Source organism: Hordeum vulgare, chromosome 3H (genome assembly GCF_904849725.1).
Source record: "Hordeum vulgare subsp. vulgare chromosome 3H, MorexV3_pseudomolecules_assembly, whole genome shotgun sequence".
NCBI lineage: Eukaryota > Viridiplantae > Streptophyta > Magnoliopsida > Poales > Poaceae > Hordeum > Hordeum vulgare.
In genome coordinates this window covers 611,978,949-612,051,037 of record NC_058520.1, presented here as the reverse complement: position 1 = coordinate 612,051,037, position 72,089 = coordinate 611,978,949, and the positions used below count along the sequence as shown (strand labels likewise).

Genomic DNA, 72,089 nt, shown 5'->3' with positions numbered 1-72,089 from the left:
TCGCCGCCGCCACACTCTCCACGTACAAACCCATCCGACCTAGGGTTAGCGCGGTGCTCACGGGAAGCTTCACCGACACCACACCATTTCCCGTTACCACCGTCGTCACCACCTCGTGATGGACGCCGGTGCGAGCTCATCAAGCTCGGCACAAGGTAAAACACCACCACTACCGGTAAACCCTAACCTCATGGGATCACTCGATCCTAACGATGGTATCAGACCCAGAAAGAGGGTTTGGGTTTTCGTTAGTAAAATAAAATAACAGAGAAAGTTCCCCTCCCCAAAAGCACCCTAGATGGGCAAAGAAACCGAAGATGGCCTCGGGCCTCGTCGGCAAAGAAACCGAAGACGGCCTCGGGTCTGAATATTTGTCCGATCCTTAGATTTTATACCTACGGGAAGTTTTGTTTGTGAATATATAGGAGAGTTGTTGGATAACGAAGATGCTCATAAGAGGGATAGTGACGAGTACTTGTTCCTTGTTGGAAACAAGTATTACGATGTGTCCCGCTGGGACAATTTACAACAAACAATCCCCTTGCTTAGGAATGGTCCCAGGGAAGAGGAAGATAATCTCTTTTCGGTGGATGCACTAAAATGCGGCAACATTGCAAGGTTCATCAACCATAGCTGCACCCCTAACCTTTTCACACAAAATATCCTTTATGACCATGAAAATAAGAGTATGCCTCACATCATGCTCTTTGCTTGTGAGGATATTAAGCCCCTTGAACCACTATCATATGACTATAATTATACCATAGACGGGGTCCATGACTCTGAAGGTAACATCAAGAAGAAACAATGCTTATGTGGCTCGACTGAATGCACTGGATGGTTGTACTAGATTTTCTTCTGTATGATATATTATGCCATGATAGAACTTTATTGGTTTAGGTGACTCTATTTTCTATTATGATTTATACCCTGGCTTGATTTATTAGATCCGAGATGCCAATTCTTGTACTTTAAATATGAGGAGTGAGGAGTACCTTAATTTTTTAATGCAGTTATTGTTTCTTAATGTGTGGATCAAAATCAGATTTGAATTTCCGTGACATACATGGTGGCTTTTTCAAGATTTGTGACATTTCTAGTTTTGTTACGTCCCTTGTTGACCATCTATCATCTTTCTGTGCATTGTGTATAATCTCAGATTTTTTGTTAATTATTCCGGTGGAACAACCGAAAATGTTTTACTGAAGACTTGAACAGGCCTGCCTTTGGGAGTACAATGATTCTCGAGATTCCTTTAAACTAGTACAAACCGTATAATATCTGGGGACATGTACAAAATCAGGAATGGTCTGTCCACTTACAAAGTATTACATCCAGTGTTAGTAAATTGTGACCCAGATATTACTTTTGGCTCCCAATGCAGAAATTCCATGGACAAGAAACATATTTTTTTATGACCTACAAAAGCCAGAACTGAACAAACTATGAATTCTGAACACAGTGGATGCTACTGAAGAATACCCCTAGAGGCAGTGCCAACTTTTAAAATCCTTTCCAATGTAGACATACTCTTATTGGATTGAATTGAAGAACACCACAGAATCAGCCTAATCAAAAAGGGAATTAACCTATAATGACTCTAAATGAGTGACTTGAGTGAGCACTATTAAGTCTGAATATTTGTCAGATCCTTGAGTACCGAACATGCTACTGAACCATGCAAACATAACAGGACCACTATCCATCACCACATACTTCTGGCAGAAATGTAACGCGAAAAACAAATAAATAGCATTCCACCACACAATGCCAACAACTAATGGGAGGTGGGAAATGAATCAGAGCAATCCAGTGAATACAAGATCAAGACGCTTCCTTGCGGTTAGAGAGGGGCGTCCCCTCCTGTATGGCTTGTTCGTTTAATCCCCACCACAAAAGGATTGAAGAGGATTGGAGAAGATTGAAGTGGAATTTGACTTACACGGGATTTAATCCTCCCCAATCCACTCCAATCCCCTTCAAAACTGTTGCAACCGAACATGGCCGTAGTAAGATGAACAACTCCTTCCCTCGTGGACCAATAATCCTTGACGTACGGGCGAGCTACACTCATTTTACAGAAACTTCCAAATTATTCCTTTTTACAGTAATTTGATTGAGCGCCATTTTCAAATCTGTTACAGAAAAATAAGAAAAAGTGTTATGCTATAGTTTCATCAATATCTTTTGTGCATACTCAACCGATAAAGTATAGTACAGAAAATTGCAAATGACACTCATAATTAAGATAAGTCTGTAGAAAGATAAGCCTATACATCATCCATGATAAAAGAGATTCTCCTGTGCACAGGAGGTCCCGTGCATGCCTTAGCCATCCATTTGGTTGAAGATTTGCATGCTTGCAGACTTATCTCCTTTGTCAGAATGAGTTAGAGGGTCCCATCCTGCATGTTTTTGTCGGATACTCGCTCCGTTCCTAAATAAGTCTTTTTAAAGATTCTACTAAATGAATACATACGAAACAAAATGAGTGAATCTATATTTTAATGTATGTCTATATACATCTGTATGTAGTTTTTTAGTTAAAACTCTATAAAGACTAATATTTAGGAACGGAGGTGTTAGACGATATATCCTTTGTATTATACGTGACTTGTATAACACGTATAGGTGTGCATGTAGGTTAGGATCTCTCTCTATCCCATTGTGTTTAAACTGTAGATAAGAGTAGATTGATCTTAAACCACCCTTTGATGTATATCTCTTCGGCTTATGCCGCCTATATAAACATGCGCGCGTCCCTGCTAAGAGCATACGCTTCCAGCCTTTTCCACATGGTATAAGAGCCTACCTCTTCCCATCGACATGTCTTCTTCCTCCTCGAGCTCCACCGTGGATGCTTCCCTTGCTGCGCTAGGCTACACCATAACCGAAAAGTTAGCTAGGGATAATTTTTTGGTGTGGAAGGCACAAGTTCTTCCACATGTGCGCGTTGCTGGTCTCATGGGCTACCTTGATGGCACCATGGCCGAGCCGCCCGTCGTTTTAACCACCGAGACTGATGTTGCAGGGAAGAAGGAGATCTCTTCGACTCCAAACCCTGCCCATGTCCTCTGGTACACGCAGGATCAGCGGGTCCTCACTTTTCTCCTTGCCTCCCTGTCCCGTGATGTTCTCCTTCAGGTGCACTCCCTCGTCTCTGCAACCGGCGTCTGGACGGCGATCCAGCAGCTGTTCGTGTCCCACTCCAGGGCGCGCCACATCCAGCTCCGGGGGCAACTCGGCAACACCAAGAAGGGGGACTCTCCCGTCGCCCTCTACTTCACCAAGATGAAGGGGTTTGCGGATGAGATGGCGGCGGCAGGGAAACCCATCGACGACGACGAGTTGGTCTCCTATATCCTGCAAGGACTGGACTCCGACTACAACCCGTACGTTGTCGTCCTCTCTTCTCGTCCTGAGGCTGATCAGAAGATCGGCCTTACAGAACTATTTTCTCTGCTCAACACGGCGGAGGCGCGCATCGAAGCGCAGAACGGCAACAACACCAACTCCTTCTTCATCAACCTCGCCTCCAAGGGGGGCTCCCGCAACAACACCGATGCCCGCTCCTCTGGCCACGGGGGTGGAAACAACCCTGGTGCCGCCTACCGTGGTGGCGGCGGTGGCTTCTTCCCCAACGCTGGTGCTCCTCCTCCTTCTGGAGGAAGGGGTGAGACGTGCCAGATCTGCAAGCGTCAGGGGCATACTGCCTGGCGCTGTTTCAAGCGCTATGACAAGAACTTCAACCCTCCTCCCAAGCGTCAAGGTGGTGGTGGAAACAACGGCGGTGGTGGAAACAACGGCGGCGGTGGCACCAAGTCCGCCAATACCGTCTCTGCTGCCTACGGTGTCGATACCAACTGGTATCTCGACACCGGAGATACAGATCATGTAACCGGCGAGTTGGAGAAGCTTGCTGTTAATGATCGCTACACTGGACCGGAGCAAATCCACACCGCAAGTGGTCAAGGTATGGAGATTAAACATGTTGGTCATTCGCTGCTTCCTACTCCACATAAACCTTTACACTTAAACAACATCCTTCATGTTCCCAAGTCCAAGAATCTTCTCTCTGATTTTCAACTCACAAAAGATAATGATGCCTATCTTGTTGTTTACCCGGAATTCTTTTCTATTCACGATCAGGAAACGGGGGGCACAATTCTTCACGGGTCGAGTAAGGATGGGTTGTACCCTGTTGCTGCTGGCCAACCGGTTTCTCATGGACGTCATATCCTTGGAGCAATCAAGCCATCCACGTCTAGGTGGCATAGACGCCTAGGTCATCCCTCCTTTCCTGTGGTGCAGCAGATTCTTCGCAATAATAGTCTTCCAGTGTCAAATAAAGTACATCATCACCTTGTGTGTGATGCTTGTCAAATGGCTAAAAGCCATCAATTACCTTACTCTCGTTCAACTAGTGTTTCTCAAGCTCCTTTAGAGCTCATTTATTCTGATGTTTGGGGCCCTGGGCCTCTTTCAGTTGGTAGACAAAAATATTATGTTAGTTTCATCGATGATTTCAGCAAATAATATGTCCACTTTCAAAGTATTACATCCAGATATTACTTTTGGCTCCCAATGCAGAAATTCCATGGACAAGAAACATATTTTTTTATGACCTACAAAAGCCAGAACTGAACAAACTATGAATTCTGAACACAGTGGATGCTACTGAAGAATACCCCTAGAGGCAGTGCCAACTTTTAAAATCCTTTCCAATGTAGACATACTCTTATTGGATTGAATTGAAGAACACCACAGAATCAGCCTAATCAAAAAGGGAATTAACCTACAATGATTTCAAAATAAGAGTGAACACTATTAAGCCTGAATATTTGTCAGATCCTTGAGTACCGAACAGTAATTTGATCGAGCGCCATTTTGAAATCTGTTACAGAAAAATAAGAAAAGTGTTATACTATAGTTCCATCAATACCTTTTATGCATACTCAACCGATAAAGTATAGTACAGAAAATTGCAGATGACACTCATAATTAATATAAGTCTGTAAAAAGATTAGCCTATAAATCATCCATGATAAAAGAGATTCTCCTATGCGCAGGAGGTCCCATGCATGCCTTAGCCGTCCATTTGGTTGAAGATTTATCTCCTTTGCCAGAATGAGTTAGAGGGCCCCATTCTGCATGTTTTGTCAGGTAGTTACGTGCAGTGGCGGAGCTAGGCAAATCATGAAAGTTTGAGGGCACCAATAACTGTTTTTCTCTAAATCTATGCCTCCTTGGAATAATATTCTTCACAATTTCAAAGTTAGGAGGGGTCACCATAGCTTCGCCATTAATTGCGTGTGTCATCCATCCCACTTCTCGTGCCTTTTTATTTCGTCTTTTAATTTCAACTAGCAAAACGGACTGTGCATTGCAATGGAGAAAAAAAATCATAATCTTCATTGACCATGACCATATTTTGCTGCATCACAAACATACACTATCACTCTCATTTTTGTGAAATCGTGAACAATTTTTAAAATCATGAAAAAAATCTCATGAACGTATTTGAAATTGTGTTTTTTTAATATGCAAAATTTTTACAGATTTCCGAAAAATTTCTGAAATGATTACCATTTTATACTATTTGCAATAATATTTTTAAAACTGCGAACATTTCTTAAACCATTTTTCTTGAATCGTCCAACATTTCTAGCATAGGTGAACACTTTTTGAAATTCATGAACTATTTTGGAATGCATGATCATTTTTTAAATCAGTGAAGATTTTATGAATTAATAAAGTATTTTGTAAGTCACGAACAGTTTTTGAATTTTTAGGATTTGTTTTAATTGATGAACATTTTTTGAATTGGCAAATATTTGTTCCATTTCATTAACATGTTTTAATACCCGAACTTCTTCAAAACTCATGAACGTCTTCTGACTTCTTGAATACTCATTTTCAAAATTGTGAACATTTTTTGAATATGCAAACATTTTTTTTAAAATAACGAACATTTTCTGAACCCACAAACATTTATGAGTTGTTGAATCTTTATTTCAAAATTCCCAATAGTTTATTTATTTTTCCAGAACTTTTTTATTCTCAAAATATATAAAGTAGAAAAAAAGAAGATTAAAAAGAAAAACGAGAAATAGAGGCCGCCAGTACATGGGCCGGCCCGAACAGGAGCGTTGTATCTTCTCTCAGCATGCAGTGCGCAGTATAGAGTATTTACTACATGGGCCGGCCCAGGTACGGATTCACGGGTGTGAACTGTTTTTTTTTCACTTAGCAGTGGGTAATTAGCCACAACTTTAGGGGTAATTTGAAATTTTGAATGAACGACGACGAGAAGTAGTCCGTGTTTTATTATTTGGTAGGGATTTGCTATATCTTTTGAAGCAAAAATCCAAATTAATTTAGTTTGTATATTTGTGTCCGTTGTGACAAAAAAATCAAACAAGACCAATCTGGAATACATTTTGAGAACTTTCAAACAACTATAAGTTTCAAATATTAAAACCTAATAATTGTAACATAAATTTTTACCAAGGTTCATCATGTTTTACAAAATCTCATATGATTTTAGCATTTTAGGGTTCTAGGATTAGGGATTCAGGTGCTTCATGTGAGTTGCTCCACTGGCGGTGGATGTTGTGTCCAGATCAACCTCTTGCTTAGGCTGGAACGTGTCCCATGACGACATGCTTTCCTCGGTGGCAAGATATCGCCTAATGCGGCGAGTGGCTACCATGGGGACTCCAGTTGGTTTGGTTGGGGGGCCATCAGCCTTACTGGGTGACTCAGCGGCCTTCCCTATGCATGTCGGTCTTCCCCGATTCCAAATTTCCGATGATGTGACGTGGAGCAAGTAGACAACGGCGGATCCGTTGCTGCAGAAAATTACAAGGGGCTTATTTGCTTTTCTTTATTGCTAGAATGTTTTGTGTAAGGTCCAGTTGTGCCATGTCTGGTCTTTCGAATGTAATCCGGTGTTTTGGCCAATTATTTTGGGTGGCTTAAAAATAAGTTGCTTCTGCCCATCTTAAAAAATAAGACGCTCCCTAAATTTTTTGAGGCTTCTAAACTAGTTATCCCATAAGATAACTAGTTCATAAGCCCAGTGAATGAGAGATGTGGACTATGGAAAAAGCTAGGAAGGAGGTGGCTTATTTTCTTAAGCCACTAAAAGAACTGGCCATTTTCCTTATTAATATAATCCAAACTAGCAAAAGAGACCATGCATTGCCACGGAAAAAAAATCACATGTTCCTAACACACTAATCATGACTGAAGACCTGGATGAATCTACGTGCATTCCATCTATGTTGTCGCTCATCCTCCTTCTCACTCTTCTCGATGGTACCCTCAGTGCACACACAATCACAACATGTTTGAATATGGTCTTCTAGGGTGTCTCTCTTTTTCTCCACATAAAATGTGAAATCTACTTTTTTTCACCTGGAAGTTTTGTCGGGGCGTGCATGTGAGGTTGTAGATGTTTTCTTTCTTTTATAAACTAATTTTGCTAAGGTGTTGATTTCCAGATCTACGTACACATATAAGAGAGAAAGACGGATTATGCGCTATTGATTAAGGTTCTCCCATAAATAGCACTTAAAAACATTTAATAGGTAAAACTATATCATGTTCACATTCCACACATTTTTCTAACCAATTTCCATGTATAACGTATCAAAATTAAAGTTAGAGTTTAAAAGATATGAATATTTAAAAAAAACTTTTGAATCACATTTTTAGAATGTTTAATGGGTAAGGCAACATCATATTAAGATTCTACATATTTTTCTATTCAATTTTCATATATAACATACTCCCTCCATCCCAAATTCTTGTCTTACATTTGTCTAGATATGAATGTATCTACTCATATTTTAATACTTAGATACATTCATTTCTAGACAAACTTAAGACAAGAATTTTGAAACGGAGGGAATATCAAATAAGAGTTAGAGTTTAAAAGATATGGGTATTTTCAAAAAAAATATTTGAATCTACAAAAAAATAATAGATGAACGACGGGTTGATTAACCAAAAGATCAGGGATTCTCCGAAAAAAGTGAATCGTTTACTTTTTTCCCCTTAAAATAGGATGGTGGGTTCATTAACTAAAAGCCCGGGGGTCTAAAAAGGAAAGTTAACCATTTTGCTCAGTTAACATAGCAGCACGGGTTAATTTCAAAGAAGAGCAGGGGTTTTTTGAAAAATGAGAACGTATGGGCAAAAGCATTTTTTCTTTATTAGTAGGTAAAGATATATGGTTATAGCTTGGTGCGACGAACTACACAGGGGGAACAATCGTGTAGTTGGGAGAGGATCTATCTGTTTTCTCACGTGTTGAGGCAATACCAACATATCAAACTAATGTTCTTAAAAAGTATATAAGTTATCCATGTTTCTAAAAACAAACAAAAAATGCACATGTCTGATATACGCACATGAGTTTTTTTTTTAAAATACAAATTGCACGAATAAAAGGCTCGAAGTACTTGCGACTTCCTCCGGTTTTCCCTCCCTAACCTAGACTCCTAGGACAAACTCCTTCCTTCAGATTTTAGCGGCGAACCCGTGAATTCGCCTGCCCTCAGTCTTCGCTCTGGCAGCCGCTGGCCTTAAGGAGAATTCATGTACTTCCGCTTTGGTTAGTAGTTTAGGTTAGGGTTATTTAATCCTCACATTTGTGGCGCTACTTCTTCCACTTTGTATTTTGGGATCTGATCCTCCTCGGGTTCGTCTGTCTGGACGTAATCGATGGAGCTTCGATACTAATTCCTGATGTATCCTGGGGGCGATGGGATTAGGATTTCTCGTCATGTGACGTGATTTTGTGCCGGGTGCGTCAGATCTATGGAAGGGTACGACAACAACAACAACTGTGGCTCTAGGGTTGTTCCTTAGGGACACATGCAGAAAGACTTTTCGGATGTCATCGACAAGGTCAAGTCGGCTACGGCTGGGGAGCGACAACAATGGCTCGTCGGCGGCCCGTTTTGACAACAATAGTACTCGTTCGGTGGTCTCCGTATCCCGTGCAATTTTTATTATGTTCGATCTGGAATACTTCTAGTGAACTTTTTGTAACCGATTGATACTTTTTGAAAAGAAAAGGTAGGCTGGGAGACAAGTCCATACACGCATGTGACCTGAGTAAGTTTGCATTATAGCTCAAGTTACAATGGGTTCTCTTGCCATTTTGTTTTTTGTTCAGGGTCCTAATATTGCTGACACGTATGGGCGTTAAGGAAGTCTTGCCACATGTTCCGTATGGTGTGTAAGATAAAACATCACGCCTACATGTGGGTAAAACAGTTAGCGCCCACACGTCCGACCTCCTGCATCGCAACCCGCACATCCGGCTTGCCACCTCGCGGTCCCGCGTGCCCCTGAGGGACAGTTGTCATGGTTGATAAACCGTGGTAACTGTTTGTTTAGCTGCAGTTGTCATGTCTAGAGAATTACAATTGTCATGGTTGCTCAACTGCAGTCGTCATGTCTCAACAACTGCATAGTCATGTAACACTAAAAAGGCATGAACTAACAGGCGCGCGGGCGTGTGGGCACGCGACCACAGTTCCACCCAGTTGGCATGTAACACTGAAAAATACATGGCAACTGGCAGGCGTGTGGACACGCGACGGCAGTTCCACTCAGTTACCATGTAACACTGGAAAGACATGACAACTAACAGGCATGTGGGCATGTGGGCGCGATGTCAGTTCCATCACACCTCGGGTTGGCAGTCGCGAGCTCTGCGTGCGTGAAACAGGCATGTGGACGAACTGATAAACGCCCATACACCAACCCTTTCCTACGTGGCATAAAAAAATATCAAGAGTTGTCAAGATTCATGCAAACACGAGTGGACGGCGATTCATGCGTGTGGACGAGTTGAAATACGTCCACACTTAGAGCAAGTACAATAGTGTAGCCAGCTGCTGCTGGCTATAAGCCATTAACATGTCATCTATAGCTCGTCTTATAGCCAACATGTACAATAGTTCATTGCAAAAATGTGCTAGTTCTTTATTATATGGTCCACATTTCATACTCACAAAATGCCTAGGAGCACGTGCTAGAGCTGGCTCTTATCTAAGAGCCCGCTTACCTTCTCTCTCCTCTTCTCTTTCCTCTAACTAAACAAAAATATATTAGTTTATTCCTTATAGCCAGCTTACTCAACTCTATTGTACTTGCTCTGACATTATCTTTTTCCTTTGTTTAAGAGCAAATACAATAAGGTACAGTCAGTAGGCTGTAAGGATTAAAATACTATATTTTTGCTGAATTGGATGAGAGAGAAGAGGAGAGAGAAGGGAAACGGACTCTTCGTGAAGAGCCAGCTCTATCACGTGCTACTAGGGCGTGTTTGGTTGGGTGGGTTGCACCTGCATGGCATCCCGGATGCAACTTTCAGCTTGTCTGGTAAACTGTGTGGCTATCTCGGCCTGGCCCAGCTGATGCAGAAAGTAGCCTCTCAGCCAGGCTGAGAGATACGCACGTTTCGAGCGTAGCTCGCGTGCAGGCTCGCTCGTTCCCACGCGCCTTCCTCTCCCACGCGCCGCCGCCCTCTCCCACGCGTCGCCGCTGCCCTCCACTCCCAGGCGCCGCCGCTGCCGTCCTCTCCCACGCGCCGCCGCCGCTGCCCTCCGTTCCCACGCGCCGCCGCCCTCTCCCACGCGTCGCCGCTGCCCTCCACTCCCAGGCGCCGCCGCTGCCGTCCTCTCCCACGCGCCGCCGCCGCTGCCCTCCGTTCCCACGCGCCGCCGCCCTCTCCCACGCGTCGCCGCTGCCCTCCACTCCCAGGCGCCGCCGCCGCCATCCTCTCCCAGGCGCCGCCGCCGCCCTCTCCCACGCGCCGCCGCCGCTGCCCTCCGTTCCCACGCGCTGCCGCTGCCCTCCACTCCCAGGCGTCGCCGCTGCCCTCCACTCCCAGGCGCCGCCGCCGCCGCCCTCTCCCACGCGCCGCTGCCCTCCTCTCCCAGGCGCCGCCGTCGCCCTTCTCTCCCAGGCGCCGCCGCCCTCTCCCACGTGTCGCCGCTGCCCTCCTCTCCCAGGCTCCGCCGCCACCATCCTCTCCCAGGCGCCGCCGCCGTCCCCTCCCAAGTGCCGATGCCGTCCTACTGTGGTCAAGTCGATGCGCGCCGGATCCTACCGCCCCGCCCTGCCACTTGATCTCCATTCCCCATCTCGTGCAGCCATCTCATGCATGTTCACCAAACACTCATCTCTTCTCATCTTTGCATCAAGTCAACCTGGTCATGCTCATCCTGGATCCTTCATGCGATGCAGCGAGAAGCTACCCAGGGAACCAAACACGACCCTAGGTGCTCTGTGAGAATGAAAGGTGGGCCATATATGATAAAAGCAGTACTCTTTTATAACTAACTATTATACAAGCTAGTTATAAGATGGTCTATAAAAATGCTTTATAGTCAGCAGTTGGCTATACTATGCTCTAAGTGATGATTCCGATCGAGGAGCATGGCTAGTTAGACGATATGCTGGCTGGATGGGACGAGCTTGACCACCGCGCACGCTTCGCGAAGGATTCGCTTTTGTTTCCAAGCTACAGTACAATATTTCTCTGTCCTTCCAACGTCAATTAAAGAAGAAAAATGATCCAGTAAACTCGCACTCCAATGGACGGTTGTTTGTTGTGTGCCAACTACGCATGGCATTCATGCACACGGGACAAAATTTCATATTTTTGAGTTGATGGACACAAGGAAAGACAATGAAAAACTAAATTAATCCCCACAAGGAAAGAATCCAAGACTGGCTGCTTTATTCGAGGAACGGTCCGGGGTGCACAGGCGACTTTAGCATGCCGTTGCGTAGCCGTTACTGTAGCACACGTTGCCCTTTCTTGTTTCTGTTTCATGAGTTATCGGGATGGGTGAGGAGTTCGGCCGGATACTACCATCAAAGCCGGACGATTGACCCGGGATTTAGATCGACGTGCCACAAAAAAACTATGGCTGGGAAGACCTCGGTCATGTTAAACATTGTCATATAAAATGTGTTCCGATACGGTTTATCTAGTAACTTCCTGATTTCTGTGTTTGGCATTTGCGATTATTCCGCGTCTCCAATATATGTCTATGTTAAATTGGTGTGTCAGTTTAATTTCAAGGACTAATTCTTATTGTATTTGCATCAAGTCGGTGTGTTGGTCGTATTGTATATTTGTTAATACTGGACGGCCCTTAGCATTGCAATTTTATTACCTTACATGTAGGCAACGAAAAAATTCTATGATGTTTATGTACAAATGTGATTTTTATCAACATTTTCGAAAGTAGTTCGAGCGCTCATCGGTCTGCCTCATGCTTTCGAATGGGCGGCAAAAGTATGGAGTATTGCCAGAGGCTTTGGTGGGTATAAGTTCGCGTTACTGTTCTCATGACCATCCTTCAAACAGTTTGATTCATTTCCAATAGGGCGCAACGAGCCATCTATTTGTGGGGAACTTATCTCTGGATCCCTTTATTCACGCGTTCCACATTTCAACTATACATGCCTCTTCAAAGAATTAGATAAATTTTCTGAACAATTAATTTTTCAATGCTATTGGAAAACGGATTCCTTGGGGAAGTTCGGTTAAGTGAAAGCGTCTACAGCCGGACATAGCAAATAAGATATCTTACCCGGTCAGTGTCTTCTATTTGTCGCCCGTGCAACCATATTTTTTATTTTATTTTTCTTGATCATATGTTCGATCATTTGCACGTGATTGATGAAGAGGAAGGAAAAAAATAAAGAAAAATAAAGAAAAGAAAAGGATGGTCTAGGGTGGGGCCGCGTCCTACGTGACGAACTGACGGAGCGTGCTCGGGCGCGTCCACGAGCCCTCATGTTCTCCATATATTTGAAATGGATATAAAGATTTCCGGACAGTCCAAATGTATAGGGATGATATGAGGGGTCCGGTCAGATCACTTTTTCTCTTCTCTTTTCTATCTGGTCACTGACCGGACGCGTCCGTGGACATATGAGGGATCATTTAAGGTGTTCGGCTGTAGATGATCTAAGTTTATTAATGGACAAGGCAATAATATTTAGTAGGATCTTATTTTTTAAAAGATATTTTGCTACCCTCGCATCAGTATACAAATAATAAACGACCAATATACCGTCCGTAAATTCGTATTTCTTCCTCAAATTAAAGCGTCCCTTTGTAGTTAGTACTTCAAATGGACGATGGCTGGTGTGTGCCGACAATGCATGCATGATATTCATGGACACGAGGCAATCAAAACTAAATTAATCCCCACAAGGAAAGAATCCGAGAGTGGCTCCTTTAGTTGAGGAGCTGGTCTAGGGTGCACGCGACGGGTGCGTGGCGCGAGGCGTTGATCATCATTTGAATCACTTACATTAGAATACTGACGAAGGTACTACAATCATCGGTAAATTATATAAGATCTTATTTTATTTAGTAGGTAGGATCTTGTTTCGTGATTATTGTGCCTCAGACATCTGATTAGATTCTTTGTGATGGAAGGAGCCCATCTGGTTCAAGTTCTAAACTTGATACTGGTGTTTGCTTTTCCTTTTTTGAATTTATTACAGGATTTTCGTTGATGCTTGTTCAGTAGGAGCAGATGTTTTTATTTAGTACGAGACGTCTATAATATTTTGTCTTCAAAATGTTTTGCCAGCTTAGTATCGTGTTTGGGTGTTCAAGAATTATTGTATGTGAGCATCTATGATTGTACTCATGTGTTAAAGAAAAAATAAAATCTTTCTTCGAAGCTCCTCGATATGTGATCTAATGTTTCCAACTTCCCAATGGATGGTTGGTGTGCCGACCATGCAACTAAAACAACCCGATCCGCTGAATGCTGCGTTAGCATTTAGCAGGGAACTACTCGAGGAGCTGGGTTGATGGGCTGCACATCCACACGTGACTTTAAAGTAGCATTTAGTAGCATGCATGTTGTTGCCGCTAGCACAAGTTGCGTTAGATTGTCTTGTTTCTTGTTCATCTTGTCTGGACGGGTGAGGATCCCTTTATTCTGGCTGGATGGCTGCTCGAATTATAATCCCCGGTCCAGCCAAATCAAATCAAATCAAAGGAGGACCAACAGGCTTCTTCTCCATGGCTCCATCGGAGGAACGAGGAGTGTCTTACCTCTACGGTGAGTGGCGTCCGGAATTCACGGGCGGTGAGGTGATGAACAAGTAATGTCACGTCTAGTGAAATCAGTGGTAGAGTTAGGATTTTAAAACAGGGTGGCCAATGACGATGAGAAAGTAATGTCATGTCGAATGAAATAAGTGGCGGGGCTAGGATTTGAAAACAAGGTGGTCAGTTGATGATGAACAAGAAATGCCACGTCGAGTAAGTCGAGTGAGAGAGAGAGATGGAGACTGATTGAAGTAACTAGCGCCCAAGTAGCGCGACGCACGCCGCGTCCATGATCTGAGTCCGTCTGTATTATATGGAAATAAGCAAGAAAACAACATGTATTACATTAAAAAAAATAGAGGAGAACACGAATTCTATCTTTATCATGTGATCTGTGTGAGCACGACACAAACATTAAATAATTTAATGGATTAAGTAAACTATCTGGCCTATTTTTTTCGTAAGCACATATTTCCCCCTTTTGAAAGTAAAAAAATGTAATGTGCACGGTAATAATATGTATTTAGATTCATACTCATATGACCTGTTTGATCAACAGTGAGAACGAATGAGAGTGTTGCCAATGTGTAGATCCTATAGTAGGGAAATATTTCTTGTCCAGTTTATATATATTTTTCACCTACATTTTATATCTAGTTCCTAGTCGGCATTCTTTCACTTTCTCCCAAACGTGGTTTTATCCAATAAAATTCAAATTTAAAGTTTTGTAAGTAATTTGAATATAAAATTTGACGTGGTGTAAAAATGGATAGTAATCGACGAAGAGCGTATTTTAACGCATTTTATGTGTATGGCTAATCTGCTAATTAACAGGACGTTTGATTGTGTGTTGTTTAAGTAATCGACGAAGAGCGTTTTTTAACGCACTTTATAATTAAGTAGTAGATTGATTTATTCGATTGTGTGTTGTTTAATCGGCCATCACCACCAACATATATCTGAGGCGGCTGGACTTTCCGTATAATAAAAGGACTAAAAATTTCGTCCAAAACGTTAAAAACCCACATAACTCGGACGGGAAACTATGACAATTTGTTGGATCAACTCGGAGCCTCCAAGTGGTTTCGCTCAATCTCACCAAGTGGGTGTGGCCAACTTTCTGGATCTCACTCAGGATTTCCGAGTGGTTGCACTCGGAGCACTCGAAATTACCGAGTCAACTCGGTCTCACCGAGTCAAATCAACTCGATTGGTCCGAAATGACTACGTTGTTTCTGTTTCTGACCTTATTTTGGCTCCATAGATTGCGTACAAGCTCGGATTAAGATGAACTTATATCAAGATTGACCATTTCGACCACACGCACTTCTTTTATGTTGAAACTATTTATATCTGTGGTCATCTTTATTGAGTCACATGTCATTTTATAATCAATGCCAACACGCGCACCTCCTTATTATCATAACTTTTGCATCCAAGCTCCGTTTTGGACCATCTTCCTATCTTCCCATTAAGAGACATCCAAAGGTGACTACCAATCACAAGTTTGAATTAATCATATAGCTTAAGCTACTTTTATGAGTGTGCCACTTTTCAACGACAACACATGCCCCCTGTTTTTCGGCAAAGCTTTTGTCCCGAAAAACAACTTGTGTATCATCTGTTCCAAGGACGATGTCAACACTTCGTCTTCCATTTTATACTCTTATGGCAATAATTACATATCGGACATCTCATCCTCACACTAGTGGAAAACGAGCCATTAGTCCCGGTTTTAGAGGGTCTTTAGTCCCGGTTCTCCAACCGGGAGTAAACAATCGGGACAAAAGGTCGAAAGTTTTAGTCCCGATTGTGTTACGAACCGGCCTAACGGTGCTCCACATTGCCGTTGTAGGCGCGAGGGAAGAACGACCTTTCATCCCGTTTGGTAATACCAATCGGGACTAAAAGACGGCCACGCTTCAGCGGTTGCCAGATGCTGGTTTTTTTTGAAAGGAGGGTTTTAGGGGTTTCATATTGTGTTTCACCCTTTTCTTTTTGTGTTTACCCTTCAATTATTTTACATTTAGGGTTTCTTTTTTATTTTAGGTTGTTCATTCAAATCAACAATAAGCCCTAGCATTACACATATTGACACTACTAGGGGAAGCCCTAGCAGTAGCGCTGGTTTTTGGACTATCAGTACGCAGCTGCCTGCGCTACTGCTAAGGCATTGCAACTTTAATCAAATATTATGTCATATAACTCATCATCATCGTCCTCATCTAACAACTCATCATCATCATAATCATACCAAGTTAAAATCTCATAAAGCAGAAAAACATCATAATAATTATCATCCTAATCGATCATGCCAATTGTTAATATAAACAAAAAAAACTTCTCTCTCATAGGAAATAGTCCTCTCTCCTAGTTAAATGTCATAAAATGGAATAACACCTATGTCTCCGTGTTGAAGCAGAGAGATCCAACGGTCTCCAACTTGTACCTTGCGATCGATTTTTATTTCTCTATGTGCTTCAATTTGGAGCCGTCTTTGTAGTTTGTGCTTAGTCGAGTATGGAAAAGATAACTAGGGCCTCATAGGGCTTTTAATATTCATATAACCATCACCATGCATCAACGGAGGCACAACATTGATAACCCTCAAGTATAGGGGATCGCAACAGTTTTCGAAGGTAGAGTATTCAACCCAAATTTATTGATTCGACACAAGGGGAGCCAAAGAATACTTGGAAGTATTAACAGTTGAGTTGTCGATTCAACCACATCCGGAGGCTAAATATCTGTAGCAAGTGATTAGTAGCAAGATAATATGATAGTTTGATAGCAAGTAACCAAAGCAGCAGTAACGACAGTAGCGTTAATAGTAGCAGATTGGTAGCAAGTGTAATAGTAGCAGCAGTAATAATAGTAACTTAGCAAGTATCAATATGTGGAAACTCGTAGGCACCCGATCGGTGATGTTGGGTATGTGTTGGATGATATCGATCATGTATTAGTTATAACCTAGGGCAACACATAACTAGCTCCAGTTCATCAATACAATGCTTATGGAAAAGAACTTGCATGACAATATTTGTTCTACCCTCCCGTGGCAGCGTGGTCCATAAGGAAACTAAGGGATATTAAGGCCTCCTTTTAATAGAGAACCGGAACAAAGCATTAGCACATAGTGAATACATTGTCGGAATTATGCTCTAGAGGCAATGATAAATAAGTTATTATTATAATTTATGTATCAAGATAATCGTTTATTATCCATGCTATAATTGTATTGAATGAAGACTTAGATACATGTGTGGATACATAGACATAACACTGTCCCTAGCAAGCCTCTAGTTGGCTAGCCAGTTGATCAAGGATAGTCAAGGTCTTCTGACTATGTACAAGGTGTTATTGCTTGATAACTGGATCACATCATTGAGTGAATCATGTGATGGACTAGACCCAAACTCATGAACGTAGCATGTTGATCGTGTCATTTTGTTGCTACTGTTTTCTGCGTGTCAAGTATTTATTCCTATGACCATGAGATCATATAACTCACTCGCATCGGACGAATGCCTTGTGTGTATCAAACGTCACAACGTAACTGGGTGACTATACAGATGCTCTATAGGTATCTCCGAAGGTGTTAGCGTAAGTAAGATGCGATCTACTAGATACCCATGGTCACCACGTAAAACATGCAACAACGATTAGAGGACGTCTAACTTGTTTTTGCAGGGTATGTTTGTGATGTGATATGACCGACGATGTGATGTGATATATTGGATGTATGAGATGATCATGTTGTAATAGTTAATATCGACTTGCACGTCAATGCTACGGCAACCGGCACGTCAATGACGATGGAGATCATTATGATGGGGATCATGGTGTGACGCTGGTGACAAGAAGATCATACCGGTGCTTTGGTGATGAAGATCAAGGAGCACTTGATGATGGCCATATCATGTCACTTATGAATTGCATGTGATGTTAATCCTTTATGCACCTTGTTATGCTTAGAACGACGGTAGCATTATAAGGTGATCTCTCACTAAAATTCCAAGCTCAAATTGTGTTCTCTCAGACTGTGCATCGTTGCTACAGTTCGTCGTTTCGAGACACCACGTGATGATCGGGTGTGATAGACTCAACGTTCACATACAACGGGTGCAAAACAGTTGCACACGCGGAACACTCGGGTTAAGCTTGACGAGCCTAGCATGTGCAGACATGGCCTCGGAACACATGAGACCGAAAGGTCGATCATGAATCATATAGTTGATATGATTAGCATAGGGATGCTTACCACTGAAACTATCCTCAATTCACGTGATGATCGGACTTGAGCTAGTGGAATTGGATCATGAACCACTCAAATGACTAGAGAGATGTACTTTTTGAGTGGGAGTTTAGCAAGTAATTTGATTAGTTAAACTGTAATTATCTTGAACATAGTCTAAGTCCACTTTGAATATATTTGTGTTGTAGATCAATGGCTCACGCGACAGTCACCCTGAATTTTAATACGTTCCTAGAGAAAGCTAAGTTGAAAGATGATGGAAGCAACTTTGTTGACTGGGCTTGTAATCTTAAGTTGCTCCTACAAGCTGGGAAGAATGATTATGTTCTTAATGCTACGCTAGGAGATGAACCACCCGCCACGGCTGACCAAGATGTTAAGAACGCTTGGTTAACACGCAAGGAGGACTACTCAGTAGTTCAATGTGCAGTCTTGTATGGCTTAGAACCGGGACTTCAACGTCGCTTTGAGCGTCATGGATCATATGAGATGTCCCAGTAGTTGAAGTTTATCTTTCAGAAGAACGCCCGGATCGAGAGGTATGATACCTCCGATAAATTCTATGCTTGCAAGATGGAGGAGAATTCGTCTGTCAGTGAACATGTGCTCAAAATGTCTGGGTACTCAAACCGTCTAACTGAGCTGGGGATTGAACTCCCGCAAGAGGCTATCACTGACAGAATTCTTCAATCACTGCCACCAAGCTATAAGGTCTTTGTGTTGAACTATAACATGCAAGGGATGAACAAGTCACCCGACGAGTTATTCGCGATGCTGAAAGTCGTAGAGTCAGAACTCCGTAAAGAGCTGTTGGAAATATGCCCTAGAGGCAATAATACATTAGTTATTATTATATTTATTTGTTCATGATAATCGTTTATTATCCATGCTATAATTGTATTGATTGGAAACACAATACTTGTGTGGATACATAGACAAAACACTGTCCCTAGTAAGCCTCTAGTTGACTAGCTCGTTGATCAAAGATGGTCAAGGTTTCCTGGCCATAGGCAAGTGTTGTTACTTGATAACGGGATCACATCATTAGGAGAATCATGTGACGGACTAGACCCAAACTAATAGACGTAGCATGTTGATCGTGTCATTTTGTTGCTACTGTTTTCTGCGTGTCAAGTATTTGTTCCTATGACCATGAGATCATATAACTCACTAACACCGGAAGAATACTTTGTGTGTATCAAACGTCGCAACGTAACTGGGTGACTATAAAGATGCTCTACAGGTATCTCCGAAGGTGTTAGTTGAGTTAGTATGGATCGAGACTGGGATTTGTCACTCCGTATGACGGAGAGGTATCTCGGGGCCCACTCGGTAATACAACATCACACACAAGCCTTGCAAGCAATGTGACTTAGTGTAAGTTGCGGGATCTTGTATTACAGAACGAGTAAAGAGACTTGCCGGTAAACGAGATTGAAATAGGTATGCGGATACTGACGATCGAATCTCGGGCAAGTAACATACCGAAGGACAAAGGGAATGACATACAGGATTATATGAATCCTTGGCACTGAGGTTCAAACGATAAGATCTTCGTAGAATATGTAGGATCCAATATGGGCATCCAGGTCCCGCTATTGGATATTGACCGAGGAGTCTCTCGGGTTATGTCTACATAGTTCTCGAACCCGCAGGGTCTGCACACTTAAGGTTCGACGTTGTTTTATGCGTATTTGAGTTATATGGTTGGTTACCGAATGTTGTTCGGAGTCACGGATGAGATCACGGACGTCACGAGGGTTTTCGGAATGGTCCAGAAACGAAGATTGATATATAGTATGACCTCATTTGATTACCGGAAGGTTTTCGGAGTTACCGGGAATGTACCGGGAATGACGAATGGGTTCCGGGAGTTCACCGGGGGGGGCAACCCACCCCGGGGAAGCCCATAGGCCTTGAGGGTGGCGCACCAGCCCTTAGTGGGCTGGTGGGACAACCCAAAAGGGCCCTATGCGCATTGGAAGAAAAATCAAAGAGAACAGAAAAAAAAGGGGAGGTGGGAAAGGAAAGAAGGACTCCACCCACCAAACCAAGTAGGACTCGGTTTGGGGGGGAGTCCTTCCCCCCTTTGGCTCGGCCGACCCCCTTGGGGCTCCTTGAGCCCCAAGGCAAGGTCCCCTCTCTCCCACCTATATATACGGAGGTTTTAAGGCTGATTTGAGATGACTTTTCCACGGCAGCCCGACCACATACCTCCACGGTTTTTCCTCTAGATCGCGTTTCTGCGGAGCTTGGGCGGAGCCCTGCTGAGATAAGATCACCACCAACCTCCGGAGTGCCGTCACGCTGCCGGAGAACTCTTCTACCTCTCCGTCTCTCTTGCTGGATCAAGAAGGCCAAGATCATCGTCGAGCTGTACGTGTGCTGAACGCGGAGGTGCCGTCCGTTCGGCACTAGATCGTGGGATGGATCGCGGGACGGTTCGTGGGACGGTTCGCGGGGCGGATCGAGGGACGTGAGGACGTTCCACTACATCAACCACGTTCACTAACGCTTCTGCTGTACGGTCTACAAGGGTACGTAGATCAGTCATCCCCTCTCGTAGATGGACATCACCATGGTAGGTCTTCGTGCGCGTAGGAAAATTTTTGTTTCCCATGCGACGTTCCCCAACAAGAGCATCAAGTGTTGATGGTGAATAAGACCACTAGTTTCAAGAGAAATGACAAAGGAAAGAAGGGTAATTCAAAAAAGAGCGGCAAGCCTGTTGCCAATCCGACGAAGAAACCCAAAGCTGGACCTAAGCCTGAAACGGAGTGCTATTATTGCAAGGGTATGGGTCACTAGAAGCGCAACTGCCCCAAATATTTGGCTGATAAGAAGGCGGACAAAGAAAAATCAGGTATATTTGATATACATGTTATTGATGTGTACTTAACCAGCTCTCGTAGTAGTGCCTGGGTATTCGATACCGGTTCTGTTGCTCATATTTGCAACTCGAAACAGGAACTGCGGAATAAACGAAGGCTGGCAAAGGATGAAGTGACGATGCACGTGGGAAATGGTTCCAAGGTTGATGCAATCGCCGTCGGCACAGTTTCACTTCAGTTACCATCAGGATTAGTTATGAACTTAAATAAATGTTATTTAGTGCCTGCGTTAAGCATGAACATTATATCTGGATCTTGTTTATTGCGAGACGGTTACTCGTTTAAGTCAGAGAATAATGGTAGTTCTACTTCTATGAGTAATATCTTTTATGGTCATGCACCCAATGTGAGAGGATTGTTCATATTGAATCTTGATAGTGATAATACACATGTACATAACATTGAGACCAAAAGAGTTAGAGTTAACAATGATAGCGCCATGTTTTTATGGCACTGCCGCTTAGGTCATATTGGTGTAAAGCGCATGAAGAAACTCCATACCGATGGACTTTTGGAGTCACTTGACTTTGATTCACTTGACACGTGCGAACCATGCCTCATGGGCAAGATGACTAAAACTCCGTTCTCCGGAACAATGGAGCGTGCAAGTGACTTGTTGGAAATCATACATACCGATGTGTGTGGTCCGATGAATGTGGAGGCACGCGGTGGATATCGTTATTTTCTCACCTTCACTGACGATTTGAGTAGATATGGTTATGTCTACTTGATTCAGCACAAGTCTGAAACATTTGAAAAGTTCAAACAATTTCAGAGTGAAGTCAAAAATCATCATAACAAGAAGATCAAGTTCCTACAGTCTGATCGTGGGGGTGAATATCTGAGTTTCGAGATTGGTGCTCACTTAAGACAATGTGGAATTGTTTCACAGTTCACACCGCCTGGAACACCACAGCGTAATGGTGTGTCCGAACGTCGTAATCGTACTTTCTTAGAGATGGTGCGATCAATGATGTCTCTTACCGATTTGCCGTTGTCGTTTTGGGGTTATGCATTAGAAACAACTGCATTCACTTTAAAGAGGGTGATACGTCCATTTTGCATCATGCTTTCATGTTGATAATTATCGCTTTATGGACTGTTATTATACTTTGTGGTACCATACTTATGCCTATTCTCTCTTATTTTGCAAGGTTTATTTGAAGAGGGAGAATACCGGCAGCTGGAATTCTGGACTAGAAAAGGAGCAAGTCTGAGTCTTATATTTTGCACAACTCCAAATGCCCTGAAAATCAACGTGGAATATTTTGGGAATATATAAAAAATACAGGGCGAAAGAAGTGCCAGAGGGGAGCTACCAGGCGCCCACAAGCCTGGTAGGCGGCTACAAGGCTTGTGGGCATCCTGGTGGCCCACTGGCCCCCCTCTTCTAATATATGAAGGGTTTCGTCCAGGAAAAAATCATGGTGGAGGTTTTTCGTGGATTCTCTGCCGCCACGAGGTGGAACTTGAGCAGAACCAATCTAGAGCTCCGGCAGGACGATCCTGCCAGGGAAACTTCCCTCCCGGAGGGGGAAATCGTTGCCATCGTCATCACCAACACTCCTCTCGTCGGAGGGGAGTCATCTCCATTCAACATCTTCATCAGCACCATATCCTCTCCAAACCCTAGTTCATCTCTTGTAACCAATCTCCGTCTCGCGACTCCGATTGGTACTTGTAAGGTTGCTAGTAGTGTTGATTACTCTTTGTAGTTGAAGCTAGTTGGATTACTTGGTGGAAGAGTTTATGTTCAGATCCTTGATGCTACTCATTACACCTCTGATCATGATTATGATTATGCTTTGTGAGTAGTTACTTTTGTTCCTGAGGACATGGGATAAGTCATGCTGATAATAGTCATGTGAATTTGGTATTCGTTCGGTATTTTGATATGTTGTATGTTGTCTTTTCCTCTAGTGGTGTTATGTGAACGTCGACTACATAACACTTCACCATATTTGGGCCTAGAGGAAGGCATTGGGGAGTAGTAAGGAGATGATGGGTTGCTAGAGTGACAGAATCTTAAACCCCAGTCTATGCGTTGCTTCGTAAGGGGCTGATTTGGATCCACTAGTTTAATGCTATGGTTAGACGTTGTCTTAATTCTTCTTTCGTAGTTGCGGATGCTTGCGAGAGGGGTTAATCATAAATGCGATGCTTTTCCAAGTAAGGGCAGTACCCAAGCGCTGGTCCACCCACATATCAAATTATGAAAGTAACGAACGCGAATCATATGAACATGATGAAACTAGCATGACAGAAATTCCCGTGTGTCCTCGGGAGCGTTTTTCCTCTTATAAGACTTTGTTCAGGCTTGTCCCTTGCTACAAAAGGGATTGGGCCACTTTGTTGCACTGTTGCTACTACTTGTTACTTGTTACTTTTCGCTTGCTACGTTTCACCTCACTACACCATCACTTGTTACTGCTACTTTCAGTGCTTGCAGTTATTACCTTGCTGAAAACTATTTATGAGAGCCTTATGCTCCTCGTTGGGTTCGACACTCTTACTTATCGAAAGGACTACGATTGATCCCCTATACTTGTGGGTCATCAAGACTCTTTTCTGGCGCCGTTGCCGGGGAGTGAAGCGCCTTTGGTAAGTGGAATTTGGTAAGGAAACATTTATATACTGTGCTGAAATTTATTGTCACTTGTCACTATGGAAACTGTTCCTTTGAGGAGTTTGTTCGGGGTATCTTCACCACGAACGGAAGCACGAGGAGTTGTTCCTCAACCCGAGGTACCTACTGAAAATATCTTTTAGGAAATTCCTTCGGGTATGCTTGAGAAACTGCTGGCTAATCCTTTTACAGGAGATGGATCTTCACATCCAGACTTGCTTCTGATCTATGTAGATGAATTTTGTGGTTTATTTAAGCTTGCAAGTTTGCCCGAGGATGAGGTAAAGAAGAAAGTCTTTCCTTTACCTTTGAATGATAAGGCGTTGACATGGTATAGGCTATGTGATGATACTGGAACATGGGACTATGCTACTGCAACAAAAGACCTTCCAACGGCGCCAGAAATAGGCACGTCGACGGGAGAATACTTGGCTTGATCTTTCTGTTGCGGCTATGCCTTAAGGGACTTCCTAGGCAAGTATGCAAAGGATTTCCCCCGTGGCCTTGGAGCCTTGCGTTGGTGTTCCCTCAAAGCGGAAAGGGTGATGTAGCATAGCGGTGGTAAGTACTTCCCTTAGTTTAAGAACCAAGGTATCAATCCGGCGGAAGAGTATCTCAAGATCCTGGACAAACACAAAATCTTGCACCCAACGCTATGAAGGGTTGTTAATCCCTTATAGATTGTTTGCCAAGTGAGAACTGAAAGCAACAAGGTAACAACGCAAAGTAAAAGCGGAGGTGTAAACGATGGATGTGAATAGACCCGGGGGCCGTAGTGTTTACTAGTAAAGACTCGGAGAGACTTACAAGGATATCAAATCATGCATATAAAAAATCAGCAAAGACTCAAATATACATCATAGATAATCTGATCACAAATCCAAAATTCATCGGATCTCGACAAACACACCGCCAAAGAAGATTACATTGGATAGATCTCCATGAAGGTCATGGAGAACTTTGTGTTGAAGATCCAAGAGAGAGAAGAAGCCATCTAGCTACTAACTACGGCCCCGTAGGTCTGAAGTGAACTACTCACGAGTCATTGGAGGGGCGATGATGATGATGAAGAAGCCCTCCAACTCCAAAGTCCCCTCTGGCAGGGTGCCGGGAAGGGTCTCCAGATGAGATCTCGCGGAAACGGAAGCTTGCGGCGACGGAAAAGTATTTTCGAGGCTCCCCTGATTTTTTGCGTAATATTTGGGAATTTATAGGCCAAAGACCTAGGTCACGGGGCGGCCAGGGAGGCCACAAGCTTGCCCACCGCCGCCTCCCCCTGGTGGCGTGGTGGGAGCTTGTGGGCTCCCTCGAGCCCACCTGGCTTGGCCCAAAGGCCCCCTGGTCTTCTTCCGTTCGGGAAAAAATCATTTCGGGGTTTTTATTCCGTTTGGACTCCGTTCCAAAATCAGATCTGAAAAGAGTCAAAAACACGGAAAAAAGAGGAACTAGCACTTGGCACTGAATCAATAAGTTAGTCCCAAAAAAGATATAAAAGGTACATAAAACAACCAAAGAAGACAAGATAACAGCGTGAAACCATAAAAAATTATAGATACGTTTGAGACGTATCAGACTACAATCGGTTGAAATTGGAATTTCATCAAAAGTTCTATCCTATGCATTTTGTACATCGTGATCGGAATTATATTTATAAATTTTGGCCTCGTGACAGGGAAAGCATAGCTCAAGCTTGGGGGAGGCTTAAATCAATGCTATATTCATGCCCCAATCATGAGCTCTCGAGAGAAATTATCACTCAAAACTTTTATGCTCGGCTTTCTCATGAAGATCGTACCATGCTTGACACTTCTTGTACCGGTTCTTTTATGAAGTAGGATATTTATCACAAGTGGAATTTATTGGAAAGAATCAAACATAACTCTGAAGATTGGGAGCTTGAAGAAGGTAAGGAGTCAGGTATGAATTTCCAGTTTGATTGTCTTAAATCTTTTGTTGAAACAAACACTTCTAGAGATTTTAGCGCTAAGTATGGACTTAACTCTGAGATAGTAGCTTCTCTATGTGAATCTTTTGCTGCTCATGTTGATCTTCCCAAAGAGAAGTGGTTTAAGTATCATCCTCCTATAGAAGTCAACATAGTTAAACCCAATCTAGTTGAAGAGAAAGTCATTGCCTTTAGTGATCCTATTGTTCCTTGTGCCTACGCTGAGAAACTACCTTACCCTGCTAGGAAAAAGGATTATTATAAAGCTCCAATTGTGATACATAGGGGTTACATTAGACCACTTGCACCCCCTGAGGAAATTAGAGTTGAACCTAGTGTTGCTATTATCAAAGACCTCTTAGCCGAAGACATAGACGGGCATGTTATCAGATTCTGTGAGGACTCCGCTAGAATTGCTAAACCTCATGCGAAAGACAAATACAGACCTGTAGTTGGCTTGCCCGTTGTTTCTGTCAAGATAGGAGATCACTGTTATCATGGTTTATGTGATATGGGTGCTAGTGTTAGTGCAATACCCCGGTCCCTATATGATGAAATCAAAGATGAGATTGCACCTGCTGAGTTAGAACCCATTGATGTCACTATTACGCTAGCTAATAGAGACACTATCTGCCCTATGGGAATTGTGAGAGACGTAGAAGTCATGTGTGGTAAGACGAAGTATCCTACTGATTTCCTCGTCCTTGCTACTGCACAAGATAGCTTTTGTCCCATCATATTTGGTAGACCCTTTCTCAACACTGTTAATGCTCATATTGATTGCATTAAACAGACTGTCACTGTTAGTTTCGAGGGTGTGTCTCATGAATTTAACTTCTCCAAGTTTGGAAGACAATCCCATGAAAAAGAGTCGTCTGGTAGGGATGAAATCATTGCTCTTGCCTCTATTGCCATACCTCCTACGGATCCTTTAGAGCAATATCTGCTTGAGCATGAAAATGATATGCATATGGATGAAAGAGATGAGATAGATAAAATTGCTTTAGAACAATATCCTATTCTCAAGAATAATCTGCCTGTTGAACTGCTTGGGGATCCTCCCCCACCAAAGGGTGATCCTCTGTTTGAGCTAAAACAGTTACCAGATACTCTTAAGTATGCCTACCTTGATGAGAAGGAGATATATCCTGTTATTATTAGTGCTCACCTCTCGAATCACGAAGAGAAGAAGTTATTAAAAACTTTGAGGAAGCACCGTGCGGCTATTGGATATACTCTTGATGATCTTAAGGGTATTAGTCCCACTCTATGTCAGCACAAGATTAAAATTGATCCTGATTCTAAACCAGTTGTTGATCATCAAAGGAGATTAAATCCTAGGATGAAAGAGGTTGTGAGAAAAGAAATATTAAAGCTTCTGAAAGCAGGAATCATTTATCCTGTTGCTCATAGTGATTGGGTAAGTCTAGTACATTGCATACCTAAGAAGGGAGGTATCACTGTCGTTCCTAATGATAAGAATGAACTAATCCCACAGAGGATTATTACTGGCTATAGGATGGTTATAGACTTCCGCAAACTGAACAAGGCAACCAGGAAAGACCATTATCCTTTGTCGTTTATCAACCAAATGCTAGAAAGGCTATGTAAACACAAACACTTCTGCTTTCTAGACGGTTATTCAGGTTTCTCGCAAATACTTGTTGCACAATCTGATCAGGAGAAAACCACTTTCACCTGCCCCTTCGATACCTTTGCTTATATACGTATGCCTTTTAGCTTATGCAATGCACCTGCCACCTTTCAAAGATGTATGATGGCTATATTCTCTGACTTTTGTGAAAAGATTGTTGAGGTTTTCATGGATGATTTCTCCGTTTACGGTTCTTCCTTTGACGATTGCCTCAGCAACCTTGATCGAGTCTTACAGAGATGCAAAGATACCAACCTCGTCTTGAACTGGGAGAAGTGCCACTTCATGGTCAATGAAGGCATCGTCTTAGGACACAAAATCTCTGAGAAAGGCATTGAAGTTGATAAGGCTAAGGTTGATGCAATTGAGAAAATGCCTTGCCCCACAGATATCAGAGGTATACGAAGTTTCCTAGGTCATGCTGGTTTTCATAGAAGGTTCATTAAAGACTTCTCTAAGATTTCTAGGCCTCTTACCAACCTCCTGCAGAAGGATGTTCCTTTTGTTTTTGATGAGGATTGTGAGGAAGCTTTCGAAATACTTAAGAAGGCCTTGATAACCGCACCTATTGTCCAACCACCTGATTGGAATTTGCCCTTTGAAATCATGCGCGATGCTAGTGATTATGCTGTTGGTGCTATTCTAGGACAAAGAGTTGACAAGAAGTTGAATGTTATTCACTACGCTAGTAAAACTCTAGACAGTGCCCAAAGAAACTATCCCACTACGGAAACGGAGTTTTTTAGCAGTCGTGTTTGCATGTGAAAAGTTCAGATCTTATATAGTTGACTCCAAAGTCACTATTCACTCTGATCATGCTGCTATTAAGTACCTTATGGAGAAGAAGGACGCTAAGCCTAGGCTAATCAGATGGGTTCTCCTGCTACAGGAATTTGATTTGCACGTTGTTGACCGAAAGGGTGCTGATAACCCTGTAGCAGATAACTTGTCCACGCTAGAGAATTTACTTGATGACCCACGACCTATTGATGACAGCTTTCCTGATGAGCAACTAAACGTCATTCACACTTCACATAGTGCACCGTGGTATGCTGATTACGCAAACTATATCGTAGCCAAATACATACCACCCAGTTTCACCTATCAGCAAAAGAAGAAATTCTTCTTTGATTTGAGACACTACTTTTGGGATGATCCTCACCTTTATAAGGAAGGAGTAGATGGTGTTATTAGACGTTGTGTGCCTGAACATGAACATGGACAGATCCTGCAGAAGTGTCATTCCGAAGCCTACGGAGGACACCATGCTGGAGATAGAACTGCTCATAAGGTATTGCAATCAGGTTTCTATTGGCCCACTCTCTTCAAGGATGCCCGTAAGTTTGTCTTGTCTTGTGACGAATGCTAAAGAATAGGGAACATCAGTAAATGTCAGGAAATGCCTATGAACTATTCACTTGTCATTGAACCATTTGATGTCTGGGGCTTTGATTATATGGGACCCTTCCCGAGTTCCAATGGTTATACTCACATCTTAGTCGCTGTTGATTATGTCACTAAGTGGGTAGAAGCTATCCCCACTAGAAATGCTGATCATCACACCTCTATTAAGATGCTTAAAGAAGTCATTTTCCCAAGATTTGGAGTCCCTAGATATTTGATGACTGATGGCGGTTCACACTTCATTCATGGTGTTTTCCGCAAGATGCTCGCTAAGTACGATGTCAACCATAGAGTTGCATCTCCTTATCATCCTCAGTCTAGTGGTCAAGTGGAGTTGAGTAATAGGGAGATCAAATTGATCTTACAAAAGACTGTCAATAGATCTCGAAAGAATTGGTCTAGCAAACTTGACGATACACTATGGCCTTATAGGACTGCTTATAAGAATCCCATGGGCATGTCGCCATATAAAATGGTTTACGGTAAGGCCTGTCATTTACCTCTTAAGCTAGAACACAAAGCTTATTGGGCAATCAAAGAGCTCAACTTCGATTTCAAACTTGCCGGTGAGAAGCGGTTGTTTGATATCAGCTCATTAGATGAATGGAGGGCCCAGGCATATGAGAATGCCAAGTTGTTCAAGGAAAATGTTAAGAGATGGCATGATAAAAGAATACAAAAACGAGAGTTCAATGTAGGTGATTATGTCCTGCTATACAATTCTCGCTTAAGATTCTTCGCAGGCAAACTTCTCTCAAAATGGGAAGGTCCCTACGTTGTCGAGGAAGTATATCGTTCCGGTGTCATCATAATCAATAACACGAAAGGTAATTTTCCTAGAGTGGTAAATGGGCAAAGAATCAAGCATTATATCTCTGGTACTCCCATAAATGTTGAGACCAATATCATCAACATCATAACTCCAGAGGAGTACATAAGGGATGTTTATCAGCCTGTTTCAGACCCTGAAAACGAAGAGGTATGTGTTTCGGTAAGTAATTGGACTCCGAAACTTTTCCAGTAGGAAATTTTCTCCGTTTTGGAATTTATAGAAAATTAGAAAAATAAAAAGCAGTCTGGGGAGCGCACGAGGCGGCCACAAGCTTGGTAGCCGCCACCTGCCCCCTGGTGGCTGCTACAGGGCTTGTGGGCACCTCGTGTGCCTCCCGGACTCCGTTTTCTTGCGGAGCACTCCTTCTGGTCCAGAAAAAATCATTATATATACGCCCGAGGGTTTTGATCTCCGTATCACGCAGTTTTCCTCTGTTTTCGTTTCGAGCCTGTTTTCTGCCGCAGATCTAGGTCAAGATGTCTTCTCAGAATTCAAAGGGGAGGAGCTATGTGGCTGATTACCTTGCTAACCCCAAGGTCTATGGGGACTTGGAACCATATGGCTGGACCACTGACGTGGAAGAGGACTATGATCCCAAGGGGAAGGAACAAATGAGTTCCGACGAAGAGGAGGCTCCTCTACCTCAACCTCGACGCACTGATGTGGAGTTCAAGAAGTCAAGCCTCACTGACCAAAGGAAGAAGCCTAAGACCTTGTTTATCCCTTCTCGTTTCTTGTAGGAGAGTAAGTAGGAACTTTGCCATAGAGTGTTGAAGCTTGAGGAGGAAAATGATGATCTGAGGGAGCAGAACTTTATGCTCAAGTAGAAATTAGACAAGCTCAAGACTGCTTCGACAACTCCACCACCATCACCACCAAAGGAAGACAACTAAGCATTGGTATGGGCAACTCCCTTGGCTTGTGCCAAGCTTGGGGGAGTTGCCCTGGTATCGTATCACCTTTATATCTTTTGCTTTTACCTTTGTTTTAGTTCTTTCCTTTTCAGTTTTTATTTCTTCTCTTAGTGGAATAAGTCTTTAGTGTTTAGTTTGAGTCTTTTGCCTTGTGTCTCCCCCGATGTATTCGAGCTTGCGAGCTATATAATAAAGAGTATCTTAGCCAAGGGCTTTGTTTTGTGCCGTGATCAAAAGTATTAAAAGAACGATAGCATGAAAGATCATGAGATGATCTTATGGAAAGTGATAGCTTCACATATAACAAGTATGATGATTGAAACTTGTTGAGAATATACCAACATAGACCCCAGTCATTGTTGCAATTAATAAGAAGTAATAAGGAAAGAGAGGTTCACATATAAATATATCATCTTAGACACTTTTTACAAATTGTGAGCACTCACCAAACTATTACATGCTTAGAAGTAGATGTTGGACAAGGAAGACAACATAATGAATTGTGTTTGCTTGGTTCCAAACAATGTTATATGTTTAGAGATCCCTTAGCATGTGACGATTGCTTCCACCTCATATTAGCCAAAACTCCCGCACCAAGTAGAGATACTACTTGTGCATCCATAAACCTTCAACCCAGTTTTGCCATGAGAGTCCACCATACCTACCTATGGATTGAATAAGATCTCTCAAGTAAGTTGTCATCGGTGCAAGCAATAAAAATTGCTCTCTAATATGTATGATCTATTAGTGTGTGGAAAATAAGCTTTGTACGAACCTGTGATGAGGAAGACATAAAAGCGACAGACTGCATAATGAAGTTCTTTATCACAGGAGGCAATATAAAGTGACGTTTCTGCGCACTAAGAGGAAACGCATCCAAACCTCAAAAGCGCATGACAACCTCTGCTTCCCTCTACGAAGGGCATATCTTATACCTTTACTTTTTGCCCTTGAAAAAGTCATGGTGATCTTCACCAATTCCTTATTTTGCCTTTGTCTTGGCTACCGTCACATGCTAGGGAAAGATCTATATTCATATATCAACTTGGAGATGAGTACTTATGCTTTATTATTGTTGACTTTACCCTTGAGGTAAATGGTTGGGAGGCAAAACTATAAGCCCCTATCTTTCTCTGTGTCCAGCTGAAACTTTGATACCAAGTACCACGTGAGTTGTAGCAATTGTAGAGAACGAAAGAATGATTGAGTATGTGGATTTGCTTTACAAGCTCTTAGTTGACTCTTTCCGATGTTATGATAAATTGCAATTGCTTCAATGACTATGGACTGTTGTTGGCTACTTCTCCGTAAGGTTTTTTGTTTTATAGTTTGCTTTGTGAAGGAATTGTTACTTTCCCATAAGAATCTTTATGATGTATTGTTGTTCTATGTGTGATCATGATGCCCTCATGTCTGTATTATGTTTTTTCGACACCTTGATCCCTAAACATGTGGACATGTTTATGGATCTCGGTTTTCGCTTGAGGACAAGCAAGGTCTAAGCTTGGGGGAGTTGATACGTCCATTTTGCATCATGCTTCCATGTTGATAATTATCGCTTTATGGACTGTTATTATACTTTGTGGTACCATACTTATGCATATTCTCTCTTATTTTGCAAGTTATTTGAAGAGGGAGAATGCCGACAGCTGGAATTCTGGACTGGAAAAGGAGCAAGTTTGAGTCCTATATTCTGCACAACTCCAAATGCCCTGAAAATCAACGTGTAATTTTTTGGGAATATATAAAAAATACTAGGCGAAAGAAGTGCCAGAGGGGAGCTACCAGGGGCCCACAAGCCTGGTAGCCGCCGCCCCCTGGTGGCGGCTACAGGGCTTGTGGGCACCCTGGTGGCCCACTGGCCCCCTCTTTTTCTATATGAAGGGTTTTGTCCAGGAAAAAAAATCAAGGTGGAGCTTTTTCGTGGATTCTCCGCGGCCACGAGGCGGAACTTGAGCAGAACCAATCTAGAGCTCTGGCAGGACGATCCTGCGAGGGAAACTTCCCTCCCGGAGGGGGAAATCGTCGCCATCGTCATCACCAACACTCCTCTCGTCGGAGGGGAGTCATCTCCATTCAACATATTCATCAGCACCATCTCCTCTCCAAACCCTAGTTCATCTCTTGTAACCAATCTCCGCCTCGCGACTCCGATTGGTACTTGTAAGGTTGCTAGTAGTGTTGATTACTCTTTATAGTTGATGCTAATTGGATTACTTGGATGGAAGAGTTTATGTTCAGATCCTTGATGCTACTCATTACACCTATGATCATGATTATGATTATGCTTTGTGAGTAGTTACTTTTGTTCCTGAGGACATGGGATAAGTCATGCTGATAATAGTCATGTGAATTTGGTATTCGTTTGGTATTTTGATATGTTGTATGTTGTCTTTTCCTCTAGTGGTGTTATGTGAACGTCGACTACATAACACTTCACCATATTTGGGCCTAGAGGAAGGCATTGGGGAGTAGTAAGTAGATGATGGGTTGCTAGAGTGACAGAAGCTTAAACCCCAGTCTATGCGTTGCTTCGTAAGGGGCTGATTTGGATCCACTAGTTTAATGCTATGGTTAGACGGTGTCTTAATTCTTCTTTCGTAGTTGCGGATGCTTGCGAGAGGGGTTAATCATAAGTGGGATGCTTGTCCAAGTAAGGGCAGTACCCAAGCGCTGGTCCACCCACGTATCAAATTATGAAAGTAACGAACGCGAATCATATGAACATGATGAAACTAGCATGACAGAAATTCCCGTGTGTCCCCGGGAGCGTTTTTCCTCTTATAAGACTTTGTTCAGGCTTGTCCCTTGCTACAAAAGGGATTGGGCCACTTTGCTGCACTGTTGCTACTACTTGTTACTTGTTACTTTTCGCTTGCTACGTTTCACCTCACTACACCATCACCTGTTACCGCTACTTTCAGTGCTTGAAGTTATTAGCTTGCTGAAAACTTTTTATCAGAGCCTTCTCCTCCTCGTTGGGTTCGACACTCTTACTTATCGAAAGGACTACGATTGATCCCCTATACTTGTGGGTCATCATAGGGCACCTTCGAAATCCGTTGAGACGACACCATATCAGCTGTGGTATGGCACAAGACCAAAGTTGTTGTTTCTTAAAGTTTGGCACAAGACCATATCAGATTATGTGATGCTTATGTCAAAAAGCTTTAGCCTAAAAAGCTAAAACCCAAAGCGGAAAAGTGCGTCTTCATAGGTTACCCAAAAGAGACAGTTGGGTATACCTTTTATCTCAAATCCGAGGGCAAAGTGTTTGTTGCTAAGAACAGAGCTTTTCTCGAGAAGGAGTTTCTCTCGAGAGAATTGAGTGGGAGGAAGATAGAACTTGATGAGGTTGTCGAACCTCTTATCCCTCTGGATGGTGGCGCACGGCAAGGGGAAACCCCTGTCGTTGCGACGCCGATTGAGGAAGAAGTTAATGATGATGATCATGAAACTCCAGATCAAGTTCCTATCAGACCTTGCAGGTCGACGAGACCACGTACTCCTCCAGAGTGGTATGGTAATCCCGTCTTATCAATTATGTTGTTGGACAACAATGAGTCTGCGAATTATGAAGAAGCAATGGTGGGCCTGGATTCCAACAAATGGCTGGAGGCCATGAAGTCCGAGATAGGATCTATGTATGAAAACAAAGTGTGGACTTTGGAAGTACTACCTGAAGGCCGCAAGGCTATTCAGAACAAATGGATCTTTAAGAAGAAGACGGACGCTGACGGTAATGTGACCGTTTATAAAGCTCGACTTGTGGCAAAGGGTTTTTCACAAGTTCAAGGAATTGACTACGATGAGACATTCTCACCCGTAGCGATGCTTAAGTTCGTCTGAATCATGTTAGCCATAGCTGCATTTTTCGATTATGAAATCTCGCAGATGGATGTCAAAACGGCGTTCCTTAATAGTTTCCTTAAGGAAGAGTTGTATATGATGCAACCCGGAGGTTTTGTCGATCCTAAAAATGCTAACAAAGTGTGCAAGCTCCAGCGATCCATTTATGGACTGGTGCAAGCATCTCAGAGTTGGAATAAACGCTTTGATGAGGTTATCAAAGCATTTGGGTTTATACAGGTGGTTGGAGAATCCTGTATTTACAAGAAAGTGAGTGGGAGCTCTCTGGCGTTCCTAATACTATATGTGGATGACATATTACTGATTGGAAACGGCGTGGAGCTTTTGGAGAGCATAAAGGATTACTTGAATAAAAGTTTATCTATGAAGGACCTAGGAGAAGCTGCTTACATTCTAGGCATAAAGATCTATAGGGATAGATCAAAACGCGTGATAGGACTTTCGCAAAGCACGTACCTTGATAAAGTTTTGAAGAGGTTCAAAATGGAACAGTCCAAGAAGGGGTTCTTGCCAGTTTTACAAGGTACGAGATTGAGTAAGACTCAGTGCCCGGCAACTAATAAAGATAGAGAGCATATGAGTGACGTCCCCTATGCTTCAGCCGTAGGTTCTATCATGTATGCAATGTTGTGCACTAGACCGGACGTTAGCCTGGCCATAAGTATGGCAGACAGGTTCCAGAGTAATCCAGGAGTGGATCACTCGACGGCGGTCAAGAATATTCTGAAGTACGTGAAAAGGACTAAGGAGATGTTTCTCGTATATGGAGGTGACAAAGAGCTCGCCGTAAAAGGTTACGTCGATGCAAGCTTTGACACAGATCCAGACGACTCTAAGTCGCAGACCGGATACGTATTTATTCTTAATGGGGTTGCGGTAAGCTGGTGCAGTTCCAAGCAAAGCGTCGTAGCTGATTCTACATGTGAAGCGGAGTACATGGCTGCCTCGGAGGCAGCTAAGGAGGGTGTCTGGATGAAGCAGTTCATGACGGATCTTGGAGTGGTGCCGAGCGCACTGAATCCAATAACCCTGTTTTGTGACAACACGGGTGCCATTGCCTTAACAAAGGAACCAAAGTTTCACAAGAAGACCAGACACATCAAACGACGCTTCAACCTCATCCGCGACTACGTCGAGGAGGAGGACGTGAATATCTGCAAAGTGCACACGGATCTGAATGTGGAACACCCGCTGACTAAACCTCTTCCACGGGCAAAGCATGATCAATGCCAGAACTGTATGGGTGATAGATGTATTACAATGTAATTCACATGACGATGTGAGGACTAGATTATTGACTCTAGTGCAAGTGGGAGACTGTTGGAATTATGCCCTAGAGGCAATGATAAATAAGTTATTATTATAATTCCTGTATCAAGATAATCGTTTATTATCCATGCTATACTTGTATTGAATGAAGACTTAGATACATATGTGGATACATAGACATAACACTGTCCCTAGCAAGCCTCTAGTTGGCTAGCCAGTTGATCAAGGATAGTGAAGGTCTTCTGACTATGTACAAGGTGTTGTTGCTTGATAACTGGATCACATCATTGAGTGAATCATGTGATGGACTAGACCCAAACTAATGAACGTAGCATGTTGATCGTGTCATTTTGTTGCTGCTGTTTTCTGCGTGTCAAGTATTTATTCTTATGACCATGAGATCATATAACTCACTGGCACCGGAGGAATGCCTTGTGTGTATCAAACGTCACAACGTAACTGGGTGACTATAAATATGCTCTACAGGTATCTCCGAAGGTGTCGTTGAGTTAGTATGGATCAAGACTGGGATTTGTCACTCCGTGTGACGGAGAGTTATCTCGGGGCCCACTCGGTAATACAACATCACACACAAGCCTTGCAAGCAATGTGGCTTAGTGTAAGTCACGGGATCTTGTATTACGGAACGAGTAAAGAGACTTGCCGGTAAACGAGATTGAAATAGGTAGGCGGATACTGACGATCGAATCTCGGGCAAGTAACATACCGAAGGACAAAGGGAATGACATACGGGATTATATGAATCCTTGGCACTGAGGTTCAATCGATAAGATCTTCGTAGAATATTTAGGATCCAATATGGGCATCCAGGTCCCGCTATTGGATCACTAGTAGAAAACAGGGCATTGAGCCAACCACATTGGACCCGGATTGGATATAAACCGGTTCTAAAGGGTCTGTCCGCTGGGCCCCCTCCCTGCAGCAAATGGCCGCAAGGCCTTTAGGACCGGTTTGTAACACAAACCGGTCCTAAAGGTTTTTGGACCGTTTGCTGCAGGGAGGGGGGCCCAGTGGACAGACCCTTTAGAACCGGTTTGTATCACAAACCGGTGCTAAAGGTTTTCTCATTTTTGCAGCATCTGCGGGGCCCCGCTGTCAGACCCTTTAGCACCGGTTTTTAACACAAACCGGTCCTAAAGCCCTCCCCTATATTCCACCCCGAGCTCAGCTCCATTTTTTTCCAGCTCGAGCTCAACTCCATTTTTGCTCTCTCCTTCCTCTTGGGAGCTCTAATCCATCCCCATTTTTCTCCACCATTTGTCAAGATTGTTGGCACCCATCGGTCCTACGGTTAGCATCAACATTCCCTCTTCCGGCATTGCAAGTTTTGCTCGTTTTCTTGCTCATTTCATTTTTGTTGTGCTAGCTAGGTGTTTGATGAAATGCCTAAGCTAGAGAGAGTTCATCATTTGTTATGTATACATATGCAATTTGAGCTCAAATTTAATTATGATTTGTGGTTTTTTTTAGTGTCGCGCGCCTTGTCCCCTTCCTCACCGCCGTCGATCGCCCCGTCACCGACACAACCTTGGTGAGCCTATTGTTTTTATTTACCAAAACAAATTTTGATTTGTATGATTTACATATTTACTTGTATATAATTTTCTTATTATGTAAGATTTTTTTATATGTATAGCGCCATGGTTTTTATATCCGTCCCCGTTGGCCCTCGTCTAGTCTATGATTCGGATGTGGTATATTATCTTTTATAACTACATATTTTCATTTCCTGATTATATGACAATTAATTACGCCGACCAACTTGACATAGATACTTTTATCTAGGAGGTAGTGGAACCGGAAATACCAATCGACCCTGTTGTTGAGAAGTTACACTTAGTTGAACAAGAAAATGTTGGCCTGAAAGAAAGATTGAAAAAACTGAAGAAAGGTTGGAAAAAACTGAAAGAGAGAAGATGACCTTGGAAAAGGTTCTTGCCGGTGTCGTCGATGGTCACAAGAGCGAGATGGACGCAATGCGCCCGAAGATTAGAAAGATTAGAAAATATGCAATTAGTAAAGAGGCTTGGTATCATTATGCCGTCGGGTCAATTGTTACCTTTGTTGCGATTTTGATCGCATTTGTTGTTGTTTTTAAATGCATTAATTAGAGAGAGTTTTTATGGTTGGTTTCAGTGTGTATTTTTATGAGAACTATATATGTATGGTCACTACGCTACTTTGGTTTTAACGTGTGATGAACTTTTTGTATTAATTAATTAATTTAGTCATGATGATTTAGGATAATGGTTTTTGATAAATTTATATAATGCAGATGAACCGGCAATGGATGTACAGTGATCGACGTCGTCCCGAATTCCTTAATGGCATGCATAGTTTTCTCAATGTGGCTGAGAAAAACAGGCAGAATGGATTTATTTTTGTCCATGTAAAAAATGCCAGAATAAGAAGAATTTCCCTAACTCAAGAACCATACACACCCACCTGTTGCAAGAAGGCTTCATGACCAGTTATTTTTGTTGGACCAAGCACGGAGAAAGAGGGGTTGTAATGGAAGACAATGAAGAAGAAGAGGATAATGATAACTATCCTATGTTCGGTGAACACGGTGATACTGAAATGGGGGAAGACGAGCCTGAACTTGAGGACATTGTTGATGAGTCTGATGATGATCTTCGTCAGGTCATTCGTGAAGAACAGATAAACTGCGCAAGTGAAAACGAGAGGTTGAAGTTGGAACGCATGTTAGAAGATCACAAAAAATTGTTGTACCCAAATTGCGAAGATGGCCAGAAAAAGCTGGGCACCACCCTGGAATTGCTGCAATGGAAGGCAGAGAATGAAATATCTGACAAGGGATTTGAAAAGCTGCTGAAAATAATGAAGAAGATGCTTCCAAGAGATAACGTGCTGCCCTGCAGTACGTACGAAGCAAAGAAGGTTGTCTGCTCTCTAGGATTGGAAGTGCATAAGATACATGCATGCATCAATGACTGCATCCTCTACCGCGGTCAGCACGAGAATTTAAATGCCTGCCCGGTATGCGGTGCATTTCGGTATAAGATCAGGCGAGATGACCCTGGTGATGTTGAGGGCGACGATCTCCCCAGGAAGAGGGTTCCTGCCAAGGTGATGTGGCATGCTCCTATAATACCACGGTTGAAACGTTTGTTCCGAAACAAAGAGCATGTCAAGTTGCTGCGATGGCACAAAGAAGACCGTAAGGAAGACGATATGCTGAGACAACCCGCTGATGGGTCGCAGTGGAGAAACATCGACGATAAGTACGAGGACTTTGCACGTGACCCAAAAAACTTAAGATTTGGTCTAAGTACAGATGGCCTGAATCCGTTTGGGGAGCAGAGTAGCAGTCATAGCACCTGGCCCGTGACTCTATGTATCTATAACCTTCCTCCTTGGTTATGCATGAAGCGTAAGTTCATTATGATGCCAGTGCTTATCCCAGGCCCGTCGCAACCCGGCAACAACATTGATGTGTACCTGAGGCCACTGGTTGATGAACTTTTAGAGTTGTGGGCTGACGAAGGTGTACGTGTGTGGGACGAGTACAAACAGGAGGAATTTGACCTACGAGGGTTGCTATTTGTAACCATCAATGATTGGCCCGCTCTTAGTAACATCTCAGGACAGTCAAACAAGGGATACAGCGCATGCACACACTGTTTAGGCGAGACTGAAAGTATACATATAGGCAAGAATGTGTACCCGGGGCATCGTCGATTTCTTCCAGACAGGCATCTCGTAAGAAAGAAAGGAAAGCATTTCAAAGGCGAGGCAGATACACGGAGGAAGCCAACCCTCCCTAAAGGTACTATATGACATGGTCAAAGATATAAAAGTAATCTTTGGTAAGGGTCCTGCCGCACAATCTGTTCCGAATGACGCCGACAACCACGTAGCCATGTGGAAGAAGAAATCTATATTCTGGGAACTACCCTATTGGAAATTCCTAGAGGTTCGCTCTACGATCGATGTGATGCACGTGACGAAAAATATTTGCGTGAACCTGCTAAACTTATTGGGCGTGCATGGGAAGAAGTCGAGAGATACACCAAAAGCACGGCTGCACCACCAACGTATGCACGAACGAGACGACCTAATGAATCCAGAGAATTTCAAAGGTCCTGCCAGCTACGCTCTTACCAAGGAAGCGAAGGAGATCTTTTTCCAAGTCCTGAGCAGTATCAAGGTCTCGTCTGGCTACTCGTCGAACATAAAAGGAATACTAAACCTGGAAGAGAAAAAGTTCCAAAACCTAAAGTCTCATGACTGCCACGTGATCATGACCTAGTTACTTCCGATTGCATTGAGGGGGCTTCTGCCAGAAAACGTGCGAGTACCCATTGTGAAGCTATGTGCATTCCTCAATGCAATTTCTCAGAAGGCAATCGATTCAGCAACTCTACCAAGTTTACAGAAGGACGTGGTCCAATGTCTTGTCAGATTCGAGTTGGTGTTCCCACCAACCTTCTTCAATATTATGACGCACCTCATAGTTCACCTAGTCCAAGAGATTTCCGTTCTCGGTCCTGTATTCTTACACAATATGTTCCCCTTTGAGAGGTTCACGGGAGTCTTGAAGAATTATGTTAAAAACCGTGCTAGGCCAGAAGGAAGCATGGTCAAGGGCTATGGAACAGAGGAGGTCATTGAGTTTTGTGTTGACTTTATTCCTGACCTAAACCCGATCGGTGTTCCTCAGTCGCGCCATGAGGGGAGACTGCGTGGAAAAGGCACGCTAGGAAAGAAATCAAGAACATGTATGGACGAGCAATCTTTCACTCAAGCACACTACACAGTTCTAGTTAATTCCAGCTTGGCGGCTCCATATATCCAGGAACACAAGGATATTTTACGCTCGGAATACCCGGAGCAACCTGAAGATTTCATTGCTAAAGAACACGCGAAGACTTTCGGCGGTTGGTTGCAAAGACGTCTCATTAATGACAACATTGTTGAAGATGAGCTATACTTGTTGGCCAAGCAACCATCTTCGACTGTATTGATCTTTAAAGGGTACGAGATAAATGGTAACACATTTTACACGGCAGACCAAGATAAAAAGAGCACCAACCAAAACAGCGGCGTCCGGTTTGATGCAAAAGACGACAACGGGCAAAGGGTCACATACTATGGTTACATAGAGCAGATATGGGAACTTGACTACGACCTTCCTTTAAGGTCCCTTTGTTCTGGTGCAAATGGTTCAACCTGTCAGGCGTGAAGGTAGACCCGAAGTACGGAATGACAACAGTGGATCAGAAGAATCTTGGGTACGGCAATGATCAATTCGTCCTAGCCAATGATGTGGCTCAGGTTTTCTATGTGAAGGACATGTCTAGCAGACCGAGAAAAAGAAAAGATAAGGAAGCGAATACATAAGACGATGAGCCAAGGCGCCACATAGTTCTTTCAGGGAAAAGAAACATCGTGGGAGTCGAGGACAAGACAGACATGTTAGAAGATTGCAATAAATTTGATGAAATTCCTCCCTTCAAAGTCAAAGATGATCCAAGCATCCCGTTAAATGATGAAGATACTCCATGGTTACGGCGCAATCAGAAGAAAGGCAAGAAGAAAAATAGATAGGGGGTGTTGTTGGTGATGTGTAATAATGTATTAAACCTTTTATGTAATTTGTGTTGACCATTTTGATAAATATCAAAAATTTGATCAGTTTCCACTAAATTTGACCATTTTGATAAATATCATTTTTATTTTTTAAGTGTTAAAATGACATTTAGACAATTTGTAAATAAATGTAAAAGAAAACAGAAAAGGGAAACAAAAAAGAAAAATAAAAGAAGAAACAGGAAAAAGGAAAAGGAAACAAAAAAATATCTTTATATTTTCAAATTAGTTTGATAAATATCTTATTTTTTATTTTTTTATTGTTTTAAATGACATTTAGACAATTTTTACACAAAATATCAGAAAATATAAATATGTTTTTATAAATATTTGATTTTACAAAAGCTTTTTGAGTCTACTTTGATTTTATAAATAAATGTAAAAGAAAACATAAAAGGGAAACAAAAAAGAAAAATAAAAGAAGAAACAGGAAAAAGAAAAAGGAAACAAAAAGAAAAAGAAAACAGGAAACAGAAAAAAGGAAAACAGAAAAAGGAAAAAAACCTTTAGGACCGGTTTTTAACAACAACCGGTCCTAAAGGTGGGTTCGCTCGCGCGCCCAATTTTTGTACCTTTAGTACCGGTTTGTGTTAACAACCGGTGCTAAAGGGTCTTTAGGACCGGTTGTCAACACCAACCGGTGCTAAAGGCCTCTCAGGTGCCATCTTCTCGCCTTCCCGCGCATCTTCTCTCCTCGCCGCCTCCACGCCGCCTCCTCGCCGCCCCACGCCGTCGCCTCCTTGCCGCCGTCGCCTCCTCGCCGCCTCCTCGCCGCCCCACGCCGTCGACTCCGCCACCGGCAGCAGCGACTTCATCTTCTTCTCCCACGGTATATCCATATTGTTGTAGTTCCTATTTTCGTATATACTATTTTTGTATATCCATATTGTTGTATATCATATTGCTGTATCATATTTTTCATATATCATATATCCATATTGTTGTATCATATATCCTATTTTCGTATATCCATATTGTTGTATATCATATATCCATATTGTTGTATATCCTATTTTAGAGCCTTATCATATTGTTGTATATCCATATTGTTGTAGTTCCTATTTTTTTTAAAGTCACGGTATATCCATATATTCAAAATATCAGGACCGGCCCTGCCGATTCTAAGCGGACCCTTAGACTTTATTCTTACCGTTTTATCGATGGAGATCGCAAAGTCCTATGATTGTATAAATGAGGTGACGTTTCTAAAAAAAACACCCGAGCATTTGTGCTAGAACTGCGGTGAAGAAATCTGTGTCACGCAATATAACTGTGTTGGCCAAGGGACCCTTTCGTCATGTCCCCCCGACCTCTCACTAGTTTTGCTGGGGAAAGTCTCCGACGATTCCGTAAAACTCTCCGACGATTCCGTAAAACTTTCCGACGATTACGACTCCGACGATTCCGTAAAACTTTTCTGTAAACTTTCCGGTTCCATAAAACTTTTCCGTAAATAATTTTGCTAAGTTAAATTCTTGTTACTAGCAGGTGTTGAGCTATGGATCCCCAAGAACCACATGATCAGCACGCCGATCAGCTCGCGGGAATGGGTGAGGCGGAGAAGGAAAGATACATGTGCCAGATGATTTTTGAAGATGCAACGGCCATATATCATGACGACGATGGTGGACATGCGTTTAGCAATCAATTTTTGAACGACTCCGGTGACGGAGCTGAGAATATAGAAGATGTAGTAGATGCAGAAGTGCCCTCCGGAACAAACTCTGCCAATGTATATCTCAAGTCACTGTTGATGCAACAATTAATTTGTATTGCACTTACTAACGAATCATTATTTTCCCGTTTAGGCGCCCTCCAGAACAGCTAGCGCAAGTACTGAGACAAAGTCGAAACGAGGCCCGGCCGCAAGGTTGAAAGATACTGCAAGGTACTCGATCGATAAAGTTGCTGCTGATGGCAAACCACTGGAACCCCCAGAAACTTATCGCAAATTTGTAAATCAGTGCGGAGTTGTTGTAAGAGACCTGGTCCCGATCAACTTAATAGAATGGAATAAGCCGAAGACCGGCGCCAACGTTGGAGCTACTTATGTCGATGACAGATTGAAAAGAGTGCTTTGCGACACGGTCTGGCTAAATTTCAGCGTAGCGGAAGATAAGAAGAAGAAAGTCGAGGAGTGGGCTTTCAAGAAGATGGCCACACAATTCCAGAAATGGAAGAAAGACTTGTGGAAGAAATATAAGGACGAAGATCCAGTTTTCATTGGGCACCTAGTGAAGATAAGAGACGCTTGGCCTGATTTTAAGGCGTACAAGAAATCGGGTGTCTTTACATCCCGATCAGCCACAAATACGGAGAATGCGAAGAAGAAGAAATATCACCATATTTTGGGGTCAGGTGGCTACATGACTGCCCTGCCTAGGTGGCGACGCTATGAAGATGCGCTTCTGAAAAGAAATATCATTCCACAGACACATGACTGGCCCGATAGGTCCAAGTTCTGGTTGTTCGTGCATGGGGCAACGTTGGACGCTGAGACTAGGATGATTGTTGCGGAGGGACCATGGTCGGAAAAAATAACACAAGTCGTATCAGATCTAGAGAAGGCAATAGAAGCTGTTCGAAAAGGAACTTTTGTTCCCGATAGAGAGAACGACGAGTTGACGAAGGCACTCGGGAACCCCTGTGACGCCCTCGGCATAATCGTACGCTAATCATACACGCAAATGCGTACGATCAAACCCAAGGACTCACGGGAAGATATCACAACACAACTCTAGACACAAATAAAATAACATCAGCTTCATATTACAAGGCAGGGGCCTCGAGGGCTAGAATATGAAAGCTCGATAAACACACGAGTCAGCGGAAGCAACAAATATCTGAGTACAGACATAAAACATGGGGTGCCTTAGAGAAGGCTAGCACAAAAGATACAACGATCGAACGAGGCGAGGCCTCCTGCCTGGGAACCTCCTAACTACTCCTGATCATCAGCGGCCTCCACGTAGTAGTAGGCACCGTCGGGGTAGCAGTCGTCGGTGGCGGGGACCTCCATCTCCTGGGCTCCATCATCTGGTCGCAGCAAACGGATCAAGGGGACAAGGGGGGAGCAAAGTAGCGGTGAGTACTCATCCAAAGTACTCGCAAGTCTTACATCAGAACTATTCTAATTATGCATCAGTATCAAAGAAGGGGGTTATATGTGGACTGACTGCAGCAATGCGAGAATAGAGAGAGAAGGCCTAATCCTATCAAAGACTAGCATCTTCAGGGTCTTGCAGCAATAGACGAGAGTAGAACAGGGGTAACACATTAATAGTCATATTGTTGCAGCAATATTAAAGTGAGGTCACGCCTAAAGATCCTCCCTCGACTCCCTGCGAGGAAGCAATCCCGAGGCAAACTAATTCCAGTTAAGTAACAATTGTAGTTGTATAAGATCGGGGCACAACTCCAAGTCGTCCTGTAACCGTGGACACGGCTATCCGAATAGTTAATTTCCATCCCTGCAGGGGTGCACCACATGTCCCGTCACGCTCGATAACACTCTGGCCGGACATACTTTTCTGGGTCCTGCCCGGCCTCGGAATATCAACACGTTGCAGCCCCACCTAAGACTAATCAGAGAGGCCAGCCCGTCGGTCTAAATCCTAAGCACAAAGGGTTTGTGGGCCTAGTTCCCCTTCACGCTCCTGCACGTGGCGTGGGCGGCCGACGTCAGTCCTAGCATCCCTTAATCACAAGCACGATGCATCTCGAGACCACTCGGGCGCGCGTCGCTACATTGCTGGCATCTGAAAAGCTTCGGCTGATACCGCGACGCCGAGTACCCATAATTCTTCCCGCGTAGCCGGTTAGTGCGAAAAGGTCTCCGACCAACCCAGATCAAATACCCAAATCCATTAGCATTTTAATTAGGCCAGCAACACAGTCTCGCGGGAATCCACCCGTCTTACAACTAATCACCGAAGATCCCAGTAACATGGTCGAGTAACTGTGTGGTTGTAACATCGGGGGAATCCGAGGTATCACTCTCGTTGGATTCCGAACGATGTACCCGTCAAGGTGGGCTTAGAGGAATCACCCTCGGGGGTCCCACACTCGCGGGGTGGCACGACAGAGACGTCATCGGGAATGGTGAAAGAGGAATCACCCTCGATAACCACGACCGACTAGCTATACTACAGAGCTATCATCAGGAGTACTTAGCGAGGTGTCACCCTCAGTACCCGATAGTATCTATGTAGCGTCGTACAACGAAGGGGGGTGAATGTGCTGTGTCGGGTCTGGCTCGTCGATCAGAGATCGAGAATTGAAAACAAGCGGGGCAACTGAACTACGGGGTCAGAGGGGATGACTGCTCCACCTATACTAAGCGGATTAAAGGTACAGGACTGAAAGCAGCAGTTTATCAAAAACAGGCTATGCATCAGATATAGGAGCTAACTACAATAGTAGCAAAATACTAATGCAAGCAGTAGAAAGAAAGACATAGGCGATATAGGAATGATCAAGGGGGGGTTTGCTTGCCTTGCTGCTCTGCGGCAAAGGACTGATCGGCAGGGTCGTAGATGTACCCGGCAGCAGCGTCAGTCTCGGGGTCTACCGGTAAGAAGAGGGGGAAGAAACAATAAATAATAGCACCGATGCAACACAAAACATGACATGGAAATATGCAGGCTAGACATGAGCTAACGCAGCAACATCCGTCATAGACGGGTCGGAAGAATATCTGACGATATTTTCCGGGTCTCGGGCTACTACCGGTTATACTGGAAACGGAGGAAAAGTTCCATGTTTGCTATGCTAGGGACGCGTGACAGACGAATGGACCGCGTATCCGGGTTCGTCTCGCTTTGCTGATCAACTTTCATGTTGAAAATATTTCGATCTGACTTACGGATTATTTTATATTAATTTTCAAAGTTTTAATAATTATTTAGGAATTAAAAACAGATTTAAAAGATTTAATAAAATCCTATTATGACATCATCGCGATGTCAGGCTGACATCAACGTTTGACTGGTCAACTGACCAGCGGGTCCCGAACGTCATAGGCACAAGTTTTTATTAAGATTAATTATTTATTAATCAGATTAATTCAACGAGGGACCCACGTGTCATACTCTAATTATGTTAATTAATTATTTTAACTAATATATTTATTTATTTAAGAAAAACATTATTTTTATAATTTATATTAACTCACGCGTGGGGCCTCCCTGTCATAGACAGCGGGTGCATTGGCCCCACCGGTAAGTGACCCTAGGCCATTTACTCATCTTTTTTATTATATACCTAACCGTGCAAATACCGTATTCCTCTAAATATCCATATACGCAAATACATACATCACATCTCATACATACATACATACATACGCATTTAATACAACATTTGTTTTTATTTTATTTATTTTTCATTTAACTCTCATCTCTGCCCTCTCTGTTCATCTGTTCATCTCTCAACAGAGAGGAATGGGGCAAAACTCCACCACCCTACGAGACCTCAACGGCGTCGGAAAAGGGAACTAATCTCCGGAACGGAACCGGGGCGGAAAACTGAAGGAGAGGGTGGGAGGAGCCCGTAAAAGGGCTCACCGGCGTTGCCGGGGAACGGGGCGGCGAGGCTCGGGGTGGCCGTTGTGGAGGATGACGAGGAGGCCGATGGTGCAGTGCCGGCGAGGAGGAGCCCGAGGTGGCGGTTACCGTCGGTGACGCGGAGGTCACGGTGGACCGGAGAAGGACCGACGGGGAGGGGCCCGGTGACGGGGTCGCCGTGGCCGGTGAGGACCCCGGCCGAAGCGCCGACGGGGAGGGGCTCGGTCGCCGGATCTGGAGGGGCGGTGAGCTCCGGCCGGCGGGGAAGGAACCGGCGGGGAGGATGGTGCAGGGCAGGCCGACGAGGCTCCCGGGGGCGGCCGGCGGGATGGAGGGCCGAGGTGGGGGCGGCTCGCCGGCCGGGAGGGAGGAGGCCGTGGGGGGAGGAGGCCGCCGGCGGGAGGAAGGAGGCCGTGGGGGGAGGAGGCCGCCGGCGGGAGGAGGTGGCCGTGGGGGGAGGAGGTGGCCGTGAGGGGGGGTCGCCGGCGGGAGGTAGGAGGCGGTGGAGAGGAGGGCTCGCCGGCGGGAGGCAGGGGGCCGACGGGAGGGGAGCCGAGTTGGGAGGCGAGGGTCGTGGGGAGGGAGAGGGGGTCGTAGGGGATCTGGCGCGGGGGGGGGGGGGACCGAGAGGGAGGGGTGGGGCTCCTGTCGGTGGGGTGGGGTGGTCACGGGAGAGTGGGGGGGTGGCGGCGCCCGGGGGGAGGGAGTAGCGAGGAGAGGCTGGGGGGGTTCGTTAGGGTTAGCGGGATGGGGGTGGCCGGCTGGGCCTGGCCGGTTGGGCCTTTTGGCCCAGCCAGGCCAGGGGGGGCTTTCTTTCTTTCTCTTTTTTTTGTTTTGTTTTGTTTTCTTTTTTTATTATTACTTATTCTAATCCCCTTTTTTTTTATTCTATTCTTATTTACTTTCTTTCATCATTTATTATTTATACTTTTAGTCCTTTCTTTTGTTTATTTATCTTCATTTACTATATTTCTTTACTTATTTTGTTAAAGCCCTTTTCTTAATATATCGGGATCATCAATGATTCCATAAGTACCCGACTTGATATTATAATCTGTTAGGGAATCTTTATAACTCCCCGACGTTGTTATCTCAACAACATAAAAATCTTTTCACGTTTGACTTAATCCCGAAGCTTCGAATTATGATTCGATTTCAACCATCACGAGAACATTGATATAGTTAACGGTGATGTGGCATCATTAGCGTAGGATCACTGTCGCTTCATTACAATCATCACTGTAGCAAAAGTCGAGGATGACACAACCCCGAAAAGTGGGGACGAACACGAGGCTTTGGAGCCACTACCCCGTGGAACCAAGGGTTTCCGGCGGACCTTGGCACTTACAGAAGCCGTGGTAGAAGCAAGAGGAAGGCGCTGGAACGGATATCGACATTAGAAGAAAAGGTGGCGTTTCTCTTGAAGAAAGGGGGACACCCTGTACCTGACACTGAAGAGGAGGAAGAAGATCCTGCACCTGACGCTGATCAGCAGCAATTAGAAGACGACCCTGTAGCAGATGTCGTCCCATCTCAGCATAGAAGCAGCGTGGGTTCCACGCAGCTGCAGCTAGAAGACGGTCCTGCAGTCGAACCGTCGGCGCCTCACTACCCCGTGGATGATGTCACGGAGAAGACAAACTGTGAGATACATATGCCAATGGGGAACATATCCTTCATGGTGGCGTCAGGCTATGCTTTACCGAATCAACCTGGAGCAACCTACCATGGTGGTCAGATTCCAGCATCCCATGCTCGTGTCGGGTTGTCAACAATTACGCCGGGATGCCAGTCAATCGAGCTTGATATTCCTGGAGGTGAAGGCGAGAATACACTGGGAGAAATGGAGCTTGGTATCATCTTGTGGAAGAAGAAACACATCGTGTTTCCTAACGCGGCGCCAAGGCCACCGACTCCTCCAGGTACAAATGCACCACCTCCAACAATTACTGAATGTTGCACCACATGTAAGCCTATTTTTAATAGTTTTTTCACTTTCGTACAGAGAATGCACGACCTCCAAGTCCACCCCCAACGCACCTCCAAGTCCACCCCACAACGAAGATTGGGAGCCCGAGGCCGAGAGTCCATCGCCCGTGCACTCCAGTGAGCCGACGGATGCGCCCACTACGGGTACGGCAAAGCGGAAGCTGCAGTTCAGAAGAAATGGGACTCCTCCCAAGAAGAGAGAAAGGAAACCCAATAAAGTCAAGACTCCCCCGTAGTTACCAGGCGTGATGACTCCGGAGGAACTAGACGAGGCCGTGAAAGCCAAAAACAAAGCATGGTTCGCATGGTTTCCCCTGAAGCCCCCTCCAGACATCTGGAAGGAAACTCTGAAGAACGTACCAAAGTGGAAAATTGAGCGCACCATCGACAACTTATATTATCCTGAACCGCCGCCACCGCCGCCCCTTTCGGACTATGAACGGTACATTGAAAAGATGCACACCGCACAGATGAAGCAGGCGGAGCAGACGAAATGCGGGAAACAAGTTCCCCAGCTCGGACAACAAGAAGCACAATCAATTGCCCCGCTCAAGGTGTTATCTGACCAGGCTTCAGTGTCCGGTCCACGCATGGGCGACGTAGGTTACGCTATTGCTGATGTGGTATATAAATATAAGCCCGAGCACCCTCTGGTCGAAAATCCTAGTGCTCTAACAACCCAACTATGGAATTTACATGTTTGGTACTTGGAGGCCGCAAGGCAAAAGAGAGACTCTATCATGGCGGCAGTTCAGGATCAACACTACTTCGGAGAGTACGGTGTGGAGGTTGGGTTCGATGATTTTTTCCAGATGTACAATCAACGTGCCCTTGACAAAGCTATCGTCAGCTGCTACTGTTTGTAAGTGATTTATTTGTGTAATTTAATTATTTAGTTAAGCTCGCGTTCATTGCCCGTATAATTATCACTCACGAGACATTCTTTTTGTACGCTACTATGCAGAATGAAGATTCATGAATGTAGGCTGGCAGGAATCTGGGACTTTGGGTTCATTGACCCGTATTCGTTTCATCAAGAGACAATAGAAAAGTTCAACAAGGATACACCGGATGATTTGCTAAGGTTTTTGAAGCGACAAAGTACCAAAAAAGAAATATTTTGGCCCTACGGATTCAAGTGAGTGTTACTGTCTTGTACACATTCCATTTTGCTTACCTGATGTTAAGTGTAATTGATGAGTCTGCACGACTGCGTGTGTACACGTGCGCAGGTCCCACTTCATATTGTTCATCATTAGAATCGATCAAGGACAAATTGAAGTCTGGGACCCGTTAACCTGGGACGCTGACACATGGAAGAGCGCGCGTCAGATGCTTCAAAGGTATGTATATATCGGCCTCTTTCGTTCATCGGCCTTTTTTCGTTCATTTCCTGATATCAAGTAAGTAATAATTAACTCTTGTATTCATTTTTCTTTGTCGGCCAGGGTTTGGCAAATGTTCATCAAGGAAGAACCCAGTACATGGGCAGACAAGCTCCACTTTCAGATTAACAAAGTAAGTAGTACTACGTACCCTGGTTTCAATACCATTACCATTCTCTTGATTATTATTAATTTGGCTGAATTATGTTCTCGTATATAGGGCGTCCCGCAACAACCACAGGGCACTGATTATTGTGGATACTACGTTTGCAAGTACATTCACAGGATTATCAATGAGAAATCCCGTACTTCCAGAAATCTAGAGGTACGTAACCGGATCTTCACAACTTTATTTATGTTGCCATCAATTATGTTTAGTTTTGTTCATAACTTAATTGTTTTCATCTACTTTTTTAAAGCTGCAACGAAAGCGGGCGATGCTCAGACCAATCCAACGTTGCAAGGCAGTTGCAGAGGAATTGGCAGGATTTCTCCTCACGCAAGTCATAGATGAAGGCGGAGAATTTTTCCATCCTATGAACCAATAGCCAACTCCCTTCTCTATGCAAGTATACAGCTATAGGAAACGAACTTCAAATTATGTAATGATAATCGGTCCAGTACTTCGTGTTACATGTATATATGTACTTTTATTTGGTGCATCAACATTTAACCGCAAACACGGAATCGGAAACACTTAACCGCAAACACGGAATCGGTGTTTCCGGATACGTGTTTCCGATTACGTGTTTCCGATTCCGTGTTCGTAAAAAACGGAACACGGACACACGAAATCGGAAACACGGAATTGGGAAGACGTAAACAGAAATACGGAACCGGAAACACGTAAAAGAAAACCCTGAAAATACGGAACACGGAAACACCGAAATACGGAATCGGAAACCCTGAAAAGAAAAGGAAAAAAAAGCATTAGGACCGGTTGGTGTTACCAACCGGTTCTAAAGGTCCTCCGCCTGCGCGCACTCTTCGGCGCCCACGTGGAGGCCTTTAGCACCGGTTTGTAAGAGACCGGTGCTAAAGGGGGGGGGCTTTAGTCCCGGATACGTAGCACCGGATGTGTATCCGGGTCCAAAGGCCCTTACCAACCGGTTCTAATACCCCTTTCTCCACTAGTGGATATTGACCGAGGAGTCCCTCGGGTCATGTCTACATAGTTCTCGAACCCGCAGGGTCTGCACACTTAAGGTTCGTCGATGTTTTATGCATATTTGAGTTATATGGTTGGTTACCGAATGTTGTTCGGAGTCCCGGATGAGATCACGGACGTCACGAGGGTTTACGGAATGGTCCGGAGATGAAGATTGATATATAGGATGACCTCATTTGATCAACGGAAAGTTTTCGGGCATTAGCGTGAATGTACCGGGAGTGACGAATGGGTTCCGGATGTTCACCGGGGGGGTGGGGGGGGGGGCAGCCCACCCGAGGGAAGCCCATAGGACTTAGGGGTGCCGCACCAACCTGGGCAGCCCAAGAGGCCCTATGCGCAGGAGATAAAGAAATCAAATGAAAAAAAGGGAAGTGGGAAGGCAGGGAAGGACTCCACCTTCCAATCCTAGTTGGACTAGGATTGGAGGAGGATTCCTCCTCCCCTTGGTTCGGCCGACCCCTTGGGGATCTCTTGAGCCTCAAGGCAAGGCCCTCCCCCTCCCTCCTATATATACTGAGGTATTAGGGCTGATTTGAGACAACTTTGCCACGGCAGCCCGACCACATACCTCCACGGTTTTTCCTCTAGATCGTGTTTCTGCGGAGCTCGGGCGGAGCCCTGCTAGAATAGATCATCACCAACCTCCGGAGCGGCGTCACGCTGCCGGAGAACTCATCTACCTCTCCATCTCTCTTGCTGGATCAAGAAGGTCGAGATCATCGTCGCGTTGTACGTGTGCTGAACGCGGAGGTGCCGTCCGTTCGGCACTAGATCGGGGCGGATCGTGGGACGGATCGCGGGACGGTTTGTGGGACGGTTCGCGGGACGGTTCGCGGGGCGAATCGAGGGACGTGAGGACGTTCCACTACATCAACCGCGTTTCTTAACGCTTCTGCTGTGCGATCTACAAGGGTACATAGATCGGAAATCCCATCTCGTAGATGGACATCACCATGATAGGTATTGCGTGTGCGTAGGAAATTTTTTGTTTCCCGTACCACGTTCCCCAATATACATGAACTCCTCAAACTAAGGTAATCACCGGAAAGAATCCCAGTTATTGTCACCCTGGGGATGCAGATCATAACACATAGCAGGTGCATACAACTTGCAAGATCGGATCTAAAACACAAATATATTGGTGAAAACATAAACGGTTCAGATCTGAAATCATGGCACTCGGGCCCTAGTGACAAGCATAAAGCATAGCAAACTCATAGCAACATCAATCTTAGAACATAGTGGATACTAGGGATCAAGCCCTAACAAAACTAACTCGATTACATGATCGATCTCATCCAACCTTACACCGACCAACAAGCCTACGAAGAGATTACTCACTCCTAGTGAGGATCATCATGGAATTGGCGATGACGAGAGGTTGGTGATGACGAGGACCGAAGATTCCCCTCTCCGGAGCCCCAAACGGACTCCAGAACTGGCCTCCGAACAAAGAACTGGAGGACCTAACCTAACTCGGACAGAAAACTTTGGCAATTTTCCGGATGAACTCGGAGCCTCCAAGTGTCCACTCGGTCACACCGAGTGGACGTGGCCAGCTTTCTGTAATCTTTTTCATCTCACTCGGAATTTCTGAGTGGTTTCACTCGAAATTACCGAGTCAACTTGGTCTCACCAAGTCAAATCAACTCAGTTGGTCCGAAATGACTTTGTAGTTTGTGTTCCTGACCTAGTTTTGGCTCCACAGAATGCATATTTCCTCAGATTAAGATGATTTTTATATCAAAATCGACCGTTTCGACGATACACACATCTTTTATGCTGAAACTATTTCCATCCGAGGTCATATTAATTGAGTTCCATGTCATTTTATAATCTGATGTCAACACGAACACCTCTCAAATTGTCATAACTTTTGCATCCAATCTCCGTTTTGGACCATCTTTGTATCCATATTGGTCTTCTCAGAAAGAAATATCCAAAGGTGATTTTGAATCAAAAGTATGAATTAATCATGACATAGATTAAGCTACTTTTATGACTGTACCAATATTTAGTGTCAACAATGGCAATATGGGCAAACACCTCCGACAATGACAAATTTTATTTTTAGAGCATTGACAATTTTTACTCGTTCCCTTTTGATATTAGCATTGTGACTTTCTTTGTCAACATTGCGAATCCTGAACATGTCGGAAATTTAATTATTTTTTCTAGCAACTATCCATGTTGCATCGTGGCAAATCCCTGAAGACGCATGGCAATTACTCTATTGCATCATGACAAATTCCTAACTATCTTTTATGCTAGCATGGTGATTTTTTTTTCACAATGTGGCAAATCTATATGCAATAGGATGAAAAAATATATTTGTTGTAGAATGGAAACTCCCAGACACTCGCTGGAAAAGGTTTTGTTGAGGGGGCATTTTCCAAATTGTGGTGTCCGCTCGAATGGTTTCCGGCAAGGAACGATTGTTCGCCCGGTGACCTTACCAAGGGAATGTGTGCAATATGAGGGTCCTCATACAAAATACAAGGCATAGAGGACAAAAATCCTCTCTTTGGGCGTCGCTTGGAGCCGAAAGAAATAGAGGGTACAAACCAATATGTTGACACAATACATTTCAAATTTTTCTTTACAACATGCTATTTTCGAAAAGATGTACAACCATAGACATACATTACTTGAGTTCATAGTAGTAACGTTACAAACATGAAACACATACATGCAACAAAAACAAGGAAAATACAAGTGGTTGCACTGTTGCATACCGCCTTCGCCACAACTACCAAGCACACATGATCTTCGTCGTCGCGAGAGAAGAAGAGCACCAGAAGCTAGTCCAACACCGAAGAAACCCCTTGCCAGGAGGCGTTAACGAGACACGATAGCCACCAACGACCGTAGAAGGCTGGATCTAGCCAGATAAAGAACATCGATCGGAGGAGCCTTCCGAGCCTCTTTAACTCCATATCCAGGGCCAACGGCAACCCGCCAGATCCTCCATAGTCTTCTGCATATCCGTATCTTTCATCACCGCGACACTCCAAGAGCAACCCATCTTTGCATCACGTCAAGACGCAACACGAGATCGAAGCCACTCGGACAACTTGGACTCCACGAGCCTCTCGTTGGCTCGAATAACACCGCAAACATTTATAAACATTTTTGTAAACATAATACACACGCAGACATTTATACATATGCACATACACTTCTTTAATAAACCCACGTGCACACACCTTGTCCCTACGAGTATCTCCGAGAGACCGGCCAACACATCATCTTGAGACTGATGAAGTCGCCAGAGACACCTTCATACTCTACGGGACATCTCATCCCACCGAATGCACATATCTGAAAGGCGTGAAATAGCGCTTGGAGTCCAGAGAAAGCGAAGGTAGAAGCCAACGTGTCTCCACTCATGCATTACAACCAAATTGAATCAATTCATAATCATCATCATCGTAAGTATCAAGGAAGAAAGGTATCCAAAGTCCCAAACAGAAACTTAGAAAACTTGTGAGTTGTGACCAAGAAAGAAGAAAGAAAAAGAGAGAACCAATCGAGATAGGAAGGGGGGAGAGGCTCGGGCCCACGGAGCAGTGTGGATCTCGATCTGTCCGGTGGGCCAGTCCGCCCCAACCCCACCCCACCCCCATTCCTTCCTTCCATCGGCCACTCCACTCCCCCACCTCCGTTAAATACCGGCACCACCCCATCGAAGCCCGCCGTACCACCGACATCGCCGCCGGATTAGAAAGATAACCCCAGCCCAAATCCAACCAGACCCGATCCCCACGCGCATTCCCCGTCCCGTCGCGGATCCGACCGTCCACCCGACCGCGCTGCGCGACCGCCGGGGGAGCGAGGGAGAGCATGGCGAGCGGGGGCAGGGTGGATCTGGACGGCGGCGCCGTGGCGCCGCTCACCATCTGCATGATCGGCGCCGGCGGCTTCATCGGCTCCCACCTCTGCGAGAAGCTCATGGCCGAGACCCAGCACGTCGTCCTCGCCGTCGACGTCTACTCCGACAAGATCCGCCACCTCGTCGACCCGCCGCCGCCCCACCTCGCCGGGCGCATCTCCTTCCACCGCCTCAACATCAAGAACGACCCCCGCCTCGAGGGCCTCGTCAAGATGGCCGATCTGGTACTTCCCCTCCCTCCCTCCCCTTCCTCTCCTGGTGCCTCCAATGGCGGATTGGCCCGCGAAAAAAATTGAGCGATTTTCTTGGGATTCAGTTTCTTGATTCGGTTGCCACTCGCGCGTTCGTCGCTCGAAAAATAATAATATCCGCGTTCGTCCCCTGAGATTCTGGAAAGCCGCTGACGGTTTTGTTCTTGCGTGTCGGTGGTTGGATCTGCCCTTGCTCCGCGAAGACGATAAACCTGGCGGCGATCTGCACGCCGGCGGACTACAACACGCGGCCGCTCGACACCATCTACAGCAACTTCATCGACGCGCTCCCGGTGGTACGTGCTCTCACCTCTCGCTCCACCCAATCCCCAAGATTATATTCTCCTCGGCGCTTTCGGCGTTGCCAAGCAAAGAATGTCTGACTCACGTGTCGGTGCTGCGTGCGCAGGTCAAGTACTGCTCGGAGAACGGCAAGCGTCTGATCCACTTCTCCACGTGCGAGGTCTATGGCAAGACCATCGGCAGCTTCCTCCCCAAGGATCACCCCCTCCGCAAGGTGATGAACATGACATCCCCTTCCCCTCCCCTGCTCACACCATCTGTCTGCACTTGCTGTATGCGTGCGTGTGTGTGTGTGTGTGTCACTCACCAAGTGACATCAGTGGATAATGTGGTTGTATTTGACTGAGCTCTGAAGTAGTAGGTTGAACCTTTTTTTGGTTGGTTGAATAAGAAAAGGGATTTGATTGGGTTGGATTGGATTCGGGTGGAATTGATTGGATGATTGGATCTGGTGCAGGTTGCTATAGATTGCGATGCTCACCTGTAATAATTATTAAGTTCTTTGTAGTATAGTCCTTAAATAAAAGGTTGTCCTGGATTTGGTGTTGGTTGGGAGTGGAATTATTCTAGTTGAAGCCATGTTGGTTGTTGGTTGACACTGGGATAATGTCTTGTAATCGTGGTTTGGCCTGAAGCTTATAGAATGTCTTGGCTTTAAGGAAGAGCACAGTTTGACTGCATACATTGATTTTACATTTTAGTGGATGGTCTGTCTTAAGAGTTGCTCATTGGTTAATCTGTCTAGTAGTTGCTCCATTTCTTTTTTATCCCCATACTAGATTTGTTCAAAATCAAACTTCATATGCTTTGATCAAATTTAATATATCAAAGAATATCAACATTTACGATAGCAAATAAATATATAATATGAAAATATATTCCATGATGGATCTAATGATTGATTTCGTATGGTGAATGCCAATGCTATTTTCTATAAACTTGGTCAAACTTTGAAGAAACGGAGGGGAGTACCTTTTTATGGTACATTCCTTAAATTGTCCTGTATTTGATGTTCACATGTAATTGTCCTGTCCTTTTAGTACAGTCCTTAAATAAACGGTTGGCCTAGATTTGGTGCTGGTTGGGAGTGGAATTATTCTAGTTGAAAATCCTTGTTGGTTGTTGCTTGGCACTGGGATAATGTATTGTATTGTTGTTTGGTGTGAAGGTTATGGCATGTCTTGACTTTAAAGGAAGAACAAAGTTTGACTGCATACATTGATTTTACATTTTAGCGATGGTCTGTCTTAAGTTGCACATTGGTTAATCCACCTAGCACCATTTTGTGGTAACTCACTGGGCAACGATGCTGTCATTTTATATAGGCTATTACTTTTCTAGGTTGACAATAATTAATTGTTCAAGCCATGTCCTGCGTGTTTTAGTGTTGGTTTTTCTTATGTTGCTTGTTTGTTAATATGTCTGCGTTGATTGTCCGGTACCATTCTATAGTACCTTCCAGGACTAGTTGTAAGCGAGGATACTGTCATTTCACATTGTCTGCTCTCTTTTAGCTGGAAATATTTTTTTGGCTCAAGCCATGTCATGCTTATGCCTGTCATTGCACGTGGATGTGGAAATTTGGAAAACGTGCTACCACAAATAACTCCCCTTTTCTTATTCAAATTGTTCAGTTGGAGCTTCATCATTTAAAGACTCAACTAACCAGACCATGAGTTACCAAGATTTTTGCTATTCTTTTCTTCAGATTCTTATCTTCGTAGCAATACTATACTCAGCCTAGCAGTAACAATAATTTGTTTTGTTGTCAGTGATGTGTTTTTCCCATGTCAGTCACATATTCATATGATCACACCTGGCTGTTCAGCTGATACTCCATGTGCCTTTTATCTTTCAAACAGGAAGCTGAATTTTATGTGCTGACAGAAGATGAGTCACCCTGCATCTTTGGTCCAATTGTGAAACAGAGATGGTCCTATGCGTGCGCAAAGCAGCTTATTGAGAGGCTTGTTTTTGGTGCGTGGAGGAACTTACAACTTGTTGATTGTGCCATCAGTAGCAACCTTAAACTTTTTCTGACCATGTATATTTGAGTTTCCCCCAGCTGAAGGCGCAGAAAATGGCCTTGATTTCACGATCGTGAGACCTTTCAATTGGATTGGGCCAAGGATGGACTTCATTCCTGGCGTTGATGGTCCTAGCGAGGGTGTTCCTCGGGTTTTGGCTTGCTTCAGCAACGTATGTAAACTTATCCCTTGCTTTGGATGAATACCTTCATTGCACTGTGTTCAGTCTTCTTTTTTACAAGATATACCTTGCCAATGGATATGCAGAATCTCCTACGCAGAGAGCCCCTGAAGCTCGTCGATGGCGGCGAGTCCCAGAGAACTTTTGTTTACATCAAGGATGCCATTGAAGCTGTTCTTCTGATGATTGTATGTCTTGTCTGTTTGTCTCCGATCTGTTTTCTGATGCTCCTCCTCAGTATCTACCGCATCAGTGGAACTTAAATCTCTGTTTTCTTTTGTCGAAGGAAAACCCTGCTCGAGCCAATGGTCATATATTCAACGTTGGGAACCCTGACAATGAAGTCACTGTTAGGGAGTTGGCTGAAATGATGACAGAGGTATTGCCATTGACACATCAATAATAACTGTATGATGTGTTGCTCTGTCTCTTCTGAATCGCACATCACATTCATCTGCAGGTCTATGCTAAGGTCTCAGGAGAGCCCCCGCTGGAGGAGCCTGTGATCGACGTGAGCGCGAAAGAATTCTACGGCGAAGGGTACGACGACAGCGACAAGAGGATCCCCGACATGACCCTGATCAACAAGCAGCTAGGTACATATACCACTTGTCCCAGTGGCAGTGTCTTTGTTCTGCCTTTCATTATCCTCCTGATTTGTTAGTAGTATCAAATGTCTGATCTCCAAACGCACGAACGTTAAACAAAATGCAGGGTGGAACCCCAAGACCCCTCTCAAGGACCTGCTGGAGACGACTCTGACCTACCAGCACAAGACATACAAGGAAGCCGTCAAGACACAGATGTGTCTGGCCACGGCGACGCCGTCAAGCTAGACGACGACGGCACGCCCGCCTCGGCCACGGCCCTCTTGATCTTTTGGAAGCCGGATACGGATGTCATAGTGAAACCACCGTCGTTTTTGTCGCGCCTCTAGATCCCACCACCTATCTTCTTATCTTACCTAGATTCGTCGTTGTGTAACCCTATATCGGGCAAAAGGGACCGAGTATCTGAGTATCTATCATACCTGTGGTGGCAGTGTTTGTTATGTTTGGTTGGTTGCACCTCCCGTGCTATTCTTTTGCTGTTAGTAAGAGAGAGAGATATGTTCTTGTTCGGCATAGTTGATGATGATGTGAGATTACGGCCTGGCAAACTTTACTAGTTTTCAGCGGAGTTGATGTTGAGTTTTAAGCTTCAACCCCTTTGGTTAGTGAGCTTCATTCAGTCACAGTGGTAATATGAACAATAATGGTACGAATGATCTCTCTGGCTACATAGTGTGCAAACTACTCCCTTCGTACCGAAATACTTGTAGTTGGGGGGAACTTGTACTAGTTGAGTACAAGTTCCCCCCAACTACAAGTATTTCGGTACAGAGGTAGTAGCAGTTTTCCTGATTGTGTGAATTTGGTTCTTCAGGCTGCCAGTACACAGAAATACAGCATTGTGTGCCTTAAACCATCTCAGTCGTGATGATGCAAAACAGTGAAGCTATAGACTACAAAGAACTTTGGCGTAACTTCCAATTTAGTTTGTGCAGCACTATGTGTGCACCCGATGATAATCTGAAGATTCACGGCCTCTGCAGTCGTTGAATGGAACCAGATAGCTGTCTGATATCCGCAACATGATCCTTGTTCTGCTTGGCCCTCATCAAATTTTCTCTCAACTGTTTTTTTCTCTAAAGCTAAGGACACTTGGTGGTGGAACGATGAGGTCCACAAGGTTATTAGGGAGAAGAAGAACTGTTTCAGATTCCTATATTAGGACAGGCGTGCAGCTAACATGGAGAAGTATAAGGTGGCGAAGAAGGCTGCAAAGCGGGCGGTGAGTGAAGCGAGAGGTCAGGCGTATGAGGACCTCTACCAACGTTTAAACACTAAGGAAGGCGAAAGGGACATCTATAAGATGGCCAAGATTAGGGAGAGGAAGACGAGGGATGTCGGCGAAGTCAAATGCATCAAGGACGGAGATGATCAGCTTCTTGTGAAGGGTGAGGCGATCAAGTGTAGATGGCGGGAGTACTTTGACAACCTTTACAATGGAAAGGTTGACAGCTCTACCATTGAGTTAGACGACTCATTTGATGATACCAGCATGTGCTTTGTGCGAGGTCTACCATGGAAGCCATCTTCTTGGTACGACAGCTGATGGAGAGATACATGGAGCAAAAGAAGGACCTTCATATGGTGTTCATTGATTTGGAGAAGGCCTATGATAAGATACCTCGGAATGTCATGTGGCGGGCCTTGGAGAAACACAAAGTCCCAATAAAGTACATTACCCTCATCAAGGATATGTATGATAATGTTGTGACAAGTGTTCGAACAAGTGATGGCGACACCGATGACTTTCCGATTAGAATAGGGCTACACCAAGGGTCAGCTTTGAGCCCTTATCTTTTTGATTTGGTGATGGATGAGGTCACAAGGGATATACAAGGAGATATCCCATGGTGTATGCTCTTTGCGGATGTTGTGGTGCTAGTCGATGATAGCCGAACGGGGGTTAATAGAAAGTTAGAGTTATGGAGGCGGACTCTAGAATCGAAAGGTTTTAGGCTTAGTAGAACTAAAACTGAATACATGAGGTGCAGTTTTAGTGCTACTAGGCACGAGGATGGAGAGGTTAGCCTTGGTGGGCAGGTGGTACCGAAGGGAGACACGTTTCAATAATTGGGGTCCATGTTGCAGAAGGATGGCGATATCGATGAAGACGTGGGCCACCGAATCAAGGCTGGGTGGATGAAGTGGCGCCAAGCTTCTGGCGTACTCTGTGACAAGAGAGTGCCACAAAAGCTAAAAGGCAGGTTTTATAGGACAGCTATCCGACCTGTGATGTTGTATGGCGCGGAGTGTTGGCCAACCAAGAGACGACATATCCAACAGTTAGGTGTAGCAGAGATGCGCATGTTGAGATGGATATGTGGCCACACAAGGAAGGATCGGTACGGAATGCCGATATACGAGAGAGACTTGGGGTAGCACCGATTGAAGAGAAGCTGGTCCAGCATCGTCTCAGATGGTTTGGACATATTCAACGGAGGCCACAGGAAGTGCCGGTGCATAGCGGATGGATAAAGCGTGCTGAGAATGTCGTGGTAGATCAAACTTGACATGGGAGGAGTCCGTTAAGAGAGACCTGAAGGTTTGGAATATCGACAAAGACTTAGTCATGGACAGGGGTGTGTGGAAGTTAGCTATCCACGTTCCAGAGCCATGACTTGGCTTCGAGATCTTATGGGTTTCAACTCTAGCCTACCCCAACTTGTTTCGGACTGAAAGGCTTGGTTGTTGTTGTTGTTGTTGTTGTTGTTTTTTCTCTGAAACAAAGACTAGTGTTATAATGTCCATGTTGCGATCACGGACAAAACAACCCTTTTGCAACGCAACCCATGCTGCGACTGTAACAGTCACGTGTCACAAGGGCATCAACCGGTGTGGTGGCATGCAAGTGCATTGGAAAGCATGGTAGTTGGTTTGCGCACTTTTGTTAGCAGCGCATGGGACTTGGGCAAGCTCTCCGAGGTGGAAGACAAAAGAGGGTCATGGTAAAAAAAAAGTGAAAGACGGTTGCTCTCGTGATCTCAACGGGAGATAAGATGGGAGAAGGGTGTACACATACTGAGTATGTAGAGGGTTGCAACACTTTCTTAGTTAAGGTCTTGTGTTTGCAACTCGGTCCATGTTGCAAACCTCAGCTTTCTTCGTGCATGGGAGGGATATACTGCACACCGTTTAATCATAGCAGGATCCGACGGTTGCAGAGATGGCCGCGTGTGCCTAATTATCAGCCTGTTGTTCCCAAGCTTTTTCCATTTATGTTTTGAGCGTTGTCCCTGTTTTGTTCTAATCTGTCTATGGTTAAATGCTTGAAAAAGTTGCTAATTGGGCTAGCCTTCCAAAAGAGCCTAGTTTGGTTAGCCTTCGAAAAGAAACAAATGTGGCAAGATCTACTTTGTGGTTCCAAATCAATTATGGAGGAAAAAAAGACAAAAGCAAAAGTGGGGAAGAGACATGTGTCATATGTACTCGGTAAAATCCATCATGGTCATCCATATATTGATGTACAATCAGGCTATTTTTCTTTGCTTTTGTACACATTACTATTCAAGTTTTCTGAAAGTTACAATTTCATTATTTCATTCCACCCAAAAGACTACGGAAGTCAGTTCTTCGCATAAACTTCTTATGCGAGTAAAACACATGACCATGTCCGCCACAAAAGGTTTCAAAATTGTTTGAATTTCTGATAATTTTTTTACATTTAAAATGTTTTTATCCGGTGCGCCTAGAACCATGTCCTATAAAATCCGTCGACCCACTATTTTTCTAGAAAAATTGAAGCTCTCCGCAATATCATCAACAACAACAACAAAGACTTCGCGACCAACTCAGGTTCTGACCCCTGAATAGCAAGTTTTCACGCATCCTTGTCATGACTAGTTGTTTGTTGATACTCCAGTCCTTCAGATCTCTCTATACGTACTCCTTCCATGTCAAGCTCTCTGCACTATCACATAAAGATAAAATTCTCATAGATTGCATTGTTTTCTTTTGTTTGGACACGTAAGTTTGTTTTAAATGTTGAGGGTTTTTTGGACATAAGTAGCACTATTAGGGATACTAGTCGTATCATCTATTCTTAAATAGTTGCAATCCATTAGCTAATTTTTTTTCATGCAACAATGCCACATTATCAAATCATGCATGGAGTCATAAGTTATTTTTTCCATTAATCTCTTCATGCAAAACATACCACCTCATCCATTATTTTTTTCCAAGGAATTAAGTCATGTAAGAAAGTTTTATATTTGTTTTTTATCTATTCTTAAATAGCTACAACCCATTAGCTATTTTTTTATGCAACAATGCTACATCATCAAATTATGCATGGGATCATAAGTTATTTTTTTTATTAATCTCTTCATGCAAAACATACCATCTCATGCATTATTTTCTTCCAAGAAATTAGGTCATATAAGAAGGAGTATTTGTTTTTGCATTAATTTTAATCTTCTATTACTTATTCATACATTTTTTTAACAAGGTTTCGTCGCAACGCGCCCGGCATCGTCTAGTTATTGTAAATAAGCTTGGCCTTAATCAAAGCGGCGCAAGTCTGACCCGAGCCGCACCGCACCGCACGAATCTTATCGCCGAGGGAGAGGAACGCCGGCAGGAGATGGGCAACGCCGGGAGCGCGACCGCGCCGGAGCAGGCGAAGAAGCCAGAGGAGGCCGACGCCGGGGGCGGGGGAGGGGCCCCGCCGTCCACCGTGCGGTTCTTCCCCGCCGCCGCGCAGCACACGGCCAGGCAGCCGCCGCCGATTAAGCTGGAGGAGGAGGACCTGCCGCCGCCGCCGGCCACCGCCGGCGAGGGCGTGGAGGAGGACATGGCCGCCCCCCGCAATCTCTGGCAGGTACGTATACATCGCCGCCTTCGCTCGCCGTCCGGCCGGTTCCCCGCCATAGCGATTGCTTATTTGTTACTCGTTTGAAAAAAATTGCTTATTTGTTACGTACTATCCCATGGCCGAGCCTGAAAGTAGAAGAGGAAACCCCACCCAAATCCGCTATCCATGGTTGCCTGCCTGCCTCCCGCCCTCCCAGATCCTTCCTAGGTTACTGACATAGGAGGCTCCATTAGTTAGCAGTTGCGTCCAGGTGGGGATTGCGGAGTGATGTGATGTGATGTGGTCTATTCACACCAAACTGAACTGGTTCCTACTCATGAACTGCATAGTGCTAGCTGATCGGCCCCTTTGTTTTTTCATGCCCCGGAATGCGGGCTAGAACAGCTGCCAGGTCTCGCCTTCCACCGTCGCTCTCTTCTTACTGCCAGGAAGCTTGTGGTTGCTCTATGATAGTTTGCGGAAATCGGGAGGAGCTCCCGTTGGTCGGAACTATGCTGCAGGCCGCCGTTTAGGCGTTCCGTTTGGGGATTATGGGGCATGGACCTGAACCACGGCCTAGTGTGTCGCTTTTCAACTTCAGAACAGGAGGATTTACCATCTCCGCCTTCCAGAGTTGAGCATGGAAAGTATAACGTGGATGCAGTGCAGTTTTATGTATGGTTGGTGCTGGATTCAGTAGCCAGCCAATAATCGATTTTAAGTCCAATAAGAAGCTTTGACTTGCTTCGTCTAGTTGATTGATGAACTGCCAGCTGGGTCTCTAGCGTTAAGACACCAACATATTTCTTCAGAGAACCCCTGCCTTTGATTTAGTGTGATTTCCTGGTGATTAAATATTTAAATTACTGCACTATGCATATGCGCTAGCGCTACATCAGCTATCAAGCCACAGTTTTTGCTACTAGTGACATCTTATTTCCAGAAACATGGAGAGTGCTCTAGTATAGATTGCAGAATTGGGTGTAACCTGCGCTACATGCATCACGATCTTACCGTTGTTCGAGCCTTACTCTAGGCTTCTGTTTAGGTGTTCGTTATGGGGCACGCACCTATACTACTTTCTGGCGTGTTGCTTTTGAAGTTGAAAACTGGATATTCTACCATTACTGTTTCTAAAATCGAGCATGGCAAGTACAATGTGGATGCAGTGCAATTTTGCATGTACTTGTTGCTGGATTTATTAATCACTAACCACTTTGCGCCCGGGGTCACTGGGGCCGAATGTTCTGTGAGACATCGTTTGTTATGTATTTGTCCACTTACAGAGACAGTGATGATTTTAATTTTGGTCATAAGCTTTGATTTGGTTCATCTAGTTGATGTAGATTATATTACTGTTTTTTGTCAGTTGCTGTTTACTGTTGTAAGTCAGATAAATCAGCACACCCACAAAGAGCATGGCAAGTATAATGTGGATGTAGCAATTCCATGTTTACTTGATGCTCTATTTAGTAGCCACTAACCACATCGAGGTCACTGGGGTTTGAAGCGATTACAAATCTATGATGGCTCTGTGAGACATCATTTGTTATGTCTTCTTCCGCTTACAAAGACAGTTATGATTCTACGTTTAGTCAGAAGCTTTGATTTGGTTCATCTAGTTAATGTAGATCATATTACTGTTTTCTGTCTGTTGTAGTTTACTGTCGTAAGCATATAGAAATCAGCAGACCCATCCAGAGCATGGCAAGTATATTGTGGATGTAGCAATTCTATGTTCACTTGATGGTCCATTTAGTAACCACCATCCACTTTGAGGTCACTAGGGTTTGAAGCGATTACGTATCTCTGAAGGTTCTGTGAGACATCATTCGTTATGTCTTCGCCTGCTTACAAAGGCAGTAATGATCATAAGTTCAGTAAGAAGCTTTGATTACATTCATCTAGTTGATGCAGAGCATCTTACTGTTTTCTGTCAGCTGGTGTTTACTGTCTTAAGTTCACATAAATTAGGACTTTCCTTCAGAGAACCCACATGTATACCTCTAGTTTCCTGTGATCTGCCGGCGAATATTTCACTGCGGTATGCGATCATGTGGTCAGTCATTCTTTACGGAGGGAGTACTGCGTATTTCTGCTCATGTGTCTTCAATGAAATCAGCACAGCATATCCTCTGTTTTGTGCTTCTTAGATGAAAATGGTGCTACAATAACTAATCAGCACAGCATATCCTGTGTAGTTTTGTTGTTCAAAACTACATTGTAGGCTTCTGTTTACGCGTTTGGTATGGGATACAAATGTAAACTACTTCATAGTGTGTCGCTCTCGAACCATCTCTGCTTCCAAAATCGAGCATGGCATGTATAATGTGGATGTAGCAATTCTATGTTTACTTGGCGCTGGATTTAGTAACAGTTGACCCGCTTTGAGGCCACTGGGGTTCTAAGCGATCACGTATCTGTGAAGGTTGTGTGAGACATCAGTTGTTATGTCTTCTTACGCTTACAGAGACAGTGATGATTCTGAGTTCCTTTTTCTTTTAACACATGATTCTGAGTTCTTTAAGAAGCTCTGATTTGGTTCATCTAGTTGATGCAGAGCATATTCCTGTTTTTTTGTCAGTTGCTGTTTACTGTCTTAATTAAGTTCTGAGAAATCTGGGCACTCCCTCATATAACCTCTATCCCTCTAGTTTCCTGTGATCTACCAGCAAATATACTGCTGCAGTATATGGCCGTCTGGTGGTCATTTGCTCTTCAGAGATACCATCACCTCATCCTCTGTTTTTCTGGTTCAAGATCAAGCCATCATTCATTCGCGCTGTTACTCTTGCAGGTGTATGCGCTGGGAGCGTTCCTCGTGGCGCGATGGGGCTGGGCCAAGTGGAAGGAGAGCAAGGACCGAGACGACTCCGCAGATGGCCAGTTGCCGCCGCCTGCTGCTTCATCCTAGGTTTAGCTCCTGCCACTGCAGGGACGGGGCTCCGCTTCCAGTCTGAATCACTGCTGTTAGTTGCAGCAAAGTAGATGAACGTCTCCGAACTTCCCCTCATGGGTAGCGGTGGTGGTGACGACGAGCTGACGGGTTTTTGCTCCCACCATTGTCGCTGTGTAACCGGATAATGTATGGATTCGCAGCAAGCGGCATGTGTGCTTCCAATCGTACGTACTGTTGGTTCCTTGTTTATGAAATTTGTGCTTCTACTGAATAGTACTCCCTCCATTCCTAAATATAGGTCTTTGTAGAGATTTCACTACCTGACTACATACGGAGCAAAATGATTGAATCTACACTCTAAAACATTCGTATATAGTCTATAGTAAAATCTCTAAAAAAGCTTGTATTTAGGAATGGGGGGGAGTATGTGTTGAAGAGTGATGAGCCAACTAGCTATGCAGTGCCTGAGAAAAACCTGGCATGTTTTTCGAGCACGAATCATATATGACCGCAGCCATTATTTCTTCAGGCAGTAAATGCATTGGTTCAATATTGCGTATATGGATGACAATTGTAACCATGGGTATGGGTACCCCTGGGTACCCGCGGATAGGGTATAGGCATATTTTTGTGTTCATAGATAGTGCCAAAACTCTACCTGATTAGTCATGGGTACAGTATGGCTACATTTTTGTGCTCATGAAACCCTACCCACTTATTTTTTAACAACAACAAAGCCTTTAGGGCCTGTTTGAGACTGCTCTATTCCAAAAAATTCAGCTCCGCTCTAAAAAACATAAGCCAAACGGGGTAGCTTCACGATATACAGCTTCACAAAAAAATTAGAATATGGGGTCCAACTTTCTGTTTTTTATGAAACTCTCTAGGAGGTGCTCCATAAAACTGTAGAAGCTGGAGTTGAAGCGAAATTATCCACCACTGCCATCCGTAAGTGGATACCCCTTCGTTTCTCCCCTCTCATCCAATCAAATAGATCCTTTCACCAAATTTTCCATTCGTGAAGCTGAAGCTGGAGAAAAGCCAAACATTATCTTTGAAAGAGCTACAACTTTCCCCGCTAAAAAAAAAGAGCTACAACTTTCGTATGAAAGTGCTCCAAAATGGATTTGGTGGAACGGAGCTGTTTTTGATGGAGCAGAGCAGTCCCAAACAGGGCCTAAGGCTAGAGGTAAAATTCATAAGATCTCAGCGACCAACTCATGATTCTGACACATGAATAACAAGCTTCCACGTATCCCTATCCATGGCTAGTTGTGAAACCCACTTATCTTTCTACATTCGTTATAAATCGGTAGGGTATGGATAGTATTTTACTCTCATGAGAAACATGCGTATCGATATAAGATTCTTGTATCCACACCATACATTAAATTGCCACCCTTAATAGCGAGCTACCCGTTTACTAGTAGATGACATAAAAAATCGAAACAAATGAACACATGAAATTGTGCAGCAGCTCCACGATCCATATCCGTCACGCTTCAGGAACACGAATGCTAACTCAATCAACTAAGTAACGCTGGCTCATCATCATCAGCTGGCGGTGAGGACAAAGAGCCGTCCCCGTCGGCGTCGCGACGGCGGCAGCAGCACAGGAGGAAGATTACGCCGACCGTGGCCCCGGCGATGGCCATGAGGGCAGCACCGGCGAGGACGACCGTCCCGCCGCCGTCCTCCCCCGCCTCGGGCGGGAGGTAGAAGTTGCCGAGCAGTATGTAGTAGATGCCGACGAAGAAGACGAAGTAGGCCGCGATGCCGACGTAGATGAGCCCGACGTCGCCATTGCCGGAGCCGGCCGGGGTCTCATCATCGTCCTTGTTGCCGCCGTCCTCAAGGTCCCTGTATTCCCCTGCAGCCGCCATTGCCGCCGCCTCCTCCTCCTCCGGACCGGCGGCCGGCTTCCACCTGGAGATTGATTATGCTCTGGATTATTAGTCGCACAAGAACCCCAAACAAATTGCATGCATGCATGCGATGATGAGTCGGTTGGTGGATGGATGGATCGACGATCTGTAGTACCTGAAAATCTTGGTCATCGTGTTCGTGAGTGTTGGGAAGACGGGAGGAAAGAGAGGATCGATGAGTTTTTTTAACTTTTTTTTTGAACTTGGGGATCGTGGGGGTTTTTAGTTATGCGCGGAAAAAAATCTGTAACAACCTCCCAACTAATCTGTAGTAAATCCGATCTGTTACCGTACCAGCTTTTTTAGGGTTTTTTCAGAGTCGCAGCTCGAGAGACGACGTGGCTCACACCACGCGCGCGATGAGCATCCTACGTGCAACAACTAGTACTCCCCAAACAAAATCTGCCTACGTTTCTGAAACAAAATGTGACCTCACTAGCTCGGTCACTCTCAAAACACCCGATATTTTATACTTCCTCTGTCTCTACTATTAAAGGAGAATCTAGCGTCGTGATGGTTCGACCACCTCGTCCGAGCCTATCGATACTTCCTCCCTCGCATGCACCCACATCCCCCGCTCCCTCTCATTGATTTTCTCCACCAGCCCACGGAAAAACAAAACCACGTCCTACTTCCCACGATGCATACCTCCCACCCTCACCCCAACCCTCACGCCAACTCCAACCCCGCCGCCGATCTCCTCTCCCCCGCCGCCGACCTCTTCCCTCATAGGTCATAGCCTCACCGCCGACCAACTCGACCCTACCACCTCCGGCTAGCTCCTCCTTCCACCCCACCCTCCTCTTCTCTCCTTTTATCCAGCAGATCAGGCCGAAACCCTAGCTATCATGCCCGACGCCATGGCGACCACAGGAGGACCTGACCCAAACCATGGATGGCGCGGATCAAATCCATAGGAGGTGGATCCTTCAAGACCTAGCTCCTCCCCTTTTTCTTCTTGTGGATTTATTCAGTTTCCTTAAATCTGATTCATTTTTTTTGTTTTTTTCTTCTTTTTTTGCATCTGGTCCGGTCAAGGAGCAGGACCCCATGGACAAGGAACCCACAGCCATAGCGATCTAACAGGCAGCAAAGGAGGAGGCCGGCCATGGCGACACCGGATCTGGTAGCCACGGTCGCCAACGCCCTCGACCTGGCTTGGCCGGGCCTCGACGGGGATCGCCTGTGTTCCCACAACCACGAGCAGCGCACCTCTCCTTCTGCTGCTCCGCCTGCAGTCGCCATGGCTTCACTTCAATTTTGAGTTCATCCCCTTCCCTTCACTTGAATCCTAATTGACTTGCTTCCTTGCTCCATGGATTGCTTGGGACAATATTTTGTTAGGCCAATATCAGTGGTTGCTATCTGCCAATAGAGTTAGTCATAGGCTTAGTGCGATTGAGAATGCATTTTTCTGCTACCAGTACCATGATTTCAACGAATTTTCATTTAGTGACACATTTCTTTTTAACTTCAGTTTCAAGGTGGGGGTGCTTGAATGAAGTCATCATTTATACATGTGTGCTTATCAAATTGCTTCAGGCATCACAAAAATCAGCACACGCAAAGAAATGGGCCGAACCACATATCGAGACCGCAAAGCTTGTAATGTCATTGGATCGATGCATTTTACTCCTTTATTATATCTTGCACTGACAAAATAAGTTCCCGTGCTTGAAGAAATTGGTTCCCGTGAAAGAGAAACTGGCTGTGCTCAAGAAAACGCAAAACCTTACGTGGAAAAGGAGTCGGTAAAATCAGTGGAAGTTTATGAAGCATCCAGGGATGCTATTACACCTCACTTTGTAAAATTTAAAGAAATTTCTGATCCCTACTTCCATGTAGTGTTGGTTGGTTATGGTAATTACTACTATTACGATAGTATGTTATATGCAGTTATTGATGTGTAGTTTGCTTATTGTTGATTAAGGAAGCTAAGAAGATCTCTAAACCTTACATTGATCAAGTTGCTGAGGTCACGAAGCCACATGTTGAAAAAGTTAGGAGTACTCTTAAGCCTTACACTAAAAGAGCAGTTCATGTGTATGGAACATTTCTCTGAGTCTGCAACCACATACCATCGACAGGTTTGTGACTATCTTCCACACAATGATAATTCACATTATATGCATAAGCTTTTGTCCAAAGTCAGCATTTAGTAACCTTTTTCATCTCGAGACGAAGCGAATATTCATCGTTTTCATTAATAAGAAGAGAATTGCCTGGTTAATTAGAGGGAAAACTAGGTGAAGACCTAGATTACAAGCACTAGTAGAAAACAGGGCATTGAACCAACAACATTTGACCCGGATTGGATATAAACCGGTTCTAAAGGGTCTGTCCGCTGGGCCCCTCCCTGCAGCAAATGGCCGGAAGGCCTTTAGGACCGGTTTGTAACACAACAAACCGGTCCTAAAGGTTTTTGGACCGTTTGCTGCAAGGAGGGGGGCCCAGTGGACAGACCCTTTAGAACCGGTTTGTATCACAAACCGGTTCTAAAGGTTTTCTCATTTTTGCAGCAACTGCAGGGCCCCGCTGTCAGACCCTTTAGAACCGGTTTTTGACACAAACCGGTCCTAAAGCCCTCCTCTCCTTCCTCCCTGAGCACCCTATATTCCACCCCTTTTTTCTAGCTCGAGCTCAACTCCATTTTTGCTCTCTCCTTCCTCTTGGGAGCTCTAATCCATCCCCATTTTTCTCCACCATTTGTCAAGATTGTTGGCACCCATCGGTCCTACGGTTAGCATCAACATTCCCTCTTCCGGCATTGCAAGTTTTGCTCGTTTTCTTGCTCATTTCATTTTTGTTGTGCTAGCTAGGTGTTTGATGAAATGCCTAAGCTAGAGAGAGTTCATCATTTGTTATGCATACATATGCAATTTGAGCTCAAATTTAATTATGATTTGTGGTTTTTTTTAGTGTCGCGCGCCTTGTCCCCTTCCTCACCGCCGTCAATCGCCTCGTCACCGACACAACCTTGGTAAGCCTATTGTTTTTATTTACCAAAACAAATTTTGATTTGTATGATTTACATATTTACTTGTATATAATTTTCTTATTGTGTAAGATTTTTTTTATATGTATAGCGCCATGGTTTTGATATCCGTCCCCGTTGGCCCTCGTCCAGTCTATGATTCGGATGTGGTATATTATCTTTTATAACTACATATTTTCATTTCCTGATTATATGATAATTAATTACGCCGACCAACTTGACATAGATATTTTTATCTAGGAGGTAGTGGAACCGGAAATGCCAATCGACCCTATTGGTGAGAAGTTACACTTAGTTGAACAAGAAAATGTTGCCCTGAAAGAAAGATTGAAAAAAACTGAAGAAAGGTTGGAAAAAACTGAAAGAGAGAAGATGACCTTGGAAAAGGTTCTTGCCGGTGTCGTCGATGGTCACAAGAGCGAGATGGACGCAATGCGTCTGAAGATTAGAAAGATTAGAAAATATGCAATTAGTAAAGAGGCTTGGTATCATTATGCCGTCGGGTCAATTGTTACCTTTGTTGCGATTTTGATCGCATTTGTTGTTGTTTTTAAATGCATTAATTAGAGAGAGTTTTTATGGTTGGTTTCAGTGTGTGTTTTTATGAGAACTATATATGTATGGTCACTACGCTACTTTGGTTTTAACGTGTGATGAACTTTTTGTATTAATTAATTAATTTAGTCATGATGATTTAGCATAA

The 72,089-nt window shown here is 44.3% G+C and overlaps 2 protein-coding genes across 2 annotated transcripts; both read left to right on the top strand.

Moving 5' to 3' along the window:
- The first annotated feature begins 55,181 nt into the window (after nt 1–55,181).
- Nucleotides 55,182–59,218, top strand: LOC123445656 (UDP-D-apiose/UDP-D-xylose synthase). The gene is made up of 9 exons (XM_045122670.1): nt 55,182–55,629; nt 55,860–55,952; nt 56,066–56,173; nt 57,822–57,936; nt 58,025–58,158; nt 58,254–58,355; nt 58,454–58,546; nt 58,628–58,763; nt 58,882–59,218. Exons 1-9 carry the CDS (start codon nt 55,357–55,359, stop codon nt 59,001–59,003), a joined length of 1,176 nt encoding a protein of 391 aa, XP_044978605.1. The 5' UTR covers nt 55,182–55,356; the 3' UTR covers nt 59,004–59,218.
- Nucleotides 59,219–63,286: 4,068 nt separating this feature from the next.
- LOC123445655 lies at nt 63,287–66,715 on the top strand. The gene is made up of 2 exons (XM_045122669.1): nt 63,287–63,594; nt 66,365–66,715. The coding sequence occupies exons 1-2, from the start codon at nt 63,358–63,360 to the stop codon at nt 66,479–66,481; spliced, it is 354 nt and encodes a 117-aa protein (XP_044978604.1). The 5' UTR covers nt 63,287–63,357; the 3' UTR covers nt 66,482–66,715.
- Nucleotides 66,716–72,089: the final 5,374 nt, after the last annotated feature.

Bases quoted from the DNA above. Each gene is read 5' to 3' on its own strand.
- LOC123445655 (XM_045122669.1), top strand. From the start codon at position 63,358: ATGGGCAACGCCGGGAGCGCGACCGCGCCGGAGCAGGCGAAGAAGCCA. The intron at 63,595-66,364 runs GTACGTATACAT...TTACTCTTGCAG, and splicing joins CCCCCCGCAATCTCTGGCAG to GTGTATGCGCTGGGAGCGTT.
- LOC123445656 (XM_045122670.1), top strand. From the start codon at position 55,357: ATGGCGAGCGGGGGCAGGGTGGATCTGGACGGCGGCGCCGTGGCGCCG. The intron at 55,630-55,859 runs GTACTTCCCCTC...TGCTCCGCGAAG, and splicing joins TCGTCAAGATGGCCGATCTG to ACGATAAACCTGGCGGCGAT. The intron at 58,356-58,453 runs GTATGTCTTGTC...CTTTTGTCGAAG, and splicing joins AAGCTGTTCTTCTGATGATT to GAAAACCCTGCTCGAGCCAA.